Raw genomic sequence first — 63,868 nt, 5'->3', positions numbered from 1 at the left:
AATTAGGAGTTTAAAACTCCTACGTAGGACTTTTAAACTCCTACGTAGGACTTTTTAACTCCTACGTAGGACTTAGTAACTCCTACGTAAGACTTTATAACTCCTACGTAGGACTTAATAACTCCTACGTAGGACTTTTTAACTCCTACGTAGGACTTTGTAAGTCCTACGTAGGAGATAAAAAAGCCTAATTAGGAGTTTATAACTCCTACGTAGGACTTAATACCTCCTACGTAGAAGAACACTTATAAAGTCCTACGTAGGACTTTTAAACTCCTACGTAGGACTTTTAAACTCCTAATTAGGTTTTTTTTAATCTCCTACGTAGGAGTTATAAAGTCCTACGTAGGAGTTTGTAAGTCCTACGTAGGACTTTAAAACTCCTAATTAGGTTTTTATATCTCCTACGTAGGAGTTATAAAGTCCTACGTAGGACTAATAAAGTCTTACGTAGGACTTACAAAGTCCTACGTAGGAGTTATAAACTCCTAATTAGGCATTTTTATCTCCTACGTAGGAGTTATAAAGTCCTACGTAGGAGTTACAAAGTCCTACGTAGGAGTTATCTTTTTTTATAGAACATGTTAAATTGGCACCAGGACGCTTCCGTAGTTTTGCGTATTTTCGAATCTATAAATATTTACTGAGATTGGCAGCCTTTGAACAGCCTTTCTCATTGTTTTCTTTTCAGTTAGATCAGAGGTCACTTTTGTACTACTACCCCTTTCCATTCTCAAGGGGCAGGACGTGAAGTGGTTGCACACTTGGTTCAAGCGGGCGAATTGGTTGCAAACTTGACAAAATTATCTCAAAATCAGAAGCAAACTCCAGGAAATAATGTACCAAAATATATTTATTGATTTATGTATGACACTTAAGTAAATAAAACTCAATATTACTTAATAATGGATTAATGTAAGAACTAACATTATAGAACATAATCCATGATAATTTATAAATGTCCAAAGTCAATATAACAAAAGGGCTTACATTAATCAGATTCCGCCCTTACATTAATCAGATTCTGCTATATTTTCAACAGCACACAAACAAAATTGCCCTTGGATGACATAATACACAAACAACAAAAAACTAACCAACAGGTATATATAATGTACCTAATCAAAAAAACACAAAATAATAGGGCGGGCGGGAGTGGCAAAATTTAACATTCCATGAAAAACGTGTCATACAAACTGTACCAAAAACTAGTTGAGCGGCTTATTTATAATAACCGCGGATGAATACAAAAAATCAGTCAAGCAAATCAAAACAAGTCACTGATTTTAAAAGGGAGACTATAAGCCAGGTAACAGACGTAATAATAAAAAGCCCCTGTCAATATCGATAATTAAAAGATTTTATGTTTTACAAAAAATACTTCAAATTATCTCAAAATCAGAAGCAAACTCCAGGAAATAATGTACCAAAATATATTTATTGATTTATGTATGACACTTAAGTAAATAAAACTCAATATTACTTAATAATGGATTAATGTAAGAACTAACATTATAGAACATAATCCATGATAATTTATAAATGTCCAAAGTCAATATAACAAAAGGGCTTACATTAATCAGATTCCGCCAAAACCCGCCAAAACATAAAACATAAAGCAAAAAAAACAAAAAAACAAAAAAAACAAAAAAAACACAAAAAAACAAATCACTGACAAAATACATATCAATCAATGTTACAAATTTAACAAATCTAAAAATCACAAAAGAATGCAGCAAAATCAAAACTATATCAATCTCAACAAGACTAGGGTAACGTCAAGAAAACCATTACCACAAGTCTTCTAACCTCGAAGAAGTGACAAAAACCTCCTTCAAAAGGTAACAAAAACGTGTAAGACATAAAGCTACTGTCGAACCACGTACAAGAAGTCTAAAGGAATAAGAACAACTCCCTTTAAAGACTATGCATCTGAATCAAAATAAAGCACCATGAACAATTTTGACAGAGCTACATTCATTGAAATTATAACAAACTTATATACAGACATAAACTTAACATATAAACATGAATATATACATATATAACATACAGTGCTACATGCTGAGCAAACAACATCTTACAGAACCACTTTACCTTTAATCAAATGCGACACAGTATTAATGAAAAAACGACGTAATAAACGCGTGCCTTCTAAATTCAAATGAAGACCTTTGTCTTTAACAGCAAATAGTGAACGAATTGGTTTACCAAACTTGAAAAAAGGCCTAAATGAATGAATAAATTGACAATTCCTTTCTTTACATAGACCTTCCAACAACTTATTGACTTGTTTAACTTTCGCACTTGTATCCATATAATCACACGGACGAGGCAAAATAGAAGAAAAGACAATATGAGTATGAGAATTAATACTCCTAATCAAAGTAATCAGATTATTGAAAAAACTAATAATCTCATCAACTGAATAATTCTCCCTAGAATTAATGTCATTAGTGCCAACATGAATAATTGTGAAAGGTTTTGACACCAAAAAATGAGCATTCTGTATCCTAGCTGAGAGACGGGCTATGTTAATCCCTGGGAAGGGAAAATTTAACATTCCATGAAAAACGTGTCATACAAACTGTACCAAAAACTAGTTGAGCGGCTTATTTATAATAACCGCGGATGAATACAAAAAATCAGTCAAGCAAATCAAAACAAGTCACTGATTTTAAAAGGGAGACTATAAGCCAGGTAACAGACGTAATAATAAAAAGCCCCTGTCAATATCGATAATTAAAAGATTTTATGTTTCACAAAAAATACTTCAAATGGCGAACACGGCGTGATTTTTTGAAACGGGTGAACGAATTTTTGCCAGGCAAGTGGGTTTCTTTGTTATTTTGAAGTCCATTAGTATGTCTATTTCATAATGCAATATATATGCCACACTCGGTTAAAGGTTTCAGCATCCTAGATTCTGTTTTGACGAAGCTATTGAAGATATAAACTGATCATGTAGATATTTTGAAATTTGACATGTGACTGTTCTGGCCGGTTTTTCTCCAAATTTATTCGAATTTGTAAGTTTTGAACTGCATTTAACAATAACAAAATATGTTTGTCAATGCTGTACAAATGGTTAAGTTCGCAAGTCCGAAGATAACGTTCAATACACAAAAATATCTTGTTCAAGCACATTTTGGTTGCAGACTTATACTTCACGAATTTTTGGTTGCAAACTTATTCTTATTCTATTGAAATCCATAGTAAAACTTAGCAAAAGGAGTGTAGAAGGTTATATCTATTAACCTATTTTCAATGGCAATTATTGCCATTTATGTTCTGTTACTTCTTTTTGTTATAAATGTCATTTATACTTTCTTCTTTTACAACAATTATGCACTTTATTATGTTTCAAATTACATGGTTCTCAGTTCAGTACTATAACCATCAGTAAAAGCATGCAAACAAAATAATAGCATATAGAAAAATATTTATTGATACTTCAATTTTAAAATATGTCATCATATGTAAAATGCAAATGAAAACTACATACAAAACAAACGTATGTGAGAGTACTGTTGTATTTAAGTGAATTATTTTCATCATAAACATAAGGACATGTGCACACATACTGTTACCCTCGGCTAACGCCTCGGTATTTTCCTCGGGAATATATTTTTACTGTTACCCAGGAACCCATATGTTATTTATATACTAGCTTTTCACCTGAATGTGGTGGTGGATAGGAGCTTCTTTTCAGTGTATTTAAAAGCTTTTTGTGTGGTGCTTTTGTTTGCATCTGTGTATGGCTTTTTTGTCACGTACGTGTCTATTATCAGAGTTAGTTTTGACCTTGAAAATTCGGTTAGTTATTTCATAATATCTTTTCACATAAGAAATAAAAACAAAGCTTCCTATTTGTGATCGGTTTTACAAGTTAATAACCTAAGGGAATGAAACATTAAACAAAATAATCACCCCTAATATGATATACCTGATGGAATAATTATGCTGACCTTGCATTTTCAAGGTATTTTTAAATTATTATATTATTATTACTGATCCGGAACTCCCATACTAGGTAAATGCTGGAAATGCTTAACACGTTTGCTGAAAGAAGAGCTAAGGGTAATCGTTCACTTTCGGTCAATTTCTTTCAGATGAGATAAATGATACTACACTTCCTCCCTGTAAAATACTTAATACCATTAAACGAAGATGTAACGATAGTAAACATGGTTGAACTTATAATTTTATAAACTTATTGTCATACTGAGTTACTAGTTAAGTGTACTATAAGTGAGCAGTCAACAAGTATTGAACAAAAATGCGTATGTTGTTTAGAGCAAGAATGGACACTTCAAAGTGATCTCAGCTGAATGGATTCGAGAGTGTTTCAAGCGCTTATAGCTACCAACCCATCGAACTAGTAAAATAAATGAGTGAGACTAAAAAATGTGCACCACAATACATGCCGTATTCCGGTAAATATCGGACAACACGCTTGAATGATTAAATGCTTCACCCGCCGAAATGCACTTAAAGACGCCTTATTCATCTGTTCACAAAAGTTATTTATTTATTTATTTATTTATTTATTTATTTATGAATAAGAAATGTAACAATCGGCGAAAATAAACGATGTTTTCTTTTCTATTTTGGGATGCGTCTGGTGGTATTGCCCCAACACCGTAGTGAGTAAAATCAAAAATAAGTTCGTAAGAACTGTTTGGTGCCAGTTTAGCTTTGTTCACAGCTGATTTTCATAGAAACAAATGAATAACATACAGTTCTTGTATATCAAGCAGTAGTAAATTTGTTTATACCGCCTGTTTATATGGCACCATAACGTTTACTTTGTTACAAGAAGTCAATGTCTTATGTTTTTGTTTTCATTTACTTGCGGTAAAGATCTATACAACTGCATCAACAAAGGCGATAACGTACTTGTCAAATATGACAATCAAGTGCACAAATCCATGACAATTGATAAAGATTATTCGTATTAATGCGTTTATAATTTGAAATTGAAAATAATTGAATGACAATTTGTGTATTTAATTGAATTTCGGAAGTTTCATTAGACCAGCTGTACCTACAGGCTGTGTATATTTGAATGCAATTCTCACATTGAATTCTTGATGCGATTTTTCCATTTAAAAATTCAGAATTGCATCGCAAATAGATATGATCTACTAATATTTAATATTGCATGATTACTTTTTTCAAATGAGTTGTAAAGCTCTAGTTTATTGTGTTATATTGGTTTACAAACGAATAGGCGTATTGATATAACAGCATCATACTTGACGTAACGACTTGACTATTACAGGGAAAGAGTTACGGAAAATTGGTCAGCATGTATACATTTCTTAATTTGGAAATTTCCTTATTTCGACAGGAAACTTAAAGGTACAATGCAAAATATCTTGTTCTAAGATGAATTAACAAAATATGTTTATTACTAGTATTTCGACACGTTATTTACGATGTTTACATCAAATTGATATACTCATATACTTCAATTTTGTGCTTTAATTATTATGCATGTGGTATCTATTCCGAACTAAATGTTGTTTGTGGCCATGTCGCTGTCCAAAATGCTTACCTTTCCAGTTACTTAATTGGGATAATGTTAGAAAGGCGACAATACTATTTTCAACATTTTACAAAATGAATTTATCTGTATCTGTAGATATAATCATCTGTCATGTATATGATTTGGAACTTCTTTATTTGTACCAAATATTAACCACATTAAAAATCACCAGTCTTGAACCATTGCTCCGATCTTTTATATCCAGTTACTCATTAAAGGAAATAGTATGCTTAAAATTGTGAACAAACTAAACAAGGATATGATTACGAAAGAAAACGAAGAAACAAACATTTTATAAGTACTATCTTTTATTCCCAATATTGTACATGGTTAAGTGCCTACTTCCGTTTACATAGCCTTTTTCATTGTTCTTTCATCTGAGTCAGGTCAATAAAACATATATATATAATATATACACAACAGTTTGTTATGGTATTCCATATTCATTAAGGTCACAGAACAGTCAGAAAATGAATGTAACATTTAACTGTTGTTTAGTATTTTGTGTTCTTGCAAATATTATAGTTACGTTTGGTGCTGATAGTTGGACATGCACAGCAAATACAGATTATATCGACCCAATGTTTGCTTGTAAAGATTTAGAAAAAAGGTTCAACACAATTGAACTACAAATGAAACAATTCCAAAAACTGATGCAAACTAATGGGCTCACTACATACACAACAATTGAGGGATTTCCTAAAGGTATGTTGTTTTTTTACGAAGTTAAATAAAAATTTAAAACTGAGGGAAATGTAAATTAGAAATTGAATAGATACGAGGGTCGTCCGGAAAGTTCGTAGAAACCTGCTTTAATACAAGTATTTCGCATTAGAATTAAATGAAACTTTCTCCAATCACTCACCAATGTTCCGTGATCGATGCTACAAAATTTCAAAACTTTCCGTTCTTATATAATGGAATGGCAAGGGTTTATGTAAAGGGATGTACATTTGTGCGGAGCAAGCCATGACGTTTCGTCGTGAATTTACTTACTAAAATGTGACGTCGAGGTTCAAGCGCCGTAATTCTCAAGATATTCACCGTTGCATCCCACACATTTCCTCTCTCTATCAATCTATTTGTCATACTCCTTTGAATACCAGTTACTCTCAATTTCAGAAATAATAAATAATAATAAATAGTGTTGTTTTTCTTTAAGTTCAGTGAAATTCCCGAAGTTTATATACTCGTAAATATCTAGTGGAGTGTTAGACTTATTATTTGTATATTGCTTTTACATGTATTTGAAACTATGGAAATCGATGAAAAGTTAGTTTAAAGCATAAAGTGACGGAAACCTTGATGCATTTGAGGTAAATGGAATAAATGATTTAAAACATAGAACCACCGCGACGTAAAATACAAGAAGTTATTGTTTAGTTTAAAGTAAAATAATTTTTTATTTAAAATCAGACTGTGAAGAAATCTATGAAAATGGAACACGAACTGATGGCATGTATATGATCTCGCCTGACGGAAGATGTCCTTTTCTTGTTTACTGTGACATGAAAATTGGTGGCTGGACTTTGATACAAGTAAATAGTAATTACAGAGTTATTGCCCTTTATTACTTTTCCATTGCTTTCTTTTATTCGGACCATAACTTGAAGACTAATTGTTGCAATTCATTATAACTTCATACAATGGTCCAGCACATTGAGAGGAAGTGCAGTGCACAAGAACCATAACTCCATCTTGACTTATTACAGAGTTACTGCCCTTTGTTTCTTTTCCTTGTCCAGAGCATGACTTTAAAACTACTTGTTGGAATTCAAAACACTGTGATTAAAGTAATTACTCATTTTGAAATGTTATAAGGTTTAACAGAAATAGCCTTTGGACATATAACCTTTAAGTTAAGGTTAAGGTCTAATAAGGATTTTTGAAATTTAAACTTTACAGCTTTTATACCTACTTAGTCAAAAGACTAACTCCTGTTAGAATAGGACATTACTTCGTTTATACGACCGATACCATCTCACATTTTATTGTCTGTTCAGAGCTATCTCTCGTTGCTACATTGATAGATATGTTTGTAACAAATATTACAATGAAACTAACTAACTAAACTAACTAACTAACTAACTAACTAACTAACTAACTAACTAACTAACTAACTAACTAACTAACTAACTAACTAACTAACTAACTAACTAACTAACTAACTAACTAACTAACTAACTAACTAACTAACTAACTAACTAACTAACTAACTTACTAACTAACTAACTAACTAACTACCTAAATAACTGTTTCTAAAATCGTTATTTTATATTTTTATTGTCCCTTTTATATCTGCTAAATTAAACATTTCATTTGTGAATTGTTTAGCGGCGTGTTGACGGACGTGTTAGCTTCTATAGACCTTGGCAGGAATACGTCACAGGGTTTGGTGACATTGACGGGTCGTTTTGGCTTGGCCTTGAGAAAATCCATCGCCTAACGAGAGATGGAACCCAGATCTATTTTGATATGGAAAACTATGACGGTACAAGAGATTATGCCCATTACAATGTGTTCACCGTTCACAAAGCAGCGACCGCATACAGAATGAATGTGGATACCTTTGGATACAGGGGTTCTATCAAAGAGCTCCTTAGTTACCATGACAACCAGAAATTTTCTACCTATGACAGAGATAATGATGCACACTCTTCACACTGTTGTAAAGACCGTGACGGAGGTGGTTGGTGTTACAACGCATGCTACAAGCTTGGGAACTTGAACGGAATTTACGGAAAAAGGGAGCTTGGAGGTGTTGGTTATCACGACAGTGGTCATTTACAGATAAAGAATGTTGAAATAAAAATTAAGGCGATGTACGGTGTTTGTTAATCACATGCCATTTTTTTGTTGTAAATCCTATCAACAGTTTTATTGCACTCCATGTATGTATTTAATGTGGGGACAATTCTTACTCAAATTTTGTCCATACATAAGGATAATCATTGCAACAAAAGCTAGGATTCTTAAGCAAGTGATTTATTCTTTTTCTCTTTGCTGTCCATTTGTTTATATTATTTCTGTGACATTTACCATATAATATATAATTATATATATCAAAATCAGGGGCGTAGTCAGCTTTTTTCAACTTGTAGGCCCATAAAAGGGGTTCTGGGGGCTAAGCCCCCAGGAGTAAAAAACAAGTTCCGATTAAAAAGAGCAATTTGCACGTTCTAAAGTATTTTCAAGGAAAATTATCAAAACAATAATTTAAAACTATGAATTAGATTAGATGCCAACTTTATTGAGGCATCAGCCTAAAAGACCGACCATACGGCTTGAACGCACTACCAATTTCACCCACGCCTGTTTTTATTGTATTTTTGGGACTCTTTAAAATGTCAATGTCTTGACCAACTTGTAGGCCTAAGCCGACATGGCCTTATAGTAGCTACGCCACTGAAAATTGTGTAAATTGTTTTCACTCTTTAGCTGATTTATCAAGAAACTTGCAAATACACTGTTGAATAAATAAATTTATTCTTTTTTTATGAATATTTTATAGATTTATAAAAATTTATTCATGATATTCATTCAATGTGCAAGAACATCTATTACAGTGACATCATTTCCCCACGAAGAACATGATATTTGAGCAAATGGTATGTTCGTTATACGACTATAGACTTAAAGTTTCTGCCTTAAGTTTATTTATCTATACCTCATGCTATATACACATAGAGTCGTCATAATTACTGTATTGAAGGAATCAGTCAATAATGGCACTGAACACATTAGCGGACGTGTTTGCATTTATAGATATCTCTGGTAAAGAATACAAACCGTATTACAAACTTATTGAGGAAAAAAGGGCCTTACCTAGATATGTGTACAAATGTTTAAAGGATGAATACATTTGTGATAATGTGAAAGATAAACTTGCTTGGTGTGTTTGATATGTATTGTTCACAAGTGTTAACAAGAAATATCTATAGAAAAAGATGAGTTACGCTACAAGACCAAGAAAATCGGTAGATTTCAATTTGAACATGCCATTGACGTGACAATAAGAATATTCATAACATTAAATTCAAGTCTATTTCAATCTTATGAACTTAATAATACTTTGAATATAATAATAGATAATATTTTTTTGTACCAGACCTTTTTATTATTTTTTTATTGATTTGGCGTCCATTCCATTTTATGTTATGAGGCCTGCAATTGCTTCAAGCTGTATTATTTTTGTTTTAAGCATTTATAAGATTCAAACGCTTGGAACAAATGAAAACAAAGCGAGGCAAAATATGAAAGGGTACGGTTTCCAAATACTATTTATCTTTATGTTAATATGATTATTAGAAACAAATGATTTTTCACTTATCACTAGGGTTGTCCCACAAAGTCGTAAAACAAAAATAAACACCGGAGCTTAAATTAGTTTGCGCAAGTGTATCGTCATCAGTTTAAAGTAATTTAAGAAATATTATGTCATGAAAATATAAATACATAAAGTTTAAGCATTTATACAGACATGAGTTATACGTATGCGGCACACGTCAAAATCTGTTTGACAAATTTATCGTTTGAGCAATGCATAAATATTTGGTTGACAAACATTTGAATAGTTTCTTGTCTCAGCCTGAAGCTAAAACATTCAGGTCGAGCTAGTATATGGCTACACACGAACGGTCACGAACATAAATTGGGGATTTATTTGTTATCTCCCCGTTCCAGAAACAGCTGTATAATTTTCCTCGTACTGGTTTTTATGGTCCTTTGGGACCAATTATTTTACTATCTTTATGCCTCCTGGTGAGTCAAAATATATCACAAAAATCAAACAGAAAAAAGAGAAAAATAATATATTATGACATTTAGAAACGTAAATATATCAAATATTTAAGTTAAAATTTACATGTTATGTCCGATTAATGACTTATCAAGCAGTACATGTATGTATATATTTCAACTGAGTGACTAACGCATACGCGGAAGAATAGTGATGAGTACAGAATTTCTCCATGAAAAAAAGTATAGAATATTTTCTTTATACGATATAGGTAAACTAACCTTGAAGGTTAACATATATCTTGCTTTAATTTTCTTATCTCAAACAAACAGCTTATCTAAGGAGTCTTTTAAACATGATTCCTTTATTAATTAAGCGGCTTTGTTTTTCATCTTCTGACGTTTTCTTATATCAATGCTAAAGATCAGATTCCACCAGATATAATTATTAGTGTTTTCCTTTAGTGTCTTTCAGTTTACTTTAATGAATGAAATATTTTCTTTCTTCTTTGAAATATTATCTGACACAAGTATGTTTCCGGTACCGAAATTATTTACTATGATTATCTCAAAGATACAAAAGAAATTAAGAAACAGATTTTGTTTTGAAGATAAACAGTAAGCCAGGTTGAAATTTGTATTCTTGTAGATTCAATAATTATTGTTTATTCAGTACATCTTATGTTTCAACTAATTTTAAATATAGGAAAGCTGAAACCAAACAACAATTATACAGTACGGTAGAAGAATATCCTCTTCCAATGAGGAAGTATGCCAACTTGATTGGTACCATACTTACAACTCTTTCCATAGTAACTCAATGCGAAATGAAAAAAGAGAAACTCATCGCACTTTTTTAATTGAAGCCATGAAGATCAGTTTTTTAATGCCTTGAATATAACTAAATTTGCACAATCACTGTCTTTCTAAATTCAGTACTTCTTAGTTTAAATTCTATAAGTTTGAGCTTGATAACTATAATATAGACGAAACAGTGTTTATATATTTTTAAAGAATTGTCAAATTCAAATAAATGGGTTTAAAGTACAAGGTTTTAAGAGTGTGTACACGTTTTTCTGCTGTAACGTGTTCAATTTCCAATAAAGAAAACTAAAGAATCAACTTTTAAAAATAACATTTAAAGATTCGATGTCCTTAATTCAATACTGCGTTTGTAATTTAGTTTTTTTCACATCCCTTTTCCCTGACTTCAAAGTCGAAAGTGGGCAAACTTGAATTAGCTTGTCCGACTTTTTACTCGTTGAACCTCAGATGGCCCAATGAGCAATATTTTAGAAATAATTTATACCACCGGTAGTATGTTTGCTACAGAGAAGATGAAATAGAGTCTGCTTTTAAAAACCTCACAACATTGCTAGTAAGTACCAAATCATACACGCTTCCATAAAAAAAGAAACAAAAAGAAGAAGAAGTGTAATTTTTCACTGAATCTAAAGTATGATATCAGCACTAGTACAAGCTGCCAGTAAATAGACCACATTTTCAAAAAATAAAATGAATTATGGTTCTATGCATTGCTTAAAATGAGGATTAATATCAATTAATACTTGAAGAGATCGACCAAATAGACAGAAAGTGGAACTGATCAGTGGACATGCTCAGCATGCTCAGCATGTAAATGCATGTACAATAGCTTAGTTAATTAGAAAATCACTCGTCTTTCAATTTGCCTCATAACATTTATTTATTATATTATGATAAACGGATTTGACCCTGTGATCAATTCAAAAGGCGAAGAGACGATAATTGGCCAATGTGTGTCGTCGTGTTTGCACTTAAAGAAAACGTTTTTAAAGTTAAAAATCGTGAAAGTTCGTAGTCAGTTGTTTATATACAAATTTGTGTGCTTAGATTTCGTAAAATCAAGTGATAATTGGCACGACTTTATCAATGAGATTTTAGATTAGATGCTTGCATATATGTGTGTTCTAGTAAAAAGAAAGTAGTCATCTATTAACCACTTTTGATATTTTTAGCTCTGTCAAAAGGAACAACATTGTGTTAAACAAAGAATCATGCACCGCCTATCTAAAATATCACACTAAAATAATTTTCCAGTCAAAAAGTTATTCTATGATGCACACTTTATTATTATATTAAAAACGTCTTAGTTTATTTTGATAAGTGTGCATAACATTTTCGCAAAATTGGCGTATAGTATTTCTTTTAATCGTTTCATCTTCAGTTAGATCACGGTTAAGATACGTATTTCCCACTCGGTGGCATTTATATAAAACACGATTTACATAGCTGTACTTTAACGTTTTCGTTCTAATAAATATGTACTTTTATAACAAACTACAAGCCTTTTACTAAATCTCATGTTATCTATATTTTGGTAAACATTATACGCAATTTAACACATAATGGCAGTATTCCTATAAAAGTATCTGTCTAGCAAAAACATCGGATCTAGTAAAGTTGATTTAAATCAAACCAAGAGCTGATTGGCTCAATCAAGTGTTTTTACTTTTTAAACATTTTGCTGAAATATTTGTGAGAGGAACCATTGCATTATGGCGATTTCGTGACATTAAAAATAATAATAGTTGTCCCTTCGCTTTTAAGGAATTAATTCTTTTGTTTACACTTTAATAATATAATTTCACGGAACTTGTTGACAATGGCAAAATGGATAACTATTATTACGATGGTCTAAATAGAAAAAATAAGAAAAGTACAAGAAAGCTTTTGTTTCTTATTCATATATCAGATACGAGTATGTATTTAATGTGGTTAATGACTGTAAAAGTTAAATCTTTTTTATTGGCCAAGCGTAATCAAGCATTTTATAATACGCCAGTATTGCCTCGACATTATAAATGCATTATAAAATTTCGGAGATGCATTTTGCGTTTAGTTTAAATAAAATTGATGATGTACTTATATGCAAACATATACAGTGTTATGAAGCAAATGCTAATGTTTTTATTCTTAGCCCTATTGTAAGGTTAGGAATTTGTATAAGCAGGTAACATATATAAAGTTTTGCATCCGTAAAGAAATAAATAACAGATAGATAATTAACATATTGACTCGTTGACTCTTAAAGTTCTTGCTAACACATACAAACTGATTGACGTTGAAAGAAATTGCTTAACTGTCCATCACGCTACGTTGTGGGCCTGTAAAGTGAGACTAGCATCGGTGTGAAAGTCCAGGTTCCGACCAACATTATAAGTATCTCTTAAAGGCCCATTAAGCCTTAGATGTACACTGTTATATTTTTCAAAACTTCTTTTATTTCTTGTGTGCTGTAACAGTTTCCAAAACGTTTCTTAATTCATGAAGTTGAAATATTCCCACCGGTCTTTCGTATAATACAAACATTAATGTTGACTGATTTATTTTGGAGTATCATACCTTTTGAGATTGATGTAAATTATTGAATTAGTATCACACTATAAATGTATATATTTAGAGTAACGTTTCAGAGTAACGGCGGTTCGCGGAGCGAACGTACAACATGGCACAAATCAGGCGCCATAAGATCTTTTATGAGAATTGTAGCTAGCAGCTAATTACATACTTCATAATTTGAATAGTGTTGACATTGGTTTAAATGTTCCACTTTTAAGCAACCTAGACATTTTGACCAAACTAGTAACATTGTTTCACACGTACACACTTACAGAGACAAAAAGATACATTTAACACTCAAATACATTACCATGATATTTCTTTATTACATGCTTTTCGATGGTTTATAGAAATATATCAGTGAATTAAAAGTGGTAATTTCACTGTTTGAAACAGTGAAATTACCACTTTGATAATTTCACTGTTTTCAATTTAAGCCCCTTACGTTGTTTCAGTGAAATACCAGCGTGCACAGTACTGGGTACCAACTTAATGACGTGACGTCGTAAATGACGTGACGTTGTATTTTTATTTGGCGCGCTTTTCATTCAGTATTAGATTTAATGTCTTTTTTAAACGTTTGTTTGCATATAATAAAAAGAAAATTTGTTTAGTTTAGTGTAAGATCGAAATATATTTCACCGAGTGAGCACCAAAAGGTATATTTCACGAGTGGCGCAGCCACGAGTGAAATATGAACTTTTGGTGTTCACAAGGTGAAATATATTTCGATCTTACACTGAACTAAACAAATATCCACTATATATTAAAGACACCTCCTAATCAATTTATTCCTCATATTCACTTCCTTTTAATCTTTCTACTTCTTCTCAAATACTATTCTATTTTGTATGTTTATATAAATATTTATTCAAACCAGTAATATGTTCACTCTAAATGCTTTGCTTGTTTGATTTGGGTTTTACGTCACACAGAAACAGTAAAGGTCATTTGACGACGTTCCAGTTTTACTGGTGGAGGGACCTCAGGTGCCCCTCCGTGCATTTTTTTCAGGCACGAACTAGAAGCTGAGTAGAACCACCGACGTTCCGTAAGCTAGCTGGATAGCTTCCTCACATGAAAGTATCAAAAGTCCCTGTCGGGATTTGAACCCACAGCGGTGAGGGGCAAGTGGTTTGAAGTCAACGACCACTCGGCTACGGACGCCCCTCACTCTAAATGTATAACCTATATTGTATACTATGTTTCGTAAAGCATTTAAGTCCATATTGTTGTTTTCTTTTTCGTTCTAATATGAACTTAAAATGATTTAAAAATACACTTTGTCTTTCTTTGTGATCCTGTTTAAAAAACAAACTTGAAATGCTTTGTGTATAATGTAAATTGAAACATGTATTCAGGGAAATAAAATATGTTTTTACTAAAAAAAACTAAAAACTTAAAACTTCCTTTTTTATAAATCAACATTGCTCGTTATTTTGGATCATTCACATATTAATGTAATAACATAAACCGGATTTTTTTTAGAAAAGAAACCCTGTTTTTCAACTTTTTGCAAAATCGTATTCATGCATCTATATATTCAAACATCTTTATGAAGACTTTTATTTATTTGACACGAATTTCCATAATCAGATAAATCAGTACTTTTGTTAACTATACCATTTTGCTGAGCCTTTGAATGAAGTTAAGGAAAATAATTTCCTTAAACCTGAAAGAAGATTGAAAATGTTTTCAAAAGACACCAAAGACACCATCACAACCCTTTGATTACTATCTTTTGTTTTTCTAAAGCATCTACTTCTGTTTACCATGGTTATGGTTCAAAGCTTTTTTTGTTTTTTAGATTTGCACGGATACAATGATTGTTTAAACTTTTTTTAAAGAAACAATTCAGTTTGTAACAACAATCCGTTGTTGAATAGTAAAGTAAAGAGTTATAAAATGAATTTGGAATTTATCTTTGTTAACACATTTCTCCTTTCTGTATGTGTTTATGTTACATTAGGGGCTGACAGTTGGAGATACAAATGAAGCAAGTCCAAACGTTGTTGCAAACAAATAGGACAAATACATATACAACGATTGACGGGATTCCTAAAGGTACGAATACTTTTTATCATCCGTTATGTTCTAATTTGATACAAATAAAATGGATGTGAATTATAAATGTTTATTCCAGTTATCCCTTACAGTCAGGTTGGTAACTTAAGGTCGTGATAGGGGAGCGTTAGGGTGTTTTAATTATCTCTCATGTACAGACTCATTCAAACCGACTCTGCAATTTGCATGTAAGTTTGCTGATTTAAATGCTTGCGAGGGATCACTTTTTCCAGAAATGAATAATTGATAATTTCATTTACATCCTCTTGTCATATTGGAACATGTTAAGGCTATGAGCGAGGTTTGGCGCGCCTAAAATCTGTTTACTCTCCCACTAGTGTTATAACTACTGATGTTTCATCGCGTGTTATAAATTGTGACATGCTTTGTACGGTAACACGTTTTAGTTATCTATTTTGTCAGGTGTCGTCAGAAGTAAGTATTTCCTTATAAGAAGTGAATTATCATCTCCGTATCGTTTTATTGAAAAGACTTCTTCATTGTTGTAAATAATGATATATAGCGTGCGAAAGGTGTATGAAACGATTAGTTCTAGCTATAGTACTAAAGTATCATATTTTTGGAATTCAGACTGCGAAGCAATCTATGAAAATGGACCACGAACAGATGGTATGTACATGATCTCGCCTGACGGAAGATGTCCTTTTCTTGTTTACTGTCACATGAAGAATGGTGGCTGGACCGTGATACAAGTAAATAGTTTTCTTGTTTTAACATGTACTTAACAGGAATACGAATTTCAGCAGAACACAATTTACACATTCATTTAATTGAATTTTTAATGTTGCCGATTGGGAACGGTTCTATAATTACTCATTTATATGCTTTCTTCTTCTTTTTATTGTTATTATTCGAGTTGAAATCGTGAATTTATGAAGTTTAAATCGAGAATTCACGAAGCTGATATCATGAATTCGTGAAGATGAAATCGTGAATTTATGAAGTAGAATTCGTGAAGTTGAAATCGTGAATTCAAGAAGTTAAACTCGTGAATTCATGAAGTTAAAATCGTGAATTCATGAAGTTGTAATCGTGAATTCATAAAGTTGAATTTGTGATTTCGTGAAGCTGAAATCGTGGATTCACGAAGTTGAATTCGTGAAGCTGAAACCGTGAATTCATGATGTTGAAATGTCCCAACCGGTCTTTCGTATGAAGACGTTAATGTACTATACAGTAAAGTGTTGCTTAATATGTTTTCAGTGACCATTTTACATATTTATCGTTTCAGTTTAACTCGTATTAAGTCAAAAATCATATTTGATAAAATATATTTCTCAAAAATTAATGAATCTGACACAAGCATAACGTCAATATGGTTTCGAGTTTCGATATGTATTTTAGAAAAAAATCCAGTATTTATTCATATACGAACTTACTTATCATATACAATTCAATCAAAAATGTTTAAATGCGGTCCTGTGTTCTTGAGGACTGTGTTTTAAGGAATAGTTCTAGTAGGTCTATTTGTAGTCTTTTATAGCCACACATCTCCAAATGTGCCAAAATATTTAAAAAAAACTCTTTTTAGAAAAAAATATTTTAAGAAAAACTGAAAATATCTATAACTCAAGAACTAAGTTTCATGTTTTATGCAACAAATGATTGATTTTGCAGTATTTATATCCATAACTAAAGAACTAAGTTTCATGTTTTATGCAACAAATGATTGATTTTGCAGTATTTATCACAATATATTGTCTGCGTGACTTACGCAGTAAGGATGATTTTTGCATACGCTGACCCATGTTTTGGCATTTTCTTTTGTAGATTTTAAGTGCTATGTGCAAATTACTTTCTTTTTTTCACTTGAGAATATTTTACTTTTAAATACATTTTTTTTTATAAAAATTGACACAAATCTGGAGACATGCTGCTTTAAGGTAACAATAGGTCAATAGATAACCAATGAATATTTACATTGTCAAATCGCCTTGTTTATGTTTTTTCTATTGTGCTATGTATAATATAATCATGATTAGCGATTTCATATCTTTCTTGTTTAGCGGCGTGTTGACGGACGTGTCAGCTTCTACAGACCATGGGATGGTTACGTCTCTGGGTTTGGTGATCTTGACGGGTCGTTTTGGCTTGGCTTAGAGAAAATCCATCGCCTAACAAGAGACGGAAGTCAAATCTATTTTGATATGGAAAACTATGACGGTTCAAGAGATTATGCCCATTACAACGTGTTTACCGTTTACGAAGCAGCGACAGCATACAGAATGAATGTTGATACCTTTGGATACAGGGGTTCTATCATAGAGCTCCTAAGTTACCATGACAACCAGAAATTTTCTACCTATGATAGAGACAATAATGCTTCTTCATCGAACTGTTGTAAAGACCGTGACGGAGGTGGATGGTGGTATAAGGATTGCTACAAGCTTGGAAACTTTAACGGAGTTTACGGGAAAAGGGAGCTTGGAGGTATTGGTTACGGTGACGGTGGTCATTTACAGATTAAGAATGTTGAAATAAAGATTAAGGCGATGTACGGTGTTTGTTAATCACAGGTCATTTTATTGTTGTAAATCCTATCAACAGTTTTATTGCACTCCATGTATGTATTTAATGTGGGGGCAATTCTTATTCAGATTTTGTCCATACATAAGTATAATCATTGCAACAAAAGCAACGATTAATTCTTAAGCAAGTAATTTAATTCATTCTTTTTTCGCTTTGCTGTCCATTTTTTATATTACTTCTGTGACATTTACTATAAAAGACATAATTATATATAAAGATTGTGTAAAATGTTTTCACTTTTTAGCTGATTTATCAAGAAACTTGCAAGTATACTGTTGAATAAATAAATTTATTCTTTTTATGAATATATTATATATTAATAAAAAACTATTCCTGATATTCATTGAATGTGCAAGAACATCTATTACAGTAACATCATTTCCACGAAAACATGATATTTTAGCAAATGGTAGGTTCGTTATACGACTATAGACTTAAAGTTTCTGCTTTAAGGTTATTTATCTATACCTCATGCTATATACACATAGAGTCGTCATAATTATTGTATTGAAGGAATCAGTCAATAATGGCACTGTTAGCGGACGTGTTTGCATTTATACATATCTCTGGTAAAGAATACAAACCGTATAACAAGCTTATTGAGGAAAAAAGGGCCTTACCTAGATATGTGTACAAATGTTTAAAGGTTGAATGCATTTGTGATAATTTGAAAGATAAACTTGCTTGGTGTGTTTGATATGTATTGTTCACAAGTGTTAACAAGAAATGTCTAGAGAAAAAGATGGGTTACGCTACAAGACCAAGAAAGTCGGTAGATTTCAATTTGAACATGACATTGACATGACAATATGAATATTCATAACATTAAATTCAAGTCTATTTCAATCTTTATGAACTTGATAATACTTTGAATATAATAATAGATAATATTTTTGTACCAGACCTTTTTATTATTATTTTTTTATTGATTTGGCGTCCATTCCATTTTATGTTATGAGGTCTGCAATTGCTTCAAGTTGTATTATTTTTGTTTTAAGCATTTATAAGATTCAAACGCTTGAAACAAATGAAAACAAAGCGAGGCAAAATATGAAAGGGTACGGTTTCCAAATACTATTATCTTTATGTTAATATGATTATTAGAAACAAATGATTTTTCACTTATCACTAGGGTTGTCCCACAAAGTCGTAAAACAAAAATAAACACCGGAGCTTAAATTAGTTTGCGCAAGTGTATCGTCATCAGTTTAAAGTGATTTAATAAATATTATGTCATGAAAATATAAAATACATAAAGTTTAAGCATTTATACAGACAGGAGTTATACGTATGCGGCACACGTCAAAATCTGTTTGATAAATTTATCGTTTGAGCAATGCATAAATATTTGGTTGACAAACATTTGAATAGTTTCTTGTCTCAGTCTGAAGCTAAACATTCAGGTCGAGCTAGAATATGGCTACACACGAACGGTCGTGAACATAAATTGGGGATTTATTTGTTATCTCCCCGTTCCAGAAACAGCTGTATAATTTTCCTCGTACTGTAAGTGCTATTAAGTTTTTATGGTCCGACCAATTATTTTACTATCTTTATGCCTTCTGATGAGTCAAAATATTTCATGAAAATCAAACAGAAAAAAGAGAAAAATAATGTATTATGACATTTAGAAAAGTAAAGATATCAAATATTTAAGTAATAACTTACATGTTATGTCCGATTAATACTGATCATGCAGTACATGTATGTATATATTTCAACTGTGTGACTAACGCATACGCGGATGAGTACAGAATTTCTCAATGAAAATAAGTATAGAATATTTTCTTTATACGATATAGGTAAAATAACCTTGAAGGTGAACATATATCTTGCTTTAATTTTCTAATCTCAAACAAACAGCTCATCTAAGGAGTCTTTTAAACATGATTCCTTAATTAATTACGCGGCTTTGTTTTTTATCTTCTGACGTTTTCTTATATCAATGCTAAAGATCAGATTCAATCAGATATAATTATTAGTTTTCCTTTAGTGTCTTTCAGTTTACTTTAATGAATAAAATATTTTCTTTCTTCTTTGAAATATTATCTGACACAATAATGTTTCCGGTACCGAAATTATTTACTGTGATTATCGCAAGGATACAAAAGAAATTAGAATGAAGATAATAAGTAAGACAGGTTGAAATTAGATTTTTTGTAGATTCCATAATTATTGTTTATTCAGTACATCTTATGTTTCAACTAATTTAAAATAAAGGAAAGCTGAAACCAAACCAGCAATTATACAGTACGGTAGACGATTAGATGGCGTGCATTTATTTAGAAATGATTTGGACCCTCGGACAACTACTTTCAGTAAAATGCGACAAAGTATAATGCAAGGGATAGAAGCCAATTTCGGTAAGCTTTCCTTCATAGAAAGTTTACTTGATATGGTACTCTAGCATATGAAATGGTAGTAAAGTATTTCAAATGGCCACATTATCTAAAATAGGTATTGATAACGTTTAAAAAAAAGTATAACTTGTAACAACCCTAGTACAAGCTGCCAGGAAATAGACCATATATAAAAAACTAAAGTAATTATTGTTCTATGCATTGCTGATAATAATTTGATATTACTTATTACTTGAAGAGATCGACAAATAGATGGAAACATATAAATATAAAAAAAGAAAATTTAAAGGTCCATTTCTCATAATAATCTTTTCCTTATATGAAAACTGAATAGATGATGGAGTATTTGGCAAGATTGATTATTGATTAACTTGTTGATTGGTGTGGTCTGGTGGATTTATTACATGATCATTCTTTCTTTCTTTCTTTCTTTCTTTCTTTCTTTCTTTCTTTCTTTCTTTCTTTCTTTCTTTCTTTCTTTCTTTCTTTCTAACCATACACAACAGGGTTATACGAAACTGAGGTACATGTATGTTAATTAGAGTACATATATTGGCAAATTTCTGTTCCTTTTAAGAGTTTTTTTTAAAAAAGTTTTGTAAAAGTTTTAAAAAAGTCCTGTATATCTGTTGCAAATGTTTTGATTCTTTTTCAAATTCTAAATGTATTTTCTAATGTATAAAATAACGAATAATTGTTTTTTTCTTTTTTTTCCGTTCCATACTGTTTTCGTTCCTTTCAGTCTGTAACCCCTTGAATTTCCCCCTAAAATGTAAAACATTTTGCTAAATGATGTTAAAAAAGTTTAAGTAAAAAAAACTTAAAAAACATTTTTTAAACAAAATTTTATGTCCCATACCCCTTTCCCTTTTTCGTCTCTCTACCGCCGCAGTCTTTTCAGAAAAAATTTACCTCTGCTGTCCATGGACAGGCTTAACCAAACCGGGCCTGCAACATGTTCAATTTAGCCTTTTTTGCGTTCATTAGGTATTCCGCTCTTCTCTTTTTAAAAAAAAAGACATTTCAGAGCAGCTACAGCTAAACGACATCTGAAAGGTTTCAAAAGCTGATATATTTGCACTATTTAGTTAACATTTCTTTATATGTCACAAGGATTTAGGGCGTGGAAAGTTTTCAAAAGACAAATGATGAACATGAACTAACCCTTCTTGTACTTTCCCAGAAATTTAAGCGGCCTAAAACATCAAAGGATTTTTTGTAAAGAATAGAATTTCAAGTCTACAATTTTCTAGATATTGAATGCCTGACTATTTCAGATAGAAAAAAAAATGATAAAACACGCTCTAAAGTGCAAAATTATGATATATTTTATATCTGCATATCAACCAACCAGTCTTGTTGATTTTATAAATATGGAACTAGTGTTTTTTTTCTTTAAAATGAAAGCTGGATATAAAGGTTTTTGTCATGCCACATATGCGGCGGTTTCTTAAAGTGACATAATGCCCATCCAAGTGCACAGGAAGAAGAAGTCAAAATAACTTTACATTTTGCCATAATTATGAAAAATTTCATATTTTACCATGCAAAAATAATCAATTATAACCCATGTAAACCCCAACTATATTTATAGATATGTTTGGAATGAATTGGTAACGTTCAATTTTTTAAAAAAGAGTGGGGCAGTCTTTATATAACTTAAGTAGTTTTTATATCTTATCCTTAATATTTTCGCTATCAATCATTGGCCAGTCACCATTATGATAGTCAAATTCTTGAAATATATTACTTACTCTAATCAGCTTGAAAGCGAAAACAATGAGCATAATGTCACTTTAAGGTAAATAATTTTTTTTTGTATTTAGTCTTGTATTAAATAGTTAAAAATAAATGAAACAAATTATTATTTTGCAAATTTAAAACGGTGAAATACAAAATGTTACGTGCTTTTAGAAAATACCTGTAATTGTTGTTTCTTTGTCAAAAATGATGAGCAATTTTTTGTTAGGCTCATGCTTTATGAAAGTTATGACACAGATTCATTAATGTATACAAAATCTGAGTGAATGCGTTTCTTAAAATATTTCACGAACTAATGTTGTCTGTGCATGAATATACTTATATTGAAAATCTTAATACAATGACAAATTCGTGATAAACCTTGGAATATAATATGAAAAGAAAACATATACATATTTTCATTCAAGTATGCAGAATGAATGAATATTGATAAGTACACAGACCTCCACCCTCGAGAGAAGTAATTAACCTGATGTCATTTGTGGTATTTTTATCAATGTAGCTTGCAAAGTTTTTTTTAGCTAAACATCATGAATACATCAAATAGTGAGGCACTTAAGTATGGCTTTTTTTTGCCATTTCGTTTCTTCATGTCTACACGAAGACGAGAAAACACAATAATATGCTCACGTACTGTGGCTTCGCCTTCGACCTTGAGGGTGCCGACACGGAGACGCAATAGATTTTAGGCTTATAATATTTTGATAGTCGAAGAAACGAGATCTCTTTCTGTGAAATTATCGTGTCGGCGGGTAGAAATCTTTGTTCTTGCGCCCTATATATGTCGTGTCGTCGTGTCGTCGCCCCTAAAGTTGAAGACATAGTAATTGGACAATTTATCGAATGTTCGTGTCATCGTGTTTTCGCCCCGAAAGCACAAAAATAAACAACATTTTAAAGCTGAAAATCGTGTTGTAATCAAAGGTTTATGTACAAAACACAGGATTTGTGCGTTCTGTGTGTTGAGTTTTTGTACAATCACGTGATAATTGAAGACCATTGACACGACTTGTATCAATGGGAATTCATTTTAGAAACTTGCATATGTTTTTGTTCTAATAAAGTAGTCATCTATAATCCACTTTATGTACTTTATGTATCCATTGATTCTTATAGCATAATTCTATTTTCTGTCAAAAAAGAACAAATATGTGATGACAAAACAGTCATTTACCGCCTACACGCCTATCTAAAATATCATACTAAAATAATGTCTCAGTCAAAAAGTTATTCTATGATGCACACTTATTTTTATATTACAAAAACTTAGTTATATTCTAATTAGAGTTATTCTATGGTGCACACTTATTTACATATTAAAAAACCTTCGTTATATTCTAACTAGAGTATAATAATAACCTCTTAGCAAAATTTACGTATACTATTTCTTTTTATCGTATTATCTTGAGTTAGATCACAGTAAAGAAACGTACTTCCCAACATTGGCAAAAAATAAAACACGATTAATAACTTGGGTTTTAAGTTTTCCTGAAAAAAATTGTTTTTTAACTAAACCCTTTTAAAAAAGCTCATGATATCTTTTTTGGGTTTAATTTTAGCATTAAAACAAAAATGACGTTTTTCCTATGTAGTATTTATCCAGCAAAAACATGGGATCTAGTAAAGTTATTTTAAGAGCTGATTGGCTCAATAAAGTGTATCTACTTTTTAGACCTTTTGCTGAAATATAAGTGAGATAATACCGTCGCATTATGGCGTTTTCGTGACATTTAAAAAATTAACATAGTTGTCACTTTTACGGAATAAATTATCTTGTTTACGCTTTATACTGTCACGGAACTTGATGACAATGTCACAAAATATACATATACGATGGTCTCAATATCAAATGCCGCAGATACCAAATAAACTTTTCAGCAAAAAGAAAAAATATCATGGCAAATAAGAAAAGTACAAGAATGCTTTTGTTTCTAATTTATATATGTATTCAATGTGGTTTATCACTGTAAAAGTAATATCTTCTATTTTATTGGAGGAAAATAGTTCAACCATTTTATAATACGCAAGTGTTGCTTCGACATTATAAATGCATTATAAAATTTCGCAGATGCATTTTTCGTTTAGTTTAAACAAAATCGATTATGTAAGTATATGCAAACATGAGAATGTTTTACACCGTGTATTTAGAAAAATAATATGAAGCAAATACTAATGTTATAACTCTTAGCCCTATTGTAAGGTTAGGAATTTGAAATAAATTTGTATTAGCAGGTAACATATATAAATGTTGCATCCGTCAAGAAATAAATAACATATGAATAATGAATATACGGGCTCGTTGACTCATACAGTTCTTGCTTGCACATACAGAAAAAAATTGATTGACCTTGAAAGGAATTGCTTAACTTCCATCCAGCTACGTGGTGGTCTTGAAAAGTTAGACCAATAAGGCAATAACGGTGTGAAAATCCAGGTTCCTACCAACATTATGTGTCAATTTGTTCGGATATATGAACAACTTGATTTAGAAGCACCAAAATTATCTCCATAAGTATCCCTTAAAGGCCCATTAAGCCTTAGATGTACACTGTTATATTTTTCAAAAACTCTTTTATTTATTGTCTGCTGTAACAGTTCTCAAAACGTTTCTTAATTCATGAAGTTGAAATATTCCCACCGGTCTTTCGTATAATACAAACATTAATGTTGACTGATTTATTTTGGAGTATCATACCTTTTGAGATTGATGTAAATTATTGAATTAGTATCACACTATAAATGTATATATTTAGAGTAACGTTTCAGAGTAATGGCGGTTCGCGGAGCGAACGTACAACATGGCACAAATCAGGCGCCATAAGATCTTTTATGAGAATTGTAGCTAGCAGCTAATTACATACTTACAATTTGAATAGTGTTGACAATGATTTAAATGTTCTACTTTTAGGCAACCTAGACATTTTTGACCAAACTAGTAACATTATTGTTTCACACTTATACACTTACAGAGACAAAAAGATTCATTTAACACTCAAATACATTACCATGATATTTCTATATTAAAGACACCTCCTAATCAATTTATTTCCCTCTTCACTTCCTTTTCATCTTTCTACTTCTTCTCAAATACTATTCTATTTGTATGTTTATATAAATATTTATTCAAACCAGTAATGTGTTCACTCTACATGTTTTGTTTGTTTGATTTGGGTTTAACGTCACACCGACACAGTATAGGTCATTTGGCGACGTTCTAGTTTTACTAGTGGAGGAAGACCTCAGATGCCCCTCCGTGCATTTTTTTTCAGGCACGGACGGGAAGCTGAGTAGAACCACCGACATTCCGTTAGCTAGCTGGATAGCTTCCTCACATGAAAGTATCCACAGTCCCTGTCGGGATTCGAACCCACAGCGGTGAGGGGCAAGTGGTTTGAAGTCAACGACCACTCGGCTACGGACGCCCCTCACTCTAAATATATAACCTATATTGTATACTATGTTTCGTGAAGCATTTAAGTCCATATTGTTGTTTTCTTTTTCGTTCTAATATGAACTTAAAATGATTTAAAAATACACTTTGTCTTTCTTTTTGATCCTGTTTAAAAAGCATACTTGAAATGCTTTGTGTATAATGTAAATTGAAACATGTATTCAGGGAAATAAAATATGTTTTACTAAAAAAAAACTAAAAACTTAAAACTTCCTTTTTTATAAATCAACATTGCTCGTTATTTTGGATCATTCACATATTAATGTAATAACATAAACCAGATTTTTTTTTAGAAAAGAAACCCTGTTTTTCAACTTTTTGCAAAATCGTATTCATGCATCTATATATTCAAACATCTTTATGAAGACTTTTATTTATTTGACACGAATTTCCATAATCAGATAAATCAGTACTATTGTTAACTATACCATTCCGCTGAGCCTTTCAATGAAGTTAAGGAAAATAATTTCTTCAAACCTGAAAGAAGATTGAAAATGTTTTCAAAAGACACCAAAGACACAATCACAACCCTTTGATTGCTATCTTTTGTTTTTCTAAAGCATCTACTTCTGTTTACGATGGTTATGGTTCAAAGCTTTTTTGTTTTTTTAGATTTGCACGGATACAATGATTGTTTAAACTATTTTTAAAGAAACAATTCAGTTTGTAACGACAATCCGTTCTTGAATCGTGAAGTAAATAAGTTATAAAATGAATTTGGATTTTATTTTTATTAACACATTTCTCCTTTCTGTATGTGTTTATGTTACATTAGGGGCTGACAGTTGGACTTGCACAGCAAATACAGATTCCAATGAGTCCACGTCTACCTGTAAAAATCTGGAGAAAAGGTTCAAAACACTGGAGATACAAATGAAGCAAGTCCAAAAGTTGTTGCAAACAAATGGGACAAATACATACACAACGATTGACGGAATTCCTAAAGGTACGAATACTATTTATCATCCGTTATATTGCAATTTGATACAATTAAAATGGATGTAAATTATAAATGTTTATTCTATTTATCCCTTACAGTCAGGTTGGTAACTTAAGGTCGGTATAGGGGAGCGTGAGGGTGTTGCACGTTTTAATTATCTCTCATGTACAGACTCATTCAAACCGACTCTGCAATTTGCATGTAAATTTGCTGATTTAAATGCTTGCGAGGGATCACTTTTTCCAGAAATGAATAATTAATAATTTCATTTACACATCCTCATATTGGAACATGTTAAGGCTATGAGCGAGGTTTGGCGCGCCTAAAATCTGTTTACACTCCCAATAGTGTTATTACTACTGATGTTTCATCGCGGCACACATCTGTGTTCTTGGAAGTATTTGTCTTTTGAATTGTGACATGCTTTTTTACGGTAACACGTTTTAATTATCTATTTTGTTAGTTGTCGTCCGGGGTAAGAATTTCCTTATAAGAAGTGAATTATCATCTCCGTATCGTTTTATTGAAAATACTTCTTCATTGTTGTAAATAATGATATATAGCATGCGAAAGGTGTATGAAACAATTAGTTCAAGCTATAGTACTAAACTATCTTCTTTTTGGAATTCAGACTGCGAAGCAATCTATGAAAATGGACCACGAACAGATGGTATGTACATGATCTCGCCTGACGGAAGATGTCCTTTTCTTGTTTACTGTGACATGAAGAATGGTGGCTGGACTGTAATACAAGTAAATAGTTCTCTTGTTTTAACATGTACTAAACTGGTATACAAATTTCAGCAGAAAAATTTTTTTTTTTTGGTTTTTTTTTTTTTTTTTTTTTTTTTTTTTTTTTTTTTTTTTTTTTTTTTGGAAAAACGGAATTTATGAAGTTAAATCGAGAATTACGAAGCTGAAACTAAATTCTGAAGATGTCGTAATTTATGAAGAGAATTGTAAATTTAAATCGTAATCAAGAATAAACTTTGTGAATTCTGAAGTTAAAATGTGAATTTTTTAAGTTTTAAACGTGAAAATTTATAAAATTGAATTGTGATTTGTGAAGCTGAAAACGTGGATTCCGAAGTTGAATTCGTGAAATGAAAACCCTGAATTTATGATGTTAAATATCCCAACCGGGTTTTCGTATGGCTTTTTGTTTCTATAGCAGTAAAGTGGTTGCTTAATATGTTTTCAGTGACCATTTTACCTATTTATCGTTTCAGTTTAACTCGTATTAAGTCAAAAATCATATTTGATAAAATATATTAAACAAAATTAATGAGAATATAGTTCTAGTCTATTTGTAGACGTTTAAAGTCACACATCTCCAGATGTGCCAAAATATTTTTAAAAAATCCTTCATGCCAGTTTTGAACAAATTGTCCTTTAAACGTTGTTTTAAAATTGCTAGAAACATATCAATATCTCCTACACTCTGCTGTAACTAGACATCATAAAATCCTAAAGAACATAAAAGTTGCTTTAATTTCGAACACCAGTTTACTATATTTGGGTTATTTTCACTTTTCAACAATTAATAAACTCTACTAACATATTTGTTTTCATTACTACACAATATTATCATCCAAAATTTTAAAATATTGAAAAGATGTCTACAATGAAAAGATAAATAGTATTTAAATTCGTATACGAACTTATTTATCATATACAATTCAATCAAAAATGTTTAAATGCGGTCCTGTGTTCATGAGAAGGACGGTATTTTAAGGAATAGTTCTAGTCTATTTGTAGACTTTTGAAGCCACACATCTCCAGATGTGCCAAAATATTAAAAAAAACATTTTTTTTAGAAAACATTATTTTAAGAAAAAGTAAAAATATTTACATTTCAAGAAACAAGTTGCATGTTATATGCAACAAATGACTGATTTTGCAGTATTTATCACCATATTTCTACAGCGTGACTTACGCAGGAAGGACTATTTTTTTGTATATTGTGACCAGTATTTGGCATTTTTGTATATTTTAAATGCGATTTGCTATGTCTAAATTACTTACTTTGTTTACTTGCCTGTTTTAATACATTTTAATTTTCTGATGTAAATTGACACGATTCCTGATGCATATTGCTTAAATGTAACAATAGGTCAATAGATAGTTACTGACTCATTACCTTGTCAAATCGCCCGGTTTATAATTTTTTGGGCTTTATATGAAATAATTTTATATCTTTCTTGTTTAGCGGCGTATTGATGGTCGTGTCAGCTTCTACAGACCATGGGATGGTTACGTCTCTGGGTTTGGTGATCTTGACGGGTCGTTTTGGCTTGGCTTAGAGAAAATCCATCGCCTAACAAGAGACGGAAGTCAAATCTATTTTGATATGGAAAACTATGACGGTTCAAGAGATTATGCCCATTACAATGTGTTCACCGTTCACGAAGCAGCGACTGCATATAGAATGAATGTGGATGCCTTTGGATACAGGGGTTCTATCAGGGAGCTCCTAAGTTACCATAACAACCAAAAATTTTCTACCTATGATAGAGATAATGACGCAAACACCAATGGTAATTGTGTTATAAGCCATGGAAGAGGTGGATGGTGGTACAACACTTGCTACATGCTTGGCAACTTGAACGGAATTTACGGGAAAAGGGAGGTTGGAGGTGTTGGTTATTACGACGGTGATCATTTACAGATTAAGAATGTTGAAATGAAAGTGAAAGCTATGCACGGTGTTTGTTAGTTACATGCCATTTTATTCAACAGTTTTATTGCACTTCATGTATGTATTTAATGTGGGGGCATATTAATTCCGAGTTTGTCCATACATTATTATAATCATTACAAGAACAGCTACGAATCTATCTAAAGAAAGTAATTTATTCTTTTTCTCTCTGTGTCCAATTTTTATAATACTTCTCTAACATTAACTATATAATATATAATTGTTTATATCAAAATGACGTAAATGGTATGGTTTTCACTCTTTAGCAGATTTATCAAGAAAACTGCGAATATACTGTTAAATAACTCTATTCTTTTAATGAATATTTCATAGGTTAATAAAAAACTATTCATGATATTCATTGAATGTGCAATACTTCTATGACAGTTACATAATTTCCCCACGAAGAACATGATATTTGTGCAAATGGTATGTTCGTTATGCGACTATAGTACATGTACCTTAACTTTCTTTCTGACTAAAGTTTATTTTATTTATACCTTAAGCTATTTTAATATGTTAACAACTAATTAAAGTGTTTTCATAATGGCCTTGTTATAAAGCTGCAGACTGACATATTAGCCTAAGGCTAAAGGCAATTATATTAATTAACTACACATAATCTAAAAATGTACTTAGTGAACTATAAAATTCTGTTGTTGTGAGGTATTGGTAATGAGATTCTTGTTTTTAAAAAATTTCTTGGAATTCTACCTTGAAGAAATTTAAAATGGCGACTCTTTCCAATGAAAAAACAAAACAAAACAAAAACAAAACAAAAAGAAACAACAACAAAGAACAACAGATTCAGAAGGCCAATCAAATTTTCTTCAATCTCATAATAGTGTACTTTTTGCATACTGACCTCGTTTTATGTTCATTATGCCGTGGTGAACTTCATAATTATTTGCCTTACTTTGAAGTGTTAACGTGCCAAATATTTAAAAGTTGATTTAAAATCACATATAGTCGTCAGATTTTATTGAAGAAATGCGTCAATAATGACACAATCAGTGGACATGTTTGCAATTAAACATATCTGTAGTAAAGAATACCAACCATTTTATAAGCTTGTTGAGGAAAATAGTGCCTTACCTAGATATGTGTACAAATGTTTAAAGGATGAATGCATTTCTGATTATGTGAAAGATACAACTTGCTATGGAGTGTTTGATAAGTATTGTTCACAAGTTTTAACAAAAATATCTGAAGTAAAAGATAAGTTACGCTAGAAGACTAAGAAAAACAGAAGATTCCAATTTGAACATGGCATAGTTTGAATATCATTAAGAATATTCATCACATTAAAATCACGTATATTTCAATCTTTATGAACTTAACAATACTTTGAATATAATAACAGATAATCTCTTTCGTACCAGACTTTTTTACTATTTTTTTTGAAAACGTATTGATTTAGTGTCCATTCCGTTTTCCTGTAATTAAAGCTTTTGAAAATAAAAACTTAAGTGCTTAATTGATTTACTTTTTTCTGTTATGTGATTTATATAAAGTGTTTATATTATGAGGTTTGAAATTAAACAATAGCATAGCTTTACTCTTGTAACTTTTCCCAACACTAATACTTCTTTATGGAATGTGACTTCAAGCTGTATTATTTTTGTTTCAAGCATAATATTCGAACGCTTGGAACTTATGCAAACAAAGCGAAGGAAAATATGAAAGGGTACGTTTTCCAAAAGCTATTTATCTTCATGTTAATAGGATGATTAGAAACAAATGATTATTCAATAGAATACACGCCGGTACCTTAACTACTTTGCATGCGTGTATCGCCATCAATTTTAAGTAAATTCAGGAAAGTTGTTTCAAGAAAATATAAATACAAAAAAGAATAATACCATTTTTTTTTGAACAATTAATGCATTTTTACAGACCTGAGGTATGCGTTTGAGGCTCATGTCAAAACTTAACTGTTTATCGTGAAGTTGTATGAATAACGTATCATATGAGAAATGCATAAATATTTGGATAACAAAGATTTTTATATTTTCTTGTCTCAGCCTGAAGCTGAAACATATGTTTCGGTCGAGCTTGTATATATCTACACATGAACGTTAAGGTGCATAAATTGGGGATTTATTTTTTATCTCCCCGTTCCCATAAACAGTTGTATAATTTTCCCCGAACTGTAAGTATTATTAAATTTTATGGTCCTTCGGGACCAATCTTTATGCCTCCTGGTGAGTCAAAACATTTTACGAAAAAAAGAGAAAAATAATGTATTATGACATTTAGAAACGTAAATATATCAAATATTTAAGTAATAATTTACATGTTATGTCCGATTAATGACTGATCATGCAGCACATGTATATATATATTACTACTGTGTGACTAACGCATACTCAGAAGAATAGTGATGAGTACAGACTTTCTCCATGAAAAAAGTATAGAATATTTTCTTTTACGATATAGGTTTTGTTTGTTTGTTTGTTTGCTTAATTTTACGCCTTTTCCCAACAGTATTTCAGTCATATAGGCGGGTAGTTTCCTAACCATCGTTCCTGGAGAGTTACACCAGTACTAGACTATCTTCCTCCGCGCTAAACTACCAAAGCATCTCCCGGGGATCGAACCCGTGCCAGAGAGGTGAAATAACCTTGAAGGTTATCATATATCTTGCTTTAATTTTCCAATCTCAAACAAACAGCTCATCTAAGGAGTCTTTTAAACATGATTCCTTCATTAATTACGCGGCTTTGTTTTTCATCTTCTGACGTTTTCTTATATCAATGCTAAAGATCAGATTCAATCAGATATAATTATTAGTTTTCCTTTAGTGTCTTTCAGTTTACTTTAATGAATGAAATATTTTCTTCCTTCTTTGAAATATGTTCTAACACAGTAATGATTCCGATACCGAATTTACTGTGATTATCGCAAAGATACAAAAGAAATAAGAAACAGATTTTGTTTTGAAGATAAACAGTAAGCCAGGTTGAAATAAGTATTCTTGTAGATTCCATAATTATTGTTTATTTTACATCTTATATTCCAACTAATTTGAAATATAGGAAAGCTGAAGCCAAATAGCAATTATACTGTATGGTAGAAGGATTTCCTCTTCAAATGAGGAAGTATGCCAACTTGATTGGTACCATATTTATAACTCTTTCCATAGTTACTCAATTCGATATATAAAAAAGAAACTTATCGCCCTCCTTTTAAATGAAGCCATGAAGATTTTTTTTAAATGCCTTGAATATAACTAAATATGCATAATCACTGTCTTTCCTAATTCATTACTTCTTAGTTTAAATTATATCCTTAAGAAACGTTTAAGATTGATGATGATAATATAGACCATGTAGACGAAACAGTGTTTTATTTATATATATTTTAAAGCATTGTCAAATTCAAATAAGTGGGTTTAAAGTACAATGTATTAAAAGTGTGTTCACGTTTTTTTCTACAATAAATTGTTCAATAAAGGAAACTAAAAAAATCAACTTTTAAGAATAACTTTTAAAGAAAAAATGTCCTTAATTTAATATTGTGTTCGTGGTTTCGTTTATTCCACACCCTTTTTCCCCGACTTAAGTCGAAGGTGGGTAAACTTCAATTAGTTTGTCTGACTTTTAAACTGTACTCGTTGAACCTCATATGGCCCAATGAGCAATATTTTACAAATGATTTATACCACCGGTCGTATGTTTGCTACAGGGAAGATGAAATAGAGTCTGCGACTAAAAACCTCACAATGGTTTGCTAGTCAGTACCAAATCATACACATTTTTTCCAGAAGAAAAAGAAAAGAAAAAAAAGAAGAAGAAGTTTGACATTGCACTGAATCTAAATCATGATATCAACAAGCTGCCAGTAAATAGACCACATTTTCAAAATTAAAATGAATTATTGCTCTATGCATTGCTTATAATGCAGATTGATATTAATTAGTACTTGAAGAGATCGACCAAATAGATAGAATGTGGAACTGATCAGTGGACATGCTCAGCATGTAAATGCATGTACAATAACTTAGTTGATTAGAAAATCTCGTCATTCAATTTTGCCTCATAACATTTATTTATTATATTATGATAAGTGGATTTGACACAGATAAATGCGAAAGGCGAAAACACGATAATTGGCCAATTAATCAAGAGTTCGTGTCGTCGTGTCTTCGCCCCAAACACACTCAAGGAAAACGTTTTGAAAACTGAAAATAGTATCAGTTCGTAATAAGTTGTTGATATACAAAACCAAGATTTATGTTTCGTGTGCTTAGTTTTCGTAAAAAAGACGTGATAATTGGTACGACTTGTATCAATGGGATTTCATTTTAGATGCTTGCATATATTTGTGTTCTAGTAAAAAACAAATAGTCATCTATAATCCACTTTTTAACATTGATATTTTTTAAATTAGCAATAATTCTATTTTCTGTCTATAAGGAACAAATATGTGTTGAACAAGAGTCACCGCTTATCTCAAATATCATTATACTAAAATAATGTTTCAGTCAAAAAGTTATTTTATGATGCACACTTATTTTTATATTAAATAAATCTTAGTTATATTCTAGTTTTTAATTAGATTGCATAACATTTTCGCACAATTGCCGTGTAATATTTGTTTTTATCGTATTATCTTCAGTAACATCACAGTAAAGAAACGTACTTCCCACTCAGTGACATTAAAGTAAAACAAGATTTATATAACTTTGTTTTAAACTTATCCATTCAAATAAATATGTATTTTCATATCAAACTACGTGCCTTTTACTAAAGCTCAGAATATCTATTTTTGGTTAACATTATACGCATTAACACATAATGGCAGTATTCCTAAAATAGTATCTATCTAGCAAAAATATCGGATTTAAGTCAAACCAAGAGCTGATTGGCTCAATCAAGTGTATCTACTTTTTAAACCTTTTGCTGAAATATAAGTGAGATACACCATCAAATTATGGCGATTTCGTGACATTAAAAAATAATATAGTTGTCACTGCGCTTTTACGAAATTAATTAATTTGTTTACACTTTATAATGTCACGGAGCTTGATGATTATTTATAACTATTTTTACAATGGTCTAAATATCAAATGCCGAAGATACAAAAATGAACTTTTCAGGAGAAGGAAATAACTATCATTTCAAATAATAAAAGGGCAAGAAAGCTTTCTTTTCTAATTTATATATCAGTATTCAATGTGGTTTATGACGGTAAAAGTTAAATATTCCTTTTTATTGGAGAAGCGTAATTAAAGCATTTTATATTATACATGCATTATAAAATTTCGGAGACGCATTTTGCGTTTAGTTTAAACAAAATCGATTATGTAAGTATGTGCAAACATGAGAATGTTTTAAACAGTGTATTTAGAAAAATGATATAAAGCAAATACTAATGTTATAATTCTTAACTAGGAATTTCAAATAAAATTGTATTAGCAGGTAACATATATAAATTTTGCATCCGTAAAGAAATAAATAACATATAGATAATTAACATATTGACTAGTTGCCTCTTAAAGTTCTTGCTAACACATACAGACAGACTGATTGACGTTGAAAGGAATCGCTTAACTGTCCATCCCGCTACGCGGTGGTCATGAGAAAAGTTAGACTAGTAACGGTGTGAACATTTTATTTCTTGTGTCCTGTAATAATCTTCAAAACGTTACTTAATTCATGATGTTGAAATGTCCGGACTTTCGTATAATATATGCATTTCTGCTTACTGATTCATTTGGAGAGTCATATCTTTTGTAACTGATGTAAATTATTTTTGGTAATAAAATAATAGATTAGTATCACAATCTAAATGTATATTTTCAGAGTAACATTTTTTTTTATTTTACAAAACTGTCTTGTGAATATTCAGTTTAAATGACTGTTGTCACTACCTTTTATTCCGCAATATCAAAAGAAGTATTCGAACAACATTTGAGACGCGAGACGCATAATTGTATTTAATGAAGCAATTGCTATTCTTATTTTGCTCCATCTGTTGAAGGTAATTAAAAGGACATCAATTACATATGTCATTAAATTAACAGACTGCATTTCAGTTATACATTTGCGACTTGTCTGTAAGTTGTACATATTTAAATCATATTTTTGTCGGAACAAGTAGGCCACATAAAGTAAGAGCTCCATCTTTCTTAAAAAAAAATAGACAAAAAACTTTGAACCTGGCAAATTTACTCATCAGTCGGCAAAAAAACTTGACTGCATGATAAACTGTATTTATGCCAATATTTTTATTTGTTTGTTTATGCTTTTTGATCTAAAGCCAAATTAACATTTGCTTAAATAATATATTTATATTTTATCATTTTGTGGTAAATTATTCATACTATAATTGATTATCATAAATGATACTTTAATTTTATCCGAACAGCATAATTATAAAATGCAATAATTAGATACAGAGGCAACCTATCCGTACTTTAAATTAATCAAAGATTCAAAAACTTATCATGTCCAATTTTCCGGGTTTTTTTTCTCACTCATGACAAAATAAATTAAAGCTTTATTGCTTGACACAAAAGTTAATACTTCTTTTATTTTTTTCTCCCATTTTAGATCATGTGCATCGCGGTAAAATTGTGCTATCAAATAGGAGAAAAAGTAATTCATTAAGTACAGATATACCTTCTAATGAATTTTTTGTAGGCTTAACAGTAACATTAAGACACGGTTCATGCTTCAGCTAATAGGTTATATCGGATATCTGAAAGTAACAATGAACACGATTTTGCAATTATTTATCATAATTAAAGGCATAAATCTTAAATAAGATTATAATTCAAATGTCAAAACGACTTAAAAATAAATTTAAAAAACTAAAAAAGCATGCGATATTATATATCATAACAATTATAGAAATATCACGTCATAAGTTTTCTATGATTTTAAATGAACGATTCATAACAAATAAAAATTGGATTTTGCTTGAACTCAAGACTTAAAATGGTATCAGCGAGAAAGTACACACCTAGAATATCCTTTATGAAATTAATGAATATTTTATTAATTTATTTTTAAAAAAGGTATCTATAAAATTATATTAACATTATTGTACTGCCAGGTTCATTACATTTTCAAGGCTTTAATTATACTTAGGAGCAAACGTTACATACTTCCATCCTCCAACTATTAATATTATTAATTAGCGCTCCCAAAACCGGTTTTAAATCCATTGTAGTATTTTTACTACTGGCCGTTCTAAGGAGGCACCATGCTGTTTTCATTCACATGTGTCTTGTGGATTGTTACATGTTTTGTATAGTGACACATTCTTTGATGTACTTTCTTATAAATTGTCTATTGTGTATGTATTTCCATTCCATCCTCAGACTCTGGCATCACACCCGTGTCCCTTTATTTTCCGTATCGGCACTTTTTCTTTCATTTCTCTTGTAAAAACTTTGATTATGGTCACCGTGGTTATTGGCATGTTTCCAATTTTCTCTCTTGCCTCTCTCGTTTTTGGTTCAACAATCTGGGTGCCTTTGCTTGGTTGTGTCGAGGTTTGCGTCCTGCAAATCTTGCCTTGCTGACTTTTGCTTTCATTTTGTACATTTTCTACGTTTTATTATATACCTAAGCTAATTTAACGACGTAAACTTTATTTCCTCAGCTGACAAACATAACAAAACTGTTGATGTTTCAACATTTGTATTTCACTCATCGTACCTTTTCTTTATTACGAAGGAATTTTTCGATGGCAATATTAGCAACATGACAAATTTTAAATCGATGATTTTCAATCAAGTGCCCCTAAACGCTATCGATTCGGAGACAATCAAGCACAACGAGTCATTTTAATTAATAGAGGTCATTGGATTGACCCGAGCATGAAATAATGCAAGAAATGACGCCTCTGATTTTTCCTCTGGCGAGTACATGTAATTTTACATTTAACCAACTGAATTATAGTATATTTGGAAACAGAATTGCCGATACATGATGATTGTATAAGATACACAGCTTAAAATTATCATACGTGGAGGGTAATGAGTTTTATCTTTAGAATTTACTTTGAAAATACGCATTTGGCGAGGCCTTCCTCACCCGAAGCAGAGGTTCTTCTACCCTCCTATAGTTATATCTGGAAAAAATAACAAGAATAAAGATCAACAAGGCAAAGGCAACGTTCACGGGACGCCGCCCCCGGACACACTCAAGCAGGATCATCCCTCTGAGACATTAAAATCAGCAAAGTGACATGAAAATAGCAGGAGTCAGACTTCTTTTAATGACGCGGCAAATATGAATTGTTTGTAAGATTTTTGGTTTGTTTTGATTTTTGTCTACCGCCTTTTCGAAGAAAAAAGGGGGATATAGAAATAGGCTCCGTCCGTCCGTCTGTCCGTCCTTCCGTCACACTTTTGTGTCCGGTCCATAACCTTGTCATTTATCAAAGGAATTTGAAATAACTTGGCACAAATGTTTGTTATAATTAGACGATCGATTTGTCATGCGCAAAACCAGATATCTACCTCCAGGGTCAAGGTCGCACTTGCTCATTTAAGATCAACATTGTCTATTTGAGGATTTCTGTCGTGTCCGGTCCATAACTTTTTTAATTTTAAAGGGATTTTGTAAATACTTGCCACAATTGTTTACAATAATAAGACGATGTGTCATGTGCAACAACCGGTCACCTACCTTCAAGGTCAAGGTCACACTTGGAGGTCAAAGATTAACATAGTCTGTTATGGGGTATATTTTGTGTCCGGTCCATTACTTTTTCATAGATCAAAGGATTTAAAAATACTTGACACAAATAATCACAATAATAAGACGATATGTTAGGCGCAAAACATGGGTCCCTACCTCCGAGGTCACACTTAGAGGTCAAAGATTAACATAGTCTGTTATTGGGTATATTTTGTGTCCGATCTGTTACTTCTTTATAGTTCAAGGGATTTTGAAAATACTTGGCACAAATTGTTACAATAATAAGACGATATGTCATGCACAACACCTGCACCCCTACCTCCAAGGTCAAGGCCACATTTAGATGTCAAAGCTTAACATGATAGAATTTTAAGTTCCGTGTTTCATTTTATTTCTTTAATAAATTTATTGTTGCATTTGGAAATCTAGCATTGATCATAATTTTGCACTGAAAGTCCTGAGATCCATACCTCAATCTTTTGAAATAGCACAATTTTAGGCTTCATATAAAACTTCCCTGAGGCGGAGGACGTTGGTAACTCTGTTACAAATTCTTGTTTTTTTAATAATATTTAATTAAAACAAAGTTATTTATTCATATCACAATAGGGTATAATTGATTGGGAGTGTTTTTATTTTAGTAGACGTAAATGTTCAAACCTTTGTTTCTTACTATACATAGGGACCTTATGGTGGCATGCCGTATTTTCGTGTCTTCTTCTCGTGCCTCCAGGAGCAAACGTAAGACAAGGTGATGACTTTGTCTTATTATCTTGTTTTCGCCTTGTGCTCCGAGGATCGGAAGAACATCCGGCGGCCCGCGAGCGGAGTTATGAGATGGCAGAGATCAGCCACCATAAGATCATTGACCAGAATTGTAGTAACTAATAGTAGCTAATTACCTACTTCGCAATTTGAATATTGTTGACATTGAGTGAAATGTATAACTTTTGGCAACCCAGATATTTCTGACCAAACTTATAGCATAATTGTTTCACACGTACACACTTACATCCAAGAGACAAAAAGATTCTTTTGACACTCAAACACATAACCATGATATTTCTATATTTCAGACAACTCATTATCAATCTTCCCCCTTCTTCCGTACCATTTCATCTTTCTGTGTTCTTTTCAAATACTATTCTATATTGTATGTTTATATAAATATTTATTCGAACCAATAACATCTTCACTCTTAATGTATTAGACGGAACATATACTATGTTTCATAAAGCATTAAAGTACATAATTATTGTTCTTTTCTTTTTCTTTCTAATATGAACTTAAATGATTTTGTTTTGTCTTATATTCCTCTCCGATTATTCAATATGTAATGATTTAAGCGTCTATTATATGTCAATTACTAATCAAGGAAAATAATTTCATCAGATACTTTGTCTTTTATTGTAATCCTGATTTAAAAAAAACAACTTTGAAATGCTTTGTGTATATTATAATTTGAAACATGTATTCAGGGAAATAAAATATGTTTACACTAGAAAAAAATAATAACTTTAAGTTTCCTTTTCATAAATCAACATTCCTCGTTATTTTGGATCATTCATATAACAATGTAATAACCTCGACAGGATTTTTTTTAAAAAGAAACATCCGCGCAGTCTGATCAGGATCCATGTTGTTCGCTGTCAGTTTCTCCACTTGTAATAGAGTTGGTAAGCGAACAGCATGGATCCTGATCAGACTGCGCGGATGCGCAGGCTGGTCAGGATCCATGCTTGTCGCAAACCCACTATGTTGGTTTTGTCGTGACGCGGCTCATATATACTTTGATGTATATTTAGACGACATTTCAAAGTCAACATGTTCAAATATTCCAATAAATATCATAATAATTGTAATGTTTTGAAGATATTTTATATAACTACCCATATACCAAAAAGATGTACTTTGAAAAATTCTCTTACTTGAACTGATAAAAAAGAATATTTCTAAAAGAAATAAAAGAATGACATGAGAAAGGTATTGAATAAAGATTTACTACTTTTACATTCACTTTTGAATATTACAATATTATAATCGTTTATATTTTAATACATTTATATTAGTATTTCGATTTTATTTTCATAGTTTCTGTACTAGTTTTGTTTGATGTGAACTTATTTTTTTTGTCTTTAGAATTAATAAAATTGTGGTTTCGTTTTAAAGTGTTGGCCCATTTCTTTGTTCAGTGGTGCCTTTTTGTTTTTTATGCCATCTTACTTCCAAGTTCTTATTTTGTGAATTCTCGTTTACATTCTTACATATTCGACTTTAAATAACAATATACACGTTTGTTTCAAGCTAAATACAATTCAGAAAACTTTTCTTTTAAATGTTGGAATTTTTCTCAACAATCACAAGTATCATTAAATACTTTTAAGCGGTGTTTTAAGCATTTAATCTTAAGTTAACGATTTCTGTAGCCTAATCAAATCCTACGCAGAAAGAACAAACTATCATATTACAATTCATTAGACAATTCTTATTTAGTAATTTTGTAGATCCAATAAATAATATTGAACACCATTTCGCTTTGAAAAAAAAATCATATTTTTTCAATTTTCCTTCCACCATTTGATGAAAAACAGCTGGCTTTAACCTTAATGAAAATGCTGTGGTTTTCATTTATAAAAAAGCACAACGTTTTCATAAAAAATAGAATGAATTATGACATCAATTTAAGCATGGAATACTAAAAAAAGCACTACAATCATGCACTAAATGATTTAATCTTTCTATTTTTTCTCTCTTAATGTCATAAAAAATAGCTTAAGAAGCCATTTCTATTGTAAGTAGTAGATGTTAGTGTTAGTTGATAAAATGTACTTGTAAGTTAAGAATCATTTCATCAACATGTTTGTGATCTAAGAATTGTGTTTATATGGCATATAGGGATCACTTTTCCGTCTTCTTTCCGTCGTCTTTCCCTCCGTCACAAAACTACCTCTAAAAAACTACCGGTGCAATTACCTTAGCTTTACAGAATTGATCAGTACCAAGTTTAGTTGAACATGACTTCAGCATTTCAATGATTTAAGTCGGAAGTATGGGCCTTCAAAAAAAATTATATTCGGACTACTTCTCTTATACCACTGATGCAATTTTATTGAAACTTTGCAAGATTGATCGGTAGCTCAGGTACTTGCCCATATTACACGGGTTTTCTGGTTGAATGATTTTTGGCCATTGACTAAAGAAATGATGTTTGTGTTTCCTGGTACACAGCAGCTGCAACGTGCTACAAAGTAGCCGCGACATATAGTGAACAATAAATTAACCGAAACGTAATAAACAAATATCCTGGAGAATGAAATCATGCAAACCGACTTTCCCAGCTTTAAATATACATGTATATTTACACTTGGTTCTTAAAAAATAATGACTTTTCTTTCATGTGAGAAGCATATTTTCTGAACTGTATTCATTATGTTTTTGAACCAATAAATTCTTTTGATATTGGTACAATTGATTAACACCTCATTCTTATTTTGACAAGTAAAATTGATACGTATCGAATTAAAAGAAAGGTGGATATACAACGTGATTTGGTGTAATTGTGATGCATTGTACTGGAATAAGTAGATGAATGATGTTTACCAAAAATGATAAAAGTTACACAAAACATCAATTGACAAATGATTGATAAATCACTTATGGTTGGATATCAATATATATTCATATTCTAAAGGCATTTTCATTTTATGTTATAATCGACACTAAGTCTACTCTCCTGTGCATTGGTCAAATGTTTCACTGTCATTTAATTTCTTAAGTGTGAAGTATTGGGAGTGTATTCACTGAGCTGCGAAGGGAGCGTACGAAATAATAAAAACATGTTATTTGTACAAACTTCTGTTGCTTTTTTGTCTTTTAATTCTTCAAAAGTGTCATTTTAAATTGTAATTTTATTTTTTATTTTTTTAATGAAAGAAAACCACTCTTGAAAAGGATGTTTGACGATAAAAGCATTAACCAAAGTCCACATCTTCTTTGTATCAACCAGTCACCTGTAAATATATCAGAACAGCTCATAAATGTTTGACATGTAATAGAAAGAGCATCGAAATACGAGACTATCTGATTTGTACGATGGGGGCGTAGCCTCAGAGTATTAATCAGATTGTTGAGTGTTTTGATGATCTTTCTCTTTTGTATCAGAGCACATTCCCTGTTGTCACAATATAAAACCCCAGAAAAAATTAACCAATAAACGAGCATCTGAATAGGATATTTCTATCGCTTTCCCTTTCTCTGTCGTCACAATAAGTAAAATGAGCAAAAATTAGCCTATCAATGGGCATGCTCTAGAGAGCGGGTAACTAATAATTCTGCACTCCAGTTAACGCACTGTGCATGTACATGTATATGCATACGATTTAACTCTGACACATTTTCAATAGAAAGGTCCCCAAACTATGATACAAGTTCTTATGATCTTGAATCATCTGACCATAGTTTTTTATTATTAAATCAAATAATCAGATTCTCGACACAACTCATTTTGTAGTTAGGTGATACGGATTTATAAATTAGTTTTGAAGACATAATGAGGAATTTGCAAATAAATTTGTGACCTTTTAAAAAACTTAATTAAAAAAAACCTGCTATATACTAAACTAATCATAATTTTGCTCAAAACAAATTCATTTAGAAATTCACGAGGAGATTATAAAGATTATTGTATCTTAGTTTGGGGACCTTTCTGTTGAAAATGTGTCAGAGTTAAATCGTATACATATACATGCACAGTGCGTTAACTGGAGTGCGGGTATTAGTTCACTCCAGAGCATGCCCATTGATCGGTTCATTTTTGCTGGGGTTTACTTTTGTTTTTACTGGTGCTTTTATGTTTGACTATGATACAAAAAAGAAAGAACATCAAAACACTCGGCAATCTGATTTATATATATATAATTTACAAATAAGATACATGTAGCCTCGTGTTTCGATGCTCTTTCTATTACTTAACAAATATAACTCCAAGATATATACGACAACTGGTAAGTTTATGAATTGTTAGAGCAACACATTTTATGTTTGGGATGCGTGATGTAAGCTCAGACCAAATACATGTTGTATTATTAAATATAAATTCTAAATAGTATCATACATCATAGCAATAGAATTCCATAGAATGTTTTTCTTTGACTTAATATCGAATGATGTTTTTTTAAAGCAAATACTTATATTCTGGCGCATAATAGTTAACTGAATATAATAAAAATAATGAAGAAAAAGTGACATTGGTGACATGAGAAATTACCTTTAATTGTTGATGTTTCTTTCTGAGTCGTGATGGGTAATGCAACTTTGCATTCTAGATAGCTCCATCTATAAGAAAAGCAGATATAAATATCAGATATAAATATATGAATAAAGTAACAAAAACATTGCTAGGTTTGCTGTTGTAGAAATATTTGTACGAAACAGGAACGTAATTTAATGTTTTTTTTTAAAAATCATGAGTTCGAGATAGCCAAACAATGAACCAAAATATGAAAACAAAATAAAATTATCATGCAAGTCATTTTAACATGTGCTAGTAGGAAACGAATAAATTGATAAGCATAACTGAATATTGGTTAGAAGAAAGGTAGATAAATATACTCTTCTACTCGAAAGAGCGTATCCTTTAGTCAACATTACTAGTAATTTGTCTTAATGAGCAATTTTATGTGTCATTCATAACAATGATTTTTTTCCTAAAGTGTTAAACAAATAACAAGGCTGAAATGTAACAGTATTGGTGAACAAAAATAACTGACCAAGCCATGTAAGAGCGAAAGATTAAAGTACTTATTAATGTGTTAATTTGACGCATGAGCCAATATTATAGTTGTTTGACTTAAAAAAAAACAGTTTATTTTGCCTTTTTTCGTCCGATAATTATCTTACTATACTTACATTTATATTGTCATTGAATGAAATTGAAATCAAGGCAATATGTTGTAACTTATAATTATGACGGCCACAAAAACCAAATGCCTTCTGCTGGTATAATAAAGACACTTTCTAACATTGTTCTCGTAAAACAGAAAGTATCGACCTGTTTTTAAGAAATATTTCTTCGAATGGATTTTGTATAATAATATTGAGATTCGTGCTTTCCCGTGACGGAACCATTAGTGATATAGATAAAGCGGGAACGACTTAACATTTCTTTATTGCAGATAAAACTAACTTGTATAAGATTTTCCAAATCTATATTGAAGTCATCAGTTGGTAGACAAGTATTTGGTGCAAGCAAAACAGTGTTAGCAAGGTCCGTAGCAGATTTCTTTGATAACATTCTATTTAAAGAATCTGCTGACGTCATACTGCCTCGCAACAATGGCTCCGATAATGATGTAGATATTGTTATTATAAAAACAAGCTTACAAATGAAACTTGCAATTATTGCCATTCTGTAAGGTAATCGGAAAACATGTTCATTTACTCAACTACAAAAGTAATGTCACAGTTTGCTATGTTAATGTCACAGTGCATGCCAATTGTATCAAAGCATTAATACATTACTGTATCCAATAAAATATAGATATCATACAAACATGTGACAAATGAAGAACTTCGATGTGATATCTTTTGGACGTCGGTTTATTAACAGTTTGTCACATTATTTTAGAGTAAAATATTGACCACTGTATATTCAAAATGTATTTTTATCTTTCTGTTTATTATATTCATATAATTATCATCATATAATAATCGTATATATATTCCTACAAAAAACAACTATTTACACATCCTTCAAAGGACAAAGCAGGATTTTGAGTGAAATTCATTTTGATCCCATTATAGTTTAAAATAGACTAAGTGTTTAAAATTCAATAGTGGACTTAAGATCCAGACATCGCGTAAATATGTAATGCTATAATAACATTGTGATCTAAATATATATATATAAATCATAAGGATATTTGAATACCTTTATAAAAATCTTCTTGCAAAACGCAATAATTATGTAATATTTTAGTAAATGCAATTCAATAAGTACCAACTCTAATTCAAGCAGTGTACACTGCAATAACATAAATATTTATATCAAAATAAAATGTGTGTTAGTCTTTCAAATTGTAATGTCAAAAAAGAGAAAAAATGTATATAATAAACAGAAAAATCAAGATTTATTTCTATTAATACAGAATTTATTTTCATCTTGTGGCATGCAAACTATCATATTTCACTCGTGCCTACCGCCACTCATGAAAAATTTATTTGCATGCCACTCGATGAAAATAAATCCTTTATTTATAGAAAAAAACTTTATAAAAACTCAATATACGTTTTATGATGACACGGTAAGTTTCTGCTATCCTTATTACGATCTGTGATGTCATTATTAAAATGATAATTTACAAATGCATACTTCTTATAGTATATATGACGAAAGTGTGTAAAGATATGATAAGAAAAGAAATAAAAGCACTTACATGTATTTTGCTGTATTTTACAATTTTATCCTATCTGCTTCACCGCTGTTTTTGCTATAATTAAACATTAACTGTCCAATAAAATTCCAATTCCATAAACGCGATAGACACATCCAATGTTGACGGGAACCATACACCATTAACATGTTTATGAATACATTAACTTCCTCATTAGCGCTATTGCGTTATGTAAGTTAAGATTCTCCCTACGTCAATGACGTAAGTTAATTACAATTTTCTCGATAATATGATATGTGAATATATTATATATAATATGCAATCGTCTAGTGAGAAACATCGTATTCAGTAAAAGGTACTTCTTATTTTATGTAACTCAAAACGTTAACGAAAAATGTGGCTATGTTCTTACTTCAAAACATCACCATTTGCTTACATTAATTGTTTAAATGTTGAATTCTGCTTAAGCCGGAACTAAGTGACCTGGAGGATAGGTTGCAATTTTCACTATCGTATATGAACAGACTTATTCAAATTGTGCAAGCAACATTTTCAATATTGCCATTTGGGACCTTCTACAGGGATTCTATTTAATTTCTTAAATTCATGCTTTTTTGTTTTTTGAATGTAGTATTGAATAATGATAACACAACAGGAAATTTTTAATTACCCAGCTATATTCAAGAGAATTTGTAAATTGAACCATATTTTACGACTTACAGAGCCTATTTAGAACATGATAAAAAATAAAGTTGAACCATAATGTGAAAATTGTTATATAATCGAAAGCACAACTGACTTTTATCTAACGTTGTAGTTTATTTTCTTAATGGTAGCTTCATCTTTATACGTGTACATGTTTTTCTTTGCATGAAAAGACCATAAAACAATGTATAGCAATTCTTATGATAATTTTCAAGAAGACCGTTTCGACGTACAAAAGAATAAAACAGTATTTATAACGGGAGCCCCTATACACTGTACTTCCCTTATTTATACATATCTACACGCCATGTCTATAAACTTGCACAAAATAATTATTGTATGGTCATAACATAAGCTTGTATAAGGAGTTAAGCACGTTACTAACTTATACATTGTAGTACTATACAGATAAATGATAAGCAAAAACAGAAAGTATTCCATCCAACAAAGTTATAAATTGGTATCTTCGAGACTGAATATAGTGTCCAGCTGTATGCTCACTACATACTACTTTTATCATCAGAACAACTTTTATTACATGAATATTAAATAAACAAATAATATAATGTTAAAAAGTGTTTTGTTATGGCCTTGTTATTTTGCTGAATACTGTCATATATGCCTGAGGCCACTTAATTATTGACAATTTTATTAATTAACTTCACAAAGTAGTTAGTGAACAAAACATAACACATGTAAAATTCCGTTGTTTTGGTGTATTTCAAAGGGCATTCTTGTTTTAAATATGTTTCAGAAACATTCCTTGCACCAATTCAAACTGGCGACTTTTTCAATAAAAAGTAGATTCATTACGGTCGAGCTGGAGAGTCAATCAAAATTATCCAGTCACATAATAGCCGAGTTTTCTCATAAAGGCCGTACTTCTTGCATAATAGCCTTGGTTTATGTCCATAATGTCGTGGTGAACTTCATATAAGGCTTACATTTGAAGTGAAAACGTGTCTTATATTGAAAAGTTAATTCATAATGCATTGTAGTAGTCAGTTGTATTCATATGCAATTAAGGGCAATAAACAAATTTAAAATCGAAGCCTGACATAATCTTGAATAAATTCGCGTATCAGCATTTTCATTCAAATACACGTTGTGATATTTCCAAGCCAAAGGGCCTTGAAGTGATTGCACACTTGGTTCAAACTGCCAATAAACACTGGCTTTTATTGTTTACGTGCAACCCCTCCGATGAAATGGCTAAACAACGGTACCTTTGATATGACGTTTATTAGCTGCGCAATGAGGTCACCCAGTATACAACTCATTCATAAATTGGCGACATCATGATGTCATATTAATATACATGGATTAGGGTAAAGATTTATTATCAAGCACTGATGTTAACACAATACAATCCAGTTTGATACGTTAGCTAAAATTGTTAAATAAATGATTAAAGATTCTGATATGTATGGTACTTAAAGATTAAACAGATTTTACTGATCGCTAGGTTCATGGGTTCAAATCCCGTCAGATGGAAGTTGTTCTTTCCTTGAGCAAGAAACTGGTTGCTCAGTACTGGTTTGTTTCAGGAACAGATTTTTTGTGTGTCTGTAAGCTTATAGCTTCCTTTATAATCGTACTAAAATTACTTCCGTATAAACCAAATATTTATATAATATAAATAGCTGTTACATGGAAGATTAATGTCGTCAGTTGGTATCCAGGATTAATTTCATTAATTAGTTTCTTAATATTTCAGGCTTCAAATAAAATGGTGGCATTATCTATAATTAGCATTACCCCGAACAGCTTACTGTTGATGCAAATGCAATCATACGGGGATTACAAACAGTGGCTTTGATAATAGAATTAAGGGAATACATTTCATTTACATCAATCAATATGCGTTTCTATTATTTTGAAAAATATCTAACGTGAATGATGTGATATCAATCATATCCACTCCCTCTCTGTATGATTTTAGGTGGGGTTTAAGACAGTTCCATGTTGAAAATACTTATTCGAATAATAAATAGCCCCTACACAATGAGACTTAGCCATTTGTGTTCCTAAGTTCTGTTTATTAATTGACACATGCTTGAATGACAATCGTCCATTTATGTTTAATATATGCTAGTTTTAAATGAGCCAAAATGTGTGGGTGTGTCTATAAATTCTCCATGAGATAATAAACATAACGACCCCATCACAAAAAGCGGTAATTAATTGTATGAAGGAACGTTGACACAATTTGACGGATGCCACGTCGCAATACGTTGGGCCTAATTCATTCAGTTAACTTATACGTACATAGTTCAAAACCCTTAATTATCAAGTTTTCGATTAAATAAATGTGTCAATATTTTCCTGTCAATACGATTTAGAAGGGCAATTTTAACATTGGAGCGATTTCATTTGTCAGCAAAACACTATGTGTGATATATTTGTACCGTATGACTGACATTTATCTAAAATTGAATATTTGTCACAACCCAAAGTGTGATCTATGAAAGGAGGTATGATATTTGTCTCGTTTGTACTACGTAATCTGTAGAGATGATTAAATTGTGACGTACAGTCAAACAAACAGCATATAAGTATTACAAACTTACTGATAAGATATGAAAGGCAGCACTTTAAACTCACCAAACTAGGATGCATGGGATTGGGTTATGACGAATGAAATACAAGATATATCGACCACGCTCCCTAACTTAAAAGAAAATATGTGTGGAAAAAAAATATGCCTTCTTTCCAACGCCAATTAATAAGTCATGTAGCCAGGCCATTGTGACTCTGACTTTTACCTATTGACCTCTTAATCTGGCTGACCGATATGTGCGAAACATTATATCCCAACATCCTTGAAAGTTGCACACAAATCAGCGAAATATTTAACCTTTCATGATGACAAGTAAAAGAATGCCAGGCGTAAGTCAGGCCGTACAGTAGAGAGAAAAGTAACACCGTCGGGAGGAACCAAATAAAGATAATGACGAATTGTATATCGTTGCTATCAAAAACGGACTTAGTCAATATAATTTGAGTGTTACATATTTTAAGAACCTTTCTTCTAAACTATCCGTTAGACACTTTGCTCGATTAAAGGTCATTTTTAGTAGCCTCTTTTAATACATAATAGTAAGGTGCTTTTATTATAGTACATCACAGTCATTTGACAGCCACTTAAACAAAATTATTTATGTAAGTGTTAGCAGACAAGACAACTATATTAATATGACAGCATCTGTAACTATTTGAATGAGTAGCACTTTTTTAATGCAAAAAGGATAAATTTGTCACATGGTCCCTTTCTGCACACGAATAATTTACAACCTTAAAGATTATTTTTATATAACAGATTGTTTGCTAGGTACCTTTTAACTTGTTTATAAATAAAGAATCTAGATGTTGATAAGGACATCACATATAATAATGTATCTTTTAGTAGTGTTTCTCTGTTTATTGGAGATGATAATATTGTGAAGATAATTAGCTCATTAGTTAAAAATCATACACACAACAGTTTTTCCTTGCACACAATTGGAGAAAAGAATGTGTATGTAGGGACTACTTTACAAAAGGAATAGACGTTAAAGGAAAAACAATTGACTATACACATGCCAACTAGAAACATGGGGTATATGGAAGGGGATATACGAGGGAAGCATACAGCTGCATATAATATAGATTATGGTACAGTTAAATAGGTGAAACAGCATAAAGAGTCATATCCTAAAATAGAATTTTTTATAATGCAAAAACAAACTCAAAGAAACAATACCAATCACATGACTTAAACATTAAAAAGATGTGGAAACTGTATACCATTGAATGTGAAAAGACGACAGTAAATCTTGTTATGCAACATATTTATAGGAAGGTCTTTTGTGAAAATTACAACCTAGAATTACAACTCATTTTACAAACACAAGAAAGACCAATGTTCATTATCTACACTGTAACATAGAAGAAAGACAGCAGGCACACTAGATGGCGCACTCAAAGAAGATACTATTTTGAACATCAAAAACAGAATGAAAATGCACGAGAAGAAAAGACTAAACATAAAGTAAAAGCAAAAATTGATACATGCGTTTATGTTGCATATTTTGATCCCGAGGCCGTCCTAAAAACCTTTTGCTTGTTAGTGAGTCAAGGAATCTCTGTTGCTACAACTTGACAGTATATTTATTGGGACACAAGTGTTGTATGTCATATATGGGATGAAACCAACTGGTAAAGAGGAGAATTTGAAAAAGCTATCTGCTTAATGAAAAACACCCTTTCTGTTTGCTGAAGTGATGATGTCAAAGAAGTTAATATTTTTCAGATTCATGATGGGAACAAAACAGAAATCAATTCTGCGTATCTTTTTTTTCCAATTTTAAGATTGATCTGCCACACATTTTTTGTATCGGGTCACTCACAGATGGAGTGTGAATCAAGGGCAGATAACTCAAAAATTAGAAGGGTGATCCCAAATTTGTTTCCGTTTAAAATGTTTCTGTTATCATATTCTAATAACATCCCAAGTTAAAAGAAATTCTATTGAACAGTTTTAATTTTGCCTATATGTCTATATGAAAACTCCGGAAAACGTCTTTAATATATTTAGTTTATATATAATTCATTTTAGTTCGATTATTATTCATGATAACCGCCGTATGAACACATCTGCGGATGTTTCTAAATTCAAAATTTCACCATTTTCGTGTTAAATGTTGAATTCTGCTTAAGCCGGTGCTAGGGGCGTGGACGGTAACTTTTACACTTTTCAGTACCGTCCATGAACAGGCTCAACCAATCCGAGCCTGCAACATTTTCAATTTTGTTGTATTGAACTTTCTTTAGGGATTCTGTTTTTCTCTATTTTGTTATTTATAACCATACATTGTTCCTTTTATAGACTATCAACTTATTTGCGGCAAGACTATGCCAGCGTAGAATCCTTCAAAACAACCTATTGCAAATAATATGTTAGTTGCAGCCGTTGCGCCAAAAAATCTACGTTTCGTATTTTAGTCATATCCCTGGTTCCCTTTCCAAATTTGGTTCCCGTCGTTAGAATGTAGACTGGCTCATTGATACGTTATTTATTGGATACATAAAAAAGATGAAAATGAACAGAATATTATATCTAACTTAAGTTAAACGATTATTTTAATTCCTTAAAACTCGTTGACATGTTGTGTATCAGAAAAGCTATTTTTATTTGAGGATCTGAAAAACAGTATAATTTCGTTAAAAAAAATAAAGACTAAAATTTTCCCGATTGCTGAATGAACGCATGCATAACTACTAATCAAGGTTACCGCTAATATTGCTCATCATTTGAGACCGTCCATTTATTACTGCAATTATCTGAACGGAAAATCTTTTAAAACAAAAAAGAGCTTAGTTCAAAACTTTAAAAATCACAAGTACATGCATTTGTAAATTTAAACATTTTAAACAAATTAGCAATTTTTTTCAGATTGTATCAGTATTTTGTAACAAAACTATCTGCCATATTCTTTTAAATGTAGCCCTCTTCATGGAAATTGATATTCGTATATTTGTAAAGAACATGAAACAAAAACTGAATAAAATTTCAATGGCAAAAAGGAGACAATTGAAATCCTTTTGTATCTATCGTTGTCCATTGATTAGCATCTACGTCCTTAACGATGATTTTTGCATATATCTTTTAAGTATTTTCATCTAAGTTGGTTATGAACGTATACAATAAATCCTAATTTCAAGTAACACTTCACTTGTACGACAGTCCATTTTGCAAGGTTCAATTATGAATTTAGGATTAAAATTCATTAAGGTTTTAATCTTTTCTACAAATGTCATGTTTACATTTGGAGACAATAGTTGGATTTGCACGGCAAAGGCAGATTCAATTGCGTCTTCTTCAGCCTTTACAAACCTGGAGAAAAGGTTCAAAGCGTTGGAGATGCAAATGAAACAGTTCCAAAGGCTGAGCCAAATGAATGGGATAAATACATACACGACAATCGACGGATTTCCTAAAGGTACGGTGTTTCTACTAGCATAATATTATGTTTCAGGATGAAATAGTCCTATCAATTGAAAAAAAAGTTGTTAATTTGTCTAATAAATGTAAAATTAATCATTTCTCCCATTTAGATATCAAATGTTAAGGTCATTTATCATTGTTTTACAAGATATTAATAACTATTATGAACAGAACATAAAGCAAACGCATCTAAAATTAAGGATATGTTGCCAGGTAATTGATAGGTAATTTTAAAACAAAATCGTTTTCTTTCAATTAGAATGTGAAGAAATTTATGAAAATGGTACACGAACTGATGGCATGTATATGATCTCGCCTGACGGAAGATGTCCTTTTCTTGTTTACTGTGACATGAAGAATGGCGGCTGGACAGTTATTCAGGTAAGCAATTACATGTGAACAATACGAAGTTATGCTCATTTATTTTAACATTAACAAAACAATTGATAAATACTTGATTAAAGAACTTGGTCCTTATATCGGCGGTGATGTTTTATTTTATCCCATTATTTCAAATAAACATTTTCTTTTTTTCAGACCACTAGAGGTACATTTTCTAAACTTCACAGGGTTGATTAGTGCTCGAAAGTGATTTAAATGGCCCCAATATGATTCATAAAACAATTAGAAAATAACTGAAATTTAATAGTAATTTGAATATAATTACTTCTTATTTGGCAAAATCTAACAAAATGGAATCATTGAATTGCAAGAATTCTATTGTTAATTCTATCAATTAAGAATTTACATGCCAAAATGTTTATCTTCAGTAACACGTTATTTACTTTTATCGATTTCAAACACATTAAAAATGTATGTGATATTCTTTTTAAAATATATTACTAATATATACGTTTGTTTTGTAAAATTAATATATACATGTAGTATATTTGTAGCATTCTGTATGATTTATACTTTGTTCAAGTCAAGATGAAATTGTGTTCTGTATAAGAATATCAAAGACGCTCAAGATAGACTTAAAAATGAAATATTTAAAATCCTGTCCTCAGAATGCTTAGATTATTGCATGCGGTACCATCTTGTTGTCCACTAAAACCTTACATACACCATACCCCTGATGTACAGACTGACTCTCCGTATGTTAATACCGACTTACACAGAAAAAACTCATTTTTTCGTTTTTAAAATTTGTTTGACAAATTGTCAGTTTTAGCTGTAGAAGAATACATCAAGTGCCATGTCGTTCATTGATTCAGTAGCATCAGTCTCCCGTAAGCTAGCTTTGTATCTTTCCACATGAAAGAATCCAGTCTCCGGCGGGATTCGAACCACATCGGCGAATCTACAAAAAAAATGTAGTCGGCGACCAAAGACACTCAACCAGGGTTGCCTCGTTTTAGCATACATGCAGTATTGTCTACAAGACATTACAAAAGTTTTATTAATTATATACTTTCGAGCAAAATGGCCCCTGCCTGGAAGTTTCCTTGTTACCATATTTGACGTTTATAGTCAATATGTCTATGAAACCTCTTCTCGGAAACTACAATACCCAGACCTTAGCTATTTTGTATGTAGCATCACCTTGTTGTCCGATACAAAAGTCAAAATTTATTTGTTACGGCGGTTGCCTAATTTATATAGTGTAAGACATCTATAATAGGAAAATATATTGAAATCTTCTTGTGTAAAAAATGTCCACACAAACCTATCATATAGTTTATGAAGACCTTCATAGTAAACATGTCGTAAAAATATTTCCCTCTGAAACTCTGATGCACACCGCATAAATACTTTTGATGTAGCATCATTTTCTGCTCCTCTACGAATGTTATATTCCTCTCGATTTTCAGTTTGTCCGATTCTTGTGGACTTCTCTAAATGTTTTGAAAATTATAACAAACTGATGTGACCTAATAATTGACTTTTTGGGAACTTTTGAAATTGGGAACTTTTCTAGCAATTTATCTCAGGTGAGCGGACAAGGGTCATCATAAATTTGCATAAAATTTTGCAAAATTTCTCTCATAGTTTTATCTTACTGGTATTTCTTTTTTTGTATTATAATTATATGAACATTTAGTTTATATTATTTTGTTTTTGTCTAGCGGCGCGTTGACGGACGTATTAGCTTCTACAGACCATGGAGAGAGTACGTTACTGGGTTTGGTGATATTGACGGGTCGTTTTGGCTTGGCCTGGAGAAAATACACCGCCTAACAAGAGACGGATCTCGGATATATTTTGATATGGAAAACTATGACGGTTCAAGAGATTATGCGCATTATAACGTTTTCACCGTTCACGAGGCAGCGACAGCATACAGAATGAATGTTGATGCCTTTGGATACAGGGGTTCTATCAAAGAGCTCCTAAGTTACCATGACAACCAACGATTTTCTACCTATGACAGAGATAATGATGATTCCTCATCTAACTGTTGTAAAGACCTTGATGGAGGTGGATGGTGGTATAAGGCATGCTACAAGCTTGGCAACTTTAACGGGGTGTATGGGAAAAGAGAGATGGGAGGTGTAGGTTATTACACAGGGGTTGATGTACAGATTAGGAATGTTGAAATCAAAGTGAAAGCTATGCACGGTGTTTGTTAATTGTTTGCTATTTGAATGTTAGTTCTAATAAAGTTTTTGATTTGTTTGTGATGGAGAAACGGAATGTGTGAAGAGGCCATGCTGTCTAGGAACTGTTTAAAATACGTAGTTTTGATTATCAAAGCAAACATACAAGATTTTTTTTTATATTCTGAAATAAATCTATGCATTCCATGCATTTTTACTTTTATAATCTCAACATTTTTATTGCTGTTGTACGCTGTTCCGTTCGGACACTTTTATTTCGTCTTTACCCGCGATGCACAACGATACAAGGGTAGAAAACGCGATGGTATATGACATAATAGTACATATTTACCATCAATCTATGAGTTCTTATTTTTAAACTCCGCACTCTTTCTATATGCGTGTCTATGAGATCTACTTCCTATCAAGTATCAAATTGATATCTCAAATATTCTTTGAGTAATTAGTATTTGAAGCATGAAAAATAACACAAAAGGTTATTACTCAAAAATATGAACAGTAAAGTTGTCATCCAAATGGACACTACATATGAAGTTTAAAGTTAATACATTGTATCTCAAATAAAACAAAAGAAAGAAATGCAAACAGAACCATTTATTTAAGAGTCTTTGATCTATTTCTTGGATTATGTTACAAATGTAAATATAAAGATAACAGGTTTTATTATTCATAGTTAGTATTTTAACTTATTTTTACTATATTTCTTATGTGCACAGGTTATAGAGATGTTTGCAATGTTACGACGGTGAAAATGCGAGGGTACGATGGTGGAATAGCGATATAAATAACATCGCGTTTTCATGACTGTACCATCGCAAAATTGCGACTTCGCCATCATAACATTGTCTTTTCATTAGCGCACTATCGTGTTTTCATCATCATCCCATTGTGCCATCGCGTTTTCACCATCATCCTGTCGTGATTCGCGGGTATGGACAAAATAAAAAAGCACGTTATCTGTCCCGAAACAAAGGTAATTATCAACTGTCTTAAGCAATTCAATCATTATAAGATACTGCAAAAGTAATGTTTCAAAATTTCATGATCAAGGCATGCGCAGAGTTTTTGTTGATATATACTTATTTACCGCTCGAAAATATTATGTTATCTCTATTTTATATTTGCCATTATATTCATATGGATCGATTATTTTGTCAAACAAGTTTAGAATTTTAAAGCAGCTAGCAGAAAATTTGCCAGCTTACTAATATTAAAATCCCCCTTCATAAACATTATATAGTGGAGGCACTTCAAAATGTTCATATTTTAACATTATTGCTCTAAAAAAACAGTTCGCTTTTCCACCAACGGGAAATCCCTTCCTTTATTATAGTACGGAAATCTTTCATCCGGTTCTTTCCTTGTATCACGTGATTGTACAGGACAATTTCGCGACCTGTGGTCCGGAACGCACGGAATCCGGGATAGTATCAAACATATAGGAAAACGAATAACTGTTTTCGTTTTTATATTTGTACAATGTAGTAATTTATGGTACTAAAAATAAATGATTAATTATATCATATGTATGTTGACCAATTTATCGATTTAATCGTAAGCTTGAAATATAGTGGCCTACTCAATTGCGAAAATTGATATATGAATCCGGGCATACCGGATACCGTTTGCGAACAAATGCTACAACGGTTTAAGCAAAGGCTACAACGGTATAAGCAAAGATGGAAAATTTAATCAGGTTGTTATACAATGTTATAGAAGTAGAACAACCGAGCTTTTATAAGCTACTAAGATAGCTTCCTCATCTAAAATGAACCAATGTTAATCATAGGAATATGATTCAAACAAAGATATTGTTTAAATATATACGATAACTTGCAAGTTTGTAAATTGTTATTGACAATGTAAATAGCCATTTCAGATATAGGGTGTCTTACTATATGTCGGACCAAATTTAATGTTAAAACACGTTAAAGACATTAAAAACGTAATAAATGGTATTTTCATTACAGAAATCTTGCAATTTTATTTAAATGCAAATACATCTATCATAGTTCTAAATAGTACACCGAATTTAAGAAATATCACGGGAAAATGTATTCGCTGACATAAACAGTTACCTTTAATTGTGGATGTTTATTTGTGAATCGTAATGAGTGATATATATTTTCATTCTTTCCGTTCTTTTGAGGAGTTTGACGGGGCCGATAGTCCCCCTCATATTTCTGTTTGTCTATCATTGCTCCATTTAATAAGTAATAATAAGCGCATCGGAACGTGAGATTATTTGATTTGTACGAGAAGGCGTAGCAAAAATAAACACACGTTCCCATTCGTCCAGAAAAAATGGGCCATTCATCGGGCATGCTTTACACAGACAGTGAGAGCGGGTAAGTATTAGAAAGAGCATCGAAACACGAGGCTATCTGATTTGTACAAGGGGGCGTAGCCCCCGAATATAAATCAGATTGCCGCGTGTTTTGATGATCTTTCATTTTTGTATCGTAGTCAAACATACAAACACATTCCCTGATACCAAGATATGAAACCCCACAAAAAAGGAACAAATAAACGAGCATCTGAATATGATATTTCCATTGCTATCCCTTTCTCTGTCGTCACAATATGTAAACCCCGGACAAAATGAACCAATCAATGGGCATGATCTGGAGTGCGGGTTACTAATACCTGCACTCCAGTTAACGCACTGTGCATGTATATGTAAACGATTTAACTCTGTCACATTTTCAACAGAAAGGTCCCCAAACTATGATGCAAACTAATGTTAACGCACTGTGCTTGTATTGGTATACGATTTAACTCTGACACGTTTTCAGTAGTAAAGTATCTAAACTATGATACAAGGACAAGAACGATAATCGAGTATAAATCAGATTGCCGAGTGTTTTGATGTTCTTTCTATTTTGTATCATAGTCAAATATAAAACCACGTTCCATGTCGTCACAATAATAAACGCCAGGAAAAAGAAACCAATAAAGGAGCATCTGAATATGACTTTACTATTGTTATCTCTTTTCCTGTTGTCAGAATTAATAAACCCCTAAAAAATAAGAGCAGCGAGTATGCTCTAAACAGTGACCTAACACATGCGCACTTCATTCCAATCCCAAAATTATTTACATTAATAAATAAGTGACAAAATTTTCCTGTCTATATGATAAAGTAGAGCGTTTTATATTTTGTTGGTCGGCAAACGATGTTGAATAGTTAATGTGATATATTTGTATCCTATGACTGACATTTGACTGAAATGGAATATTTGTCACAACTTTTATCCGCCTCTCATTTGGCTAAATACATTTAAAAGATACAACAACTATTTTTATCAATAACGAAAATCACAATTTACGATCAAGAAGTAATTGTCGTATATTTAATGTGTTTAAACGATATGCAAGAGCGACATGTGCTGAGCTATATACCCCCCTACATCTGCGAAGGGTACACCCAAATCCGCACAATAATTAATTTTTCATGATGACAAGTTAACTAATTCCGGGCGTAAGTCAGTGCGGACGGTAGAGAGGAAAGTAACTCCGTCGGGAGGAACCAAGAACCAAATAAAGATATTGCCGATTTGAATATAGTTGCCATAAAAAACTTACTAAGTAAAGATATTTTAGTGGTACATATTTAAAACTTCTATATTGTCCGTTGGGCACGCTGTTCGATTAAAGGTCATTTTAGTAACCACTGTACATTATAGTGATGTACTTATATTTTAGTGCATCACAATTATTTGACAGGCTGTAACACATAGTTTAATAATATTTTATTGCAACTAATCTTTACATAAATACTCGTATATTAAAGTTACATGAATGATACAAAAATCGATATTTACAAAGAGGTATAGTGCAAATGGGTCGGGCTACAAGTTATGACGACATTAGCAACAGCCCTCCCCACAACGTCAGTATTTTTGATATCATATTTATTCCGGTACTTTCATGCAATTATTTTTTAACACATAATTAACTATTGAAGTGTTGGCTTAAATACATTTATATTAATATGAAAGCATCTGCATCTATTAGTTCTGCATTTTAAACAAGTGATAGAAAGCAAGTTAAATTGTTGTTGTTGCTAAAGAAATAGTCTTATAAGTATTTTGATGATGGACCACGCAATCAGAAAGACGGCTGGATACAAATTAATTGACCTTTAAGTTGACACTCATCTGTACTGTTCTGTCGAGAATACTGCATATGTAGTTCAACTGATTGTTGTCCGGAAAAAAACTAAAAAAAACAACAACACGGCTTTTATTGTTTATATGCACTCCCTCCGATAAAATGGTACCATTTATATGACGATTTATGAGCAACGTAATGACGTCATCCAGAATGTCACTCACTCATTTATTGGTGTTAGAAGGATATCATATAAACATACATTGATTTATTATCTAACACTGATGTTAACACTATTAAAGTGTTACCTTTGAGTGCATTACTGACTTATCTGTGATTAATTATATTTGATAATTTCATAGTCAAAATTATCAAAATATATTTTCACTCTTTTAAATGTTGAAATTACTTTTAAAGATTTGCCCTATGTAGTACTTCACTTTTATTTTCGCTTATAATTCCGACATAATCAAGCCTGATTAGAGGAAAGCAAAGCTGAAATTGATAAATGACATAAATTTCAATCGTATTCAAAAATATAAAATTTACATCAATTCATTCAATTTACCAGTCACTAAATATCGTCTCTAATTTTGAATTTTATTATAACAGTCTGATACTTATACTTTTTTCCACATGCAAAGCTGCCCTTAATATGACATATGGGCATATTTCAGTAGCTAACACGCAATGAATGTGATGTAGTGTGTAAAAGCAATGAAAGTCATCAGCCAGAAAGATAAGTAAATAACCCAGCGTTCGTAAGACAGCCTTTAAGAAAAGTCCATGCTTCCCAAATTTCTAGTCGCTTCTTGAAAGTACACACATCTGTTAACAGAACAGAACAGAACAGAACAGAAATTTTATTCAAGATTTGTACATGGTACATCATCTTACAATATGTACAATTTAAATATATACTATACAATAGTCACATGACATTTAATGTATATAAATATAGCTATAATAGATCTTAACATACATACTGTTAACAATGAAAATATAGACAAAGAATACAACATGAAATATTCTATTTACTTCCTACATAGAGGATTAACCATTCATTATTACATATTATAAGACATGGATGTTCTATAAGCCATAGCATCTCTGATAAATTAAGCCAACTTACACAATATTTTCTTATTATTACAATTTAACAATTCAATAAATTTGAACATACTTGGTCTAACATAGTAGTATCTCTTAATATATTTTTTACGAATTTCAAGAAAACAGGTACATACTAATATAAAATGGTATTCATCTTCAATATCACGAAGGTTACAATATATACAATATCGTGCATTTCTAGGAATTCTGTTTACACCATAACGTCCGGTTTGTATCAGTAATGCATGTGAAGACATACGTATTTTACTTATATAAGTTCTAAGATTTCCTGGTATAAGATCTAAATAATGTTCATAACCAAACCCACTCTTCAAATTATTATACAAATTCAAAACTGGGCTACCATTAATGTCAGAATGCCAGTTTTGTAAAAAAGTTATCTATTACACGTTGCTTTAATTCGCAGATAAAAGATTTATGACAAACACAACCTTGATTCTCCCATACATCCATAAAACCATAAGTGTACAACATATCTTTGACATTAGATAACCAATTACGATTACCACTTGTACCATCATTATAAGACATATGATATATTTCTTTCAAAATAATATTATCAGTTTGTAGTAGCTTTAACCAATATTTTACAATTTTTACATATCTTGTTACAAATAATAGATAACGTCCGAGTTCTCCGTAAACAGCTGCATTACATGTATTTAACCTAACATTTAATATCCTTTTACAAAATCTGAGATGTACTCTTTCTATTTCCTTTGACTTACTGTTACCCCATATTTCAGATGCATAACAAAGAATAGAACCTACAAAAGAATCAAATAACTGGCATAAGATTTTAGGTTTTAAATTGTATTTCTTACAATTAATAAGTAAAATATTCAAGGCCTTCATAGCTTTTCCAACTAACTGCTCTTGGTTTAAAATAAATGTGACAGTATAGTTAAAAATAACACCGAGGTAATTAAAATCATTCACAACATCTAGCTTTATGTCATTATACAAACATTCTTCTTCTGGTAATAACCCACCACGTTTCCTAAAAACAACCACTTTAGTCTTTTCTACATTGACTTCTAAACTCCACTTTTTACAATAAGTATATAAAAGACTTAAACTTGTATTTAACTCTGAAACTGAATTACCTAGTATAACCATGTCATCAGCAAAAAGTAATAGCATAAGTATAATGTCATTAATTTGAAGGCCACTACTAATATCTTGTTCTAAGAATAATTCTACATCATCAATAAACAACGAAAATAAAATTGGCGAAATAACCTCCCCTTGACGTAGTCCTATAGCATATTCGAAAAATTCAGAAAAGGTATTACAGTGTTTTACACAAGATTTTACCTTATTATACATATCTTTTACTATACGTAGAAGTTTACCTCTTATACCAAACTTATATAATTTCAACTATAAGGCATTTCTGTAAACACAATCAAAAGCCTTTCGGAAATCAACAAATACACAATATAAACGTTTATTTTCATTTAAATATTTTTGTACTACAGACAACAATATATATAAAGCATCAACAGTAGATTTTCCTTCACGGAATTCAAATTGAGCATCAGATAATACATGATTTTGTTCACAATAATTAATTATTCTCTTATTGATAACTGATGTAAACAACTTTGACATACAACTAACAAGTGTTATACCTCTACAATTGTTAGCGTTATCAGTGTCCCCCTTTTTATGTAACGGTATAATAATACCCTCCGTCCATGAATCCGGGAAAAAACCATTATCAAGTATACAATTAAAAATATCACAAATATGGGACGCTAATATGTCGATTGATTCAATAAAATACTCGTTTAACAAAAAATCTTTTCCAGGAGACTTTCCCCTTTTTAATGATGTAACAGCACCGATAATTTCATCCACAGTAAAAGGTTTATCCAAAATTGCCTCCCCTTGCTCCAAATCGTCAAAATCGTACCCTGACACAAAGCTTTCAGATTCAATATTTTTAGACTGTAAAATATCATCACCTAATTCTGAAAAATATTTGAAAAAATCATCAATAGAAATATTGTTTTTAACATTATTATTACGTTTAAAATATTTCCAAAAATCTTTGGGGTTCGATTAACGCAACATTTCAATCTCTCGGATCTTTGAAGCTCTATTACGACTACGCTTTAATTTTACAGTCTTTTTGTAGTTATGTTTTAATATACACAATTCTTCCCTATCAATATTGCTTTTTGTCATATTGAATTTACGCAAAGCGTTTAAATAAGTGTTTTGCGCCTGAACAATTATTTATTGTCTGTAACAATCTTCTAATATGTTTTCTTTCTTTTGAAGTTGTGAATAGATGTAAAATTATCAAATTTAAATTAAATCTCTCCTTATCAAACATATTATATTCTTTCCTCACGTGAAATATAAAACTGTTAAAATGGCGGTCAATTAAGATATACTTCCACCGTAGTTATTACATGAAAAACAAGCGTTGTCTTGTGATAAAAAGCTCGAACATGTACAAGTAGGGCAAAAATATAACTTAAAAAATAAAACCAAGTTGGATAATGTTGAAAGTCATGTATTATATTTGTTGGTACTGATAAAATGAATAATAATTATACTATAAATGTAGGTAAATAGAATTTTCATATTCAAAATATGCTTTCTTGTTCACGTCTGACGAATATTTAAGTTATGATACAGGGTCGTGTAAAACCAAGCACGTTCTCAGTGTGATATATTTGATCGTATGATTGACATTTAAATGGAATATTTGTTACAAACTACAGGTGTGTTTTTCGCAGCAAAAATGAAATTGTTAAATTTTCCGTAATTTGTAGAGGTTATTAAATTGTGAGAAACCACATACTAGTATTACATAGTAGCTGATAACATATGAAAGGCATCTCTTTAAACTCATCACACTAGGAGGTGTTAATATAAAATGTAATACTAGTTCTCTCGACGTCACTCTCCAGCGTTAAAGTCCAGTTCTGATTAACGGTACGTAGTATGGTACGACTGTGTCAATTGTATTAAATACCGTGTTCATGTATTTGCATCTACGTTTAGATTGTTTATTAAGGAGCACTTTTTCACAACTTTATTACGACATAGACGGAACTACGAAACGTATGCTGACCCCCATTTTTTTCGCTTGACTGTGTAAAAAACTTTAACATCGTTTTATTTGTCTTTAACCATATATAAAATACAACTATATTTTTTGTTATTGCTAAAAATCACATTATACTGTCAAGTTATGTTTGTTATTAAGGTCATTTTTGAAAGTGTGTATTTTACTCTACATTTAAATAGATATATTTTTAAACAATTTAGCCTCTTCCCCAACGCCAGCTAGTTAGTCATGTGACCAGGTCGTTGTGACTTTGACCGTTGACTTATTAGTGACCCAAAAATCGAATACCGACATGTGGAAAGGAATAGACCCTCACATATTCGAAGGTAGCACACTATTATACTTTCTGTGATGACAAGTAAAGATAGTGTCATGTGCAAGTCAGAGAAAAAAATGGACATATTTGGGAGGAACTCAGTATTTTTATAAATAAACAACAACAAAAACAACAACAACAAAAACAACAAAAAAAGATCACACACACGTATGCACGCACGCACGCGCGCGCACGGACGCACACACACAAACTAAAAATGCCGTCAGCAAAGTAAAATATTGACGACTAACTTAGTACCGATACTGTGAGAGGTCTTCTAATATATCCGCTGAACACTGTGCTCGATTACTTTTATTTTAGTGCATTACTGCCTGTTCTGTTCTGTTCAGTATTTTTGTGATGGACCACACAAAAAAACCCATGGATACCCATGAAATGGAATTTAAGTTGACACTCATATGCA

At 31.4% G+C, this 63,868-nt stretch overlaps 4 protein-coding genes and 1 long non-coding RNA gene across 5 annotated transcripts; 4 read left to right on the top strand and 1 right to left on the bottom strand.

Moving 5' to 3' along the window:
* The first annotated feature begins 5,967 nt into the window (after positions 1-5,967).
* LOC132741277 (angiopoietin-related protein 7-like) lies at positions 5,968-9,254 on the top strand. The gene is made up of 3 exons (XM_060729408.1): positions 5,968-6,256; positions 6,968-7,089; positions 7,886-9,254. Exons 1-3 carry the CDS (start codon positions 6,022-6,024, stop codon positions 8,387-8,389), a joined length of 861 nt encoding a protein of 286 aa, XP_060585391.1. The 5' UTR covers positions 5,968-6,021; the 3' UTR covers positions 8,390-9,254.
* Positions 9,255-9,276: 22 nt separating this feature from the next.
* Positions 9,277-18,584, top strand: LOC132741286 (angiopoietin-related protein 7-like). Its single transcript, XM_060729417.1, has 4 exons — positions 9,277-9,443; positions 15,813-15,829; positions 16,325-16,446; positions 17,761-18,584. Exons 1-4 carry the CDS (start codon positions 9,277-9,279, stop codon positions 18,262-18,264), a joined length of 810 nt encoding a protein of 269 aa, XP_060585400.1. The 3' UTR covers positions 18,265-18,584.
* Positions 18,585-26,509: 7,925 nt separating this feature from the next.
* Positions 26,510-29,731, top strand: LOC132741276 (angiopoietin-related protein 7-like). The gene is made up of 3 exons (XM_060729407.1): positions 26,510-26,801; positions 27,427-27,548; positions 29,005-29,731. The coding sequence occupies exons 1-3, from the start codon at positions 26,567-26,569 to the stop codon at positions 29,509-29,511; spliced, it is 864 nt and encodes a 287-aa protein (XP_060585390.1). The 5' UTR covers positions 26,510-26,566; the 3' UTR covers positions 29,512-29,731.
* Positions 29,732-42,018: 12,287 nt separating this feature from the next.
* Positions 42,019-45,670, bottom strand: LOC132741275 (uncharacterized). Its single transcript, XR_009627263.1, has 4 exons — positions 45,584-45,670; positions 44,335-44,557; positions 43,417-43,484; positions 42,019-42,160 (listed from the first exon to the last, which is right to left on the bottom strand). It is a non-coding gene; the product is annotated as an uncharacterized LOC132741275 (long non-coding RNA).
* Positions 45,671-51,910: 6,240 nt separating this feature from the next.
* LOC132741274 (angiopoietin-related protein 7-like) lies at positions 51,911-54,986 on the top strand. Its single transcript, XM_060729406.1, has 3 exons — positions 51,911-52,227; positions 52,492-52,613; positions 54,302-54,986. The coding sequence occupies exons 1-3, from the start codon at positions 51,993-51,995 to the stop codon at positions 54,803-54,805; spliced, it is 861 nt and encodes a 286-aa protein (XP_060585389.1). The 5' UTR covers positions 51,911-51,992; the 3' UTR covers positions 54,806-54,986.
* Positions 54,987-63,868: the final 8,882 nt, after the last annotated feature.

The sequence above is a fragment of the Ruditapes philippinarum genome, unplaced genomic scaffold (genome assembly GCF_026571515.1).
Source record: "Ruditapes philippinarum isolate M1 unplaced genomic scaffold, ASM2657151v2 ctg1442_1_1_1_1, whole genome shotgun sequence".
Classification (NCBI taxonomy): Eukaryota; Metazoa; Mollusca; class Bivalvia; order Venerida; family Veneridae; genus Ruditapes; species Ruditapes philippinarum.
Note: the sequence above shows the minus strand (reverse complement) of the source record. Positions and strands in the feature narration are given on the sequence as shown.

What these genes read in the sequence shown, in the direction of transcription:
- LOC132741277 (XM_060729408.1), top strand. Translation starts at nt 6,022, where the DNA reads ATGAATGTAACATTTAACTGTTGTTTAGTATTTTGTGTTCTTGCAAAT. An exon ending in AATTGAGGGATTTCCTAAAG is followed by an intron (nt 6,257 to 6,967) that starts GTATGTTGTTTT and finishes ATTTAAAATCAG; the next exon opens with ACTGTGAAGAAATCTATGAA. An exon ending in GTGGCTGGACTTTGATACAA is followed by an intron (nt 7,090 to 7,885) that starts GTAAATAGTAAT and finishes TGAATTGTTTAG; the next exon opens with CGGCGTGTTGACGGACGTGT.
- LOC132741286 (XM_060729417.1), top strand. Translation starts at nt 9,277, where the DNA reads ATGGCACTGAACACATTAGCGGACGTGTTTGCATTTATAGATATCTCT. An exon ending in GTGGCTGGACCGTGATACAA is followed by an intron (nt 16,447 to 17,760) that starts GTAAATAGTTTT and finishes TTTCTTGTTTAG; the next exon opens with CGGCGTGTTGACGGACGTGT.
- LOC132741276 (XM_060729407.1), top strand. Translation starts at nt 26,567, where the DNA reads ATGAATTTGGATTTTATTTTTATTAACACATTTCTCCTTTCTGTATGT. An exon ending in GATTGACGGAATTCCTAAAG is followed by an intron (nt 26,802 to 27,426) that starts GTACGAATACTA and finishes TTTGGAATTCAG; the next exon opens with ACTGCGAAGCAATCTATGAA. An exon ending in GTGGCTGGACTGTAATACAA is followed by an intron (nt 27,549 to 29,004) that starts GTAAATAGTTCT and finishes TTTCTTGTTTAG; the next exon opens with CGGCGTATTGATGGTCGTGT.
- LOC132741274 (XM_060729406.1), top strand. Translation starts at nt 51,993, where the DNA reads ATGAATTTAGGATTAAAATTCATTAAGGTTTTAATCTTTTCTACAAAT. An exon ending in AATCGACGGATTTCCTAAAG is followed by an intron (nt 52,228 to 52,491) that starts GTACGGTGTTTC and finishes TCTTTCAATTAG; the next exon opens with AATGTGAAGAAATTTATGAA. An exon ending in GCGGCTGGACAGTTATTCAG is followed by an intron (nt 52,614 to 54,301) that starts GTAAGCAATTAC and finishes GTTTTTGTCTAG; the next exon opens with CGGCGCGTTGACGGACGTAT.